The 72,089-nt window shown below is 37.9% G+C and overlaps 3 protein-coding genes, 2 non-coding genes and 1 pseudogene across 6 annotated transcripts; 3 read left to right on the top strand and 3 right to left on the bottom strand.

Moving 5' to 3' along the window:
* Positions 1–9,378: 9,378 nt before the first annotated feature.
* Positions 9,379–9,485, top strand: LOC125494530 (small nucleolar RNA R71). Its single transcript, XR_007270777.1, has one exon. It is a non-coding gene; the product is annotated as a small nucleolar RNA R71 (small nucleolar RNA).
* Positions 9,486–14,659: 5,174 nt separating this feature from the next.
* On the top strand, positions 14,660–22,324 carry LOC104905788 (ATP sulfurylase 2). The gene is made up of 5 exons (XM_010694423.4): positions 14,660–15,514; positions 19,772–20,177; positions 20,420–20,680; positions 21,315–21,401; positions 21,805–22,324. Exons 1-5 carry the CDS (start codon positions 14,958–14,960, stop codon positions 21,937–21,939), a joined length of 1,446 nt encoding a protein of 481 aa, XP_010692725.2. The 5' UTR covers positions 14,660–14,957; the 3' UTR covers positions 21,940–22,324.
* A 4,807-nt stretch (positions 22,325–27,131) lies between these two features.
* LOC125494429 (uncharacterized) lies at positions 27,132–28,949 on the top strand. The gene has a single exon (XM_048637988.2). It carries the CDS (start codon positions 27,132–27,134, stop codon positions 28,947–28,949), a length of 1,818 nt encoding a protein of 605 aa, XP_048493945.2.
* Positions 28,950–45,937: 16,988 nt separating this feature from the next.
* LOC125494430 (serine/threonine-protein kinase AFC2-like) lies at positions 45,938–56,183 on the bottom strand (annotated as a pseudogene).
* Positions 56,184–57,818: 1,635 nt separating this feature from the next.
* Positions 57,819–63,530, bottom strand: LOC104905789 (uncharacterized). The gene is made up of 6 exons (XR_008967126.1): positions 63,519–63,530; positions 63,138–63,267; positions 62,123–62,188; positions 59,173–59,326; positions 58,108–58,193; positions 57,819–58,023 (listed from the first exon to the last, which is right to left on the bottom strand). It is a non-coding gene; the product is annotated as an uncharacterized LOC104905789 (transcript).
* Positions 63,426–66,138, bottom strand: LOC104905790 (DNA-binding protein REB1). 2 transcript variants are annotated; one of them, XM_010694426.3, is made up of 2 exons: positions 66,064–66,138; positions 63,426–65,683 (listed from the first exon to the last, which is right to left on the bottom strand). In XM_010694426.3, exon 2 carries the CDS (start codon positions 65,679–65,681, stop codon positions 63,708–63,710), a length of 1,974 nt encoding a protein of 657 aa, XP_010692728.2. In that variant the 5' UTR covers positions 65,682–65,683; positions 66,064–66,138; the 3' UTR covers positions 63,426–63,707. The 2 variants fall into 2 exon arrangements, with proteins under 2 accessions (XP_010692728.2, XP_010692729.2); XM_010694427.3 differs by having other exon boundaries at positions 63,426–65,702; positions 66,064–66,098.
* Between the last annotated feature and the right edge of the window lie 5,951 nt (positions 66,139–72,089).

Genomic DNA, 72,089 nt, shown 5'->3' with positions numbered 1-72,089 from the left:
TTTTTCCACTTCATTATCGTCATCGTTATGAATACCATCATTTATCATAGGGACTCCAGCAGGATTTGAAGAAATCCCTGGCAACACCTCAAAATTATTAAAGACAGGGACATCCCCAACCAAAGTCACCTGAGCCACAGAAGAACTTGGAATAGTTTTATTAGGAACTATAAAACCATCCTCATCAACAGTCCTTTTCACAACCCATTTCTTCTTGACACCAGGGTTGTATTTACACTCCTCAACAATATGACCAAAATTTTTTTAACCAGTACAAATGATAAGCTTCCATTCATACTTAACAGATTGCAAAACCTCATTATCATGCTCATTAAAGAATGATATAGAGTCGGGTAACGAGTCCTTAATTGAGACTTCAACAAGAATACGAGCAAACTGGAGCTTATCTTTTTCAATTGTAGCTTTATCCGCCCTAATAAACCTCCCAATCAAGCTAGATATCTTAGTCAAAGCCCGAATACTCCAGAATTTAAGATCCAAAGCAGGCAATTGGATCCAAATAGGAACGTGTGTTACATTTTCTTTTGACATATCCAATCCAGGAGTCCAAGCTTTCATTACAATTGGTTTAGAATCAAACATACATATACCATCAGCAAGAACATGCTCTTTACTTTCAACAGAGTTAAAACGAATTATAAAAATTCCTTTTGAGAGAGACGCAACTTATGAAATACCCCATTTCCCCCATACCCTTTTCGCAAACCCAGAGAACACCTCAAAAGGAGGGGAAGCACCCAATACATGACACACAATAACAAAATTCCAATACTCAATTTCATCCACAATATCATCCATGTCAATCTTCACCTTAGGAGCATCATTCGAAGTGGGATACTTACCAAGAGGGGTAAACCGAGACCCAGAGTTACGGCTTGGATCCACCTCACCAGGCGAGCGAATCTCTGCCAACCACTCTGAAATTTGAGCCCTTGCTGAAGAACGTTCAATCCCCGCTTCCCGCGCCTCTTCCAGCGACAAAACATTTTCTTCTTCCTCCATATCCGTAAAAACCAGTTCCTGAACAGGTTCAAGATCATCAATGGCTTTCATCTTTCCATGAACTTCACCCAATTCCTTCAAGCTCGACGCAGCACTGGAACCACCTGGTTTCTTCTTCCCTTTCGCAGCTTTCCTAGCTTTCGCAGGAACTCTTCGCTTCCTTGCCATGGCGACGAAATAATCGTAGAAGAAAAGAGAGTTGAGAAAACCCAGAAGCTAGCAATGACGGCAGAAAAACCTAGAAATCTTTTCTAGAGAGAGGGGAGAGTTTCTCTCTCTAGACTCTCATTTTATAAATACCAAAAAATTAAGAAAATGAAATTATACATAAAACTGAAAAAAATCAACCAAAAACTTATACAAGAATATAACCAAAAAAATCTAACAAAATACGAAAATTAAGAATTAAAAATAAAGTGAAACCCAGATCTAGAAAAAAAAAAAATCAAAATAACAATGAAAATAAAAATTCAGAAATGAAATTATACACTTAAAACTAAGCTAATTACAAACGAAAATAAGAAAGTGGAACAAAAATGAAAATTTAAAACGAAAAAAATAAACCCAACCTTAAATCTAGAACAAAAATCGATTAGAGGAGAGACAAGTTACGGTTGTTGTTGTTGACAGCGACGAGCGACGGAGTGGAGAGAGAACGCCACTGACTGAGGAGCGTTGAGATCGAAGACGGTTTGTGGCGGTGAGATCGAATTTTTAATGACAAATTTTTGATGAGCGATGAGAGGAGAGACGAGCGGTGGTTGTTGATGACGAATTGAAAAGCGAAGAAACGACGATGCTGAAGATCTGGTTGTTGATGATGAAAATGACGGTGTTGATGACGAAATTTTGATGAGAGGGAGTTGATGAGAGGGGGAAAAGGAGAGGGGGGTGATGAGAGGAGTTTTAGGGTTTGTGAGAGGAGAGGGGGGAAGAGGCGTCATTCTGTGAGAGGAGGAGAGGGTTATAAGAGAGAGGGGAGAGGGTTATGAGAGATATATATATTTTTAGGGTTTGTTAGGTGGGTTGGGGTCATAAGCGAGGAACATGGGCCACGCACGAGGAAAAAGTAAGAAAATATGATGCGGTCCACCAAACCGCATCAGATTTTTAAAAAAACCGCAATAATTTTTGTAATCTGATGTGGTCCACAAGAGGACCACAATAGATTGTCTTCCCAGCTTTCCCTCCCATTTTTAATGTTGAAATTCGGATGTGGTTTCACAAAAACCGAATTTGTTACTAAGTCACATATAAGGTTTTATCCACTAGTGGTTGTTTTTCGAGGTTAGACGTCGATTTACGGGGTCGTAACTCCTTTTAAGGGGGGGGGGGGGGGTAGAATGCGATAAAGTTTCACGCTTTTACTATAGTTATTGCATTTTAATATATTTTTGAGTGATTATATGCATTTTAGACATGAGCATTTGAGTTAAAAAGTGCAATTTTGAATTTTAATCCTTTTTTGGAAAGTGATTATGACTTTTTGTCTTAAGTTTCAAGGTCGAAACGTCTTTTAAGGGGGGTAGACTGTAATACCCCATATTTTGGAGTATTTATATAGGTAATTAAAATATTTATTTTATAAAATAAATATGTTAAGAAAAGGGTATTTTTGTAATTTTGCTGATTTTAATTATTTTGTGGGAATACGAAGCTAACTTGGATTTGTCAAACTTTCATCCTAGTCAAAGTTTTATTAAATAAGTTTTCTTTTTAAAAAAACAAAAAAAAATATTTAAAATGAATATTAAAAAAAAAAAATTAAAGCCATGTTCGGCCATCACCATGTTGGGGGGGTTTGTTTTTTTTTCAGAACTCCCAAATTAGGTGTAGATTACAAATTTTGGTTTAATTTCCTAATTTGTGGTGAAGGTTACAAACTATTTAATTTTGGAAGTTAAGTATTACCTATTCTACTCCTATAAATACCCTATACCTTAAGCCATCTTTTCCACATAAAATTTTTGGAGAATCCATACTCTCTTACTTCAAGGTTCTTCTTTCTTTTCTTATCTATTCTAGTTTTATATTTCTTATTCAAGTTCCAATTATCTTTGGATTAAGAAAAAAAAAAGATTTTAATTTCCATGTTTCTTACTCAAAAATATTATGCTCGAAATAGGTTATTCATGTTTAAATTCATAATTAAGTTCATGTGATAAGTTACTTATTAGATTTTTATATTATTAGTTTGTTAGGAGATTGTTTAAGATTAAGACTAAGTGGAGATACTAGTATACTCTTTGTGCAAGATCAAGGTATGTTATGTAGCTAGATATTTTGAAATGTGATTTTATGTGATAAAGTTGTTTATTGATTTAATGGTTGGATTGATTTAGAAATTTGGTTTAAAATGGTTACAATATTTTATTATTCACTTTTGGAAGCGAAAAGAATGAATTATTTTTAAATGGTTACAATATTTTATTTTTCATTCTTGAAAGTGAAAAGGAGGAATGATTTATTAATTATTTTTATAGAAAAGTTTTGTTATCCTTTTTGGAAAATTAAATTGTTTTACAAGGAAAGGTTTGATTAGTTTTATGAACTTTGAATGTTCAAAAAGTTGTTTATGAGAAAAGGAGAGTGAACCTATGCCCTAGACTTCTTATTATTGATAATTCTTGATATAGTTATAGTCTAGTTTATTATAATTACTCACAAACACTCGTTCCTATACTCTAGATTTGACTGACAATTAGGAAAAGAACACTGTTTCCCTTTGGATTCGACTCTACTTCCCTGACTACTATTTGTTAGAGGACTTTAGGATTACTTTTGATAAGGTGATACGACTTTAGCCTGTCACCAAGCTAGTCAGCCATCACGAAGCTATATCAAGGAGTAACTATACTTGCCAACAAGTTGACTTTGAAGCATGAACCCTTCTTGATATTAATCAGGCAGTATAAATAATAATATGACTTTAAAATCATGAATAATCAATATTTCGGGATGAAACACAAAAATCAACAATTAATAATGCAGTTAAATAGGTTGATTCGCTCTCTCAAGTCTAAATCAACCATAGAACGGTATTAAAAGGCTCTCACAATTTATTAATACCAACTCTACCTATTGAACACTAGCCTAATATCAAGTTTATACCTCTCGGCGCATAACCTAATATTGCAACACTATAACAATCAAATCTGGCCAAATTGGATTGAATAGACATAAAAACATTAATAGAATAACATGCATCAATAAAAATCAATACTTTAATAAACATCCCTTCCTAATTGATCATGGATCCCCTAAGCCCTAGAAATAGACTACTCAATCATAATTGGGGAAAACATATTCATAATTAAATAAGCAAACATGAATTAATAATAAAGGATTGAATAGGAATAAGAAGAGAAAGAAATAATACTTGTAGAACCAATCTTGCAAAAATCAAAGCTTCTATTGAAAATTCAATGTAATTGGGGAGAAAAGCAAAACTAGGGTTCTTCACTGTAAAAAGAAAAGAGTTCTATTCCAATGAATTAATGATGGAAAAAACAAAATAGAAAATAAGATAGGAAATAATAATATTCCCTTGAGTCTTTATACCTTTCTATTTCCTAAAACAACTAGAAAAATAGAGTCTAATTCGTCAAAAGATAAAGCCTATTCGACTAGGAAACCGAATAACCCGCGGGCGCGGGTTTTCGACCTGCAAAACAGCGTCAACTTGTAAAGACCATATCTCGCAAACTAGAAGTCGTATCGGGGCGTGTGATACACTGTTGGAAAGCTCTTCAAGTCTAGTTTCCAATCCCACTGGAATCACTAAATTCCGATCTCTAGATAATGAGTTATGATCAAAAGAGTGCACATGACTCAATTTCCATACTTCTTTTAATATGTTTCCGCTATGTTTGAGTTGCAATCTGACTCGAAGATGCCCTTTGGACTTCTCATTTGACTTAGCTCCTTCCTAGATGCTTCTCATGCTTAAGCTTGTCCAATAATACTCCAATTGTGTTTTCAATACCTGAAAACTATCAAAAACACAAGAAAACACACACAAGAGTGTATCTTCTCAACTTAAGTAACTATATGCAATTATGGCTAAGAATGCAACTAAATGATCCTAAAATGCAACCTAAATGCATCATGAAATACCTATATTAATATGACTCATCAAACTCCCCAAGCTAAATGTTGCTTGTCCTCAAGCAATCAAACAATAGACACGGGAAGAAAATGATAACCTACAATATGGGCTAAAACAGGGTCAAGCACACAATCCAAAACACGAGAGATATCAATCACATGAACCAAGCATCGAGTATCAATGAAACAAAGCCATAGCACGTCATGTGACCAATCAACTCAACAATCTTACCACAAACCTTTCCCCCAAGCTGGACTTAACAAAACTTGACAGACCTCACTATAGGTATGTGAATAATACCTCTTGTGTTTAGGGCGAAAATCAATGACACTCAACTATCTCAACCTATATATACCTCAGAAGAAGCAGTACTCTTTAACTTTGACCTTTTGACTCACTTTCAACACGAAAAATGAACACACAAAGATCAAGAGGACTTTCAAGGGTTGTAATGAGGCTAGGGTTAAGGGTATGGATCATATTTTGGGAAATGTGGTGGAAAAGCCAAGAAGGGGAGCAAATATCAATGTAAAAACGGCCTAACAAATCTACACTTCATATAACACCATCATTACCAAAATATCGCCACATTATCTTTCATGCATAGTAACCCATATATTACCTTTTCACTTTTATTTCAAAATATGTTCACTTTCTTTGTTCTTTCATTTCTTTTTCTTCATTCTTTTTCATATTGCCAAAATCTCTTTGAACCACATTCGAATTCGATGATAAAGCTCATTAATAACACTTTCCTTCAACAAAACCACGCATTAACTACATCCATGTAATACAGTATGACCAAAACTAACACTTGCTCCCCCAAGCTAGGCTTGGGACAATAATCAAATGAGGTTAAGGGTTGTAATATGGGTGATAGTAGCAAGCAAGGGTCAAGAAAGCTCAGCGGGGCTAGAGACGGGAAATATGTAAAAAGTAACTCTGGAGCTAAAATCATGAAATGAACGCCTCAATCATATCAAATAGTGTACACAATCAAGTATCAAGGAGTACCAGGTCAAAATCAAGATCAATACATCAACTGAGGAACTAATCACTCATGAAAGAACATAACTGACACAGATTCGTCAGTTTATTAGGCACAGAAGCTCACATGGGTCAATTTTGTCTGCACAGTAAAGTTAAACCAGCCAGAGAGATCAAACAGTCTTACCAGCCAATCAATCGTATCACAATTATGCTATGAAGAATCATGAAACCACTGTACAACAAAGCTGAAGAGCTGTAGTAGAGATATCCACAAAGTTCTCGAAGGTGTGCCAACAATAGTCCCATAGATGAAAACTAGAATGAAATGAGCTAGCTAAAATGCAACTATGATGCAACTAAGAAAGCAGTACATTTTTTTTGGTTACACGTAAAATCCTATTCCTAATGAACAGGCAAAAGCGTGTAACAACTACAAAGCAATAAAAACTACACTAGAAAGCAATAAAGGATAGAATATCCCTCCCCCAAGCTAAATACAGCACAGTGTCTCACTGTGTAAAAAGTAAGGAAAGGGAAAAAGAAAGCTCACGCAACGGGAGCTTCGTCCATCGAGGATGGCTCAGGAGTAGTGTCGACGCTAGAAGCGATGGGGCCAGAAGCGTCTAGCGGCCGACGTAGATCACGGACCTCGGCACGAAGGTCCTCCATATGACGCTCAACAGTCTCGAGACGAGATAACATCGTCGTCTGAAATGTTTCAAAAGAACTCATGAAGCGACTGAAGTGGGCTTCCATGCTCTCAGGAGACACAGTAGTGCTGGACGAGGGGTCCTCGGAGACTGGAGGTGGGGGTGCTTCGAGTGTGGGAGAGACGACAGCTGCTGGGGCTGATAATGCAACACACTGAGGGACGGGAATGTCCCCTGAACCTTACCGCCTACCTCTATAGTTTCAGAGATAGCACGGGGATTCCACAACCAAATACTAGAATCCTGAGGATGAGCACTAGGTAGAATATCGTAGATGAATGACAAGGCTTAACGAACCATAGATACCTGTTCTTAGCTTGGTGGACGAGCCATCCATAACGATCCATAGCGGTGGTGTTAAGGAGGTTGGTGGAGGCAGAAGTCACTTTAGAGGCTAAATCGATGCCTCTATCCAGAGCAAACACAGAAACAAACCCACCCATGGAGATATCACCTTTTTTAACATCCCGCTCCCAAAGAAATCCACCCATAAGAAATTTGGCAAAGTTCAGTTTCCGTGCACGTCGCGGGAGACATAGAAAGAAACCACAGAAGTTTCAAATCTTGTAGAGTGACTTGCCCTGATTCCGATTTGGGACGGAAAAGTTGAAGTAGACGGTGAAACGGCGGAGAGCAGGACAACCAATAGATGAGGACTTGCTAGAACCCGATGCCCAATCAGAACGCCCAGTAATCTGCTTCCAAAAGGAGATGGGTCAAAATTATCACAACTGGAGCCATCTTGTATTGCATGAAGGTAGATGGACCGACATGCCCCCTGTAGGCCAACCAAACAGAATATTTATCTCATCTAAGACATGATATGCTCGGTACCCTCAAGGGTGAAGACTACATCACCTTTCGACGTTCCCACTGCAAGGAAATCCAAAAATTCAACTGCGAGCTCAGGACAAATCCGCTCGTTCAATCGGAATACTCGCCCCCAATGATGTGTCTGCTCAATGTACTCAAAACCCAATCAAAACCTATCTTAGTCACGACATTCAGAGAGAAATAGAGGGTGGGGGCGATGGTGCGCTTTTGGAGTGTAGCAAGGCGCGTTTGGGAAGTGGAGGGTTTAGAAGTGGTGGCTTTAGATGCTTTGGATTTTGAAGTTATGGATGTCTTTGAAGGTGGTTTGAAGGGGTTTTTTTTTTGTATTTTTCGTGAGTGCTCATTGGGATTGTAGATGGGTTTAGGCTTAGACAAGACTCTCGCGGAGGATCTCATGACACTTTTGAGCACACAACCAAGAACAATCACCACAAAACAAGCACAACAACCTCACAAGAATCACCACACAACCAATGTAATTCCCATCAATCCAATCTCAACAATTTCACAAGAATCACCACACAACCAATGTAATACCCATCAATCCAATCTCAACTAAATGTCGCCACCAAGGGACCCAAAATATTGTCAATTGCAATTAGAAATTCAACACGATCGAAACCACAATCAAGATTGATCAACAATAAACAACTTGAATAGCAACCAAGTATAAAAAATGAGTAGTAAGCATAAACAATAAGTGTTCAAAGTTGGAATGAAAGTGAACAAATCGAAAACTTACTACCACGTGAAGTACACGATTGATTGATGTAGGGGACTTGATTGAGAAATCCAAGTATGTGTCCAAGAGTTCCAATTGAAATTGCAAAGCACATTCAAGAAGAAACCCCAATTCAATGAGAAAGGTTAGGGTTTGAAGATTATGTGAGTGGAAGAAGGGGGAAGATGATTTTGTGGATGGTGAGTGGTTAAGGGAACGCTCCACCGGCGGGCGGAAACCGGTCGGACGCCCGGCAAAGCGGCGGTAGATGAGAGAGGGGTCGAGTGGTGCGTCGCGTCGAGAGGCGACCAGGTTCTGTGAGGAGTGCGAAGGGCGAGGGGGGCGTCGCGTCGCCGGCGGGTCAGGGCTGGTCGGACGCCGCCGGTCGTCGGTACAGGAGGCGCTTGTTGAGATGGATTGAAAGGTGGTCTAGAGAAACCAGGAGGGTGTTGGGAAGGTTGTTGGTAATACCTCTGGTTCAATTGTTGTGCTTGTGGTTGTGGTGTAGGAGGATTTAGGACATTAGTGCTCTTGTAAGACAAATTAGGATGATTTCTCAACCCTGGATTGTATGTGTTGGAGTATGGGTTGTTCAGCTGATATGTTTGAAAAGCATTAACTTGTTCGAGAGAACTCCGACACTCTTGTGCCCAATGTCCAACTGTACCACAATTATCACACAAAATCATGGATGTAGTACCCAAAGCAGCAACACTTGCAGGAGAGGAGAGTTGCATATTGTCAAGCTTATTGCTGATTGCATTCATCTGTGCAGCTAATAGGGATATAGAATCTATCTCATGCTTTCCACCCTTGTTAGCTAGTCCTCGAGGATTGCCATATTGAGAGTTGTGAATAGCCATCTTCTCGATCAAATCATGTGCAGTATCAATTTCTAGTTTCATGAATCTCCCATTTGCTGCAGAGTCAAGGATAAGTCTCGAGTTGTTCCCCAAACCATTGTAGAACCCTGAACTAGGAACCATTTTTGTAGACCATGATGGGGACGTTCTCTCTGAAGATCGTTAAATCTTTCCCATGCCTCATGTAAAGACTCATCATTCCCTTGGGTGAAATTTGTAATCTGACTACGCAACCTAGCAGTCTTCTCTGGAGGGTAGTACTTTCTGTAGAAAGCTAGGCCAAGGTATTCCAATCAGTGATCCCAAGAGTGGCTCGATTAATCCCATTGTACCACATCTTTGCCTTGTTTCGAAGTGAAAATGGGAAAAGAATCTCCCGAATCTGATCTTGTGTCACTCCCTGCTGCTTAATGGTAGAGCAATATTGGCAGAAATCCTGATAATGAAGATTAGGGTCTTCATTAGGTCCACCACCAAATTGTTTTCTTTCGATCAGGTTTAAAAATGCAGGTTTGATCTCAAAATTTACAGCTTCGATTTCAGGCATTTGATTGCTCTTGGGAAGTTCAGCCAAAGAGGGTTGGGAAAAGTCAGTAAGCCTCTGAGCCATCTATGATTCTGGTGGAGTAATAGAGACAATGCTGCTAGAATCAGAGTCAGAATCCAAAGGATTATCTTCCCTTGGATTATCTCGCAACTGTCTGGAAAAGTTCTTCTGTCTATGAAAGGATCTTTCGATTTCAGGATCAAATGGTAGGCAATCTGAACTCAAACTCCTGCGCATAGAAGAACTAAAGAACAAACAATTAAGAGACTTCGTCCCAAAGAACAAGTGTTCTCTAAGACGAGAGTATATAATCTAGACTCTAAAACAATTTAAGAAAATGGAACAAAACCGTTTCCCCGGCAACGGCGCCAAATTTTGACAGGCTAAAGTCGTATCACCTTATCAAAAGTAATCCTAAAGTCCTCTAACAAATAGTAGTCAGGGAAGTAAGTCGAATCCACAGAGAAACAGTGTTCTTTTCCTAATTGTCAGTCAAATCTAGAGTATAGGAACGAGTGTTTGTGAGTAATTATACTAAACTAGACTATAACTATATCAAGAATTATCAATAATAAGAAGTCTAGGGCATAGGTTCACCAATGATCAATATTTCGGGATGAAACACAAAAATCAACAATTAGTAATGCAGTTAAATAGGTTGATTCGCTCTCTCAAGTCTAAATCAACCATAGAACGGTAGTAACAAGCTCTCGCAATTTATTAATACCAACTCTACCTATTGAAACTAGCCCTAATATCAAGTTTATACCTCTCGGCGCATAACCTAATATTACAACACTATAACAATCAAATCTGGCCAAATTGGATTGAATAGACATAAAAACATTCAATAAGAATTAACATGCATCAATAAAAATCAATACTTTAATAAACATCCCTTCCTAATTGATCATGGATCCCCCTAAACCCTATAAATAGACTACTCAATCATAATTGGGGAAAACATATTCATAATTAAATAAGCAAACATGAATTAATAATAAAGGATTGAATAGGAATAAGAAGAGTAAAAAAATAATACTAGTTGTAGAACCAATCTTGCAAAAATCAAAGCTTCTATTGAAAATTCAATGTAATTGGGGAGAAAGCAAAACTAGGGTTCTTCACTGTACAACAGAGAAAAAGAGTTCTAATCTCCAATGAATTAATGATGGAGAAAAACAAAATAGAAAATAAGATAGGAAATAATAATATTCCCTTGAGTCTTTATACCTTTCTATTTCCTAAAACAACTAGAAAAATGAGTCTAATTCGTTAAAAGATAAAGCCCTATTCGACTAGGAAAACCGGAATAACCCGCGGGCGCGGGTTTTCGACCTGCAAAACAACATCAACTTGTAAAGACCATATCTCGCAAACTAGAAGTCATATCGGGGCGTGTGATACACCGTTGGAAAGCTCTTCAAGTCTAGTTTCCAACCCCACTGGAATCACTAAATTTAGATCTCTGGATAATGAGTTATGATCAAAAGAGTGCACATGACTCAATTTCCATACTTCTTTTAATATGTTTCCGCTATGTTTGAGTTGCAATCTGACTCGAAGATGCCCTTTGCACTTCTCATTTGACTTAGCTCCTTCCTAGATGCTTCTCATGCTTAACCTTGTCCAATAATACTCCAATTGTGTTCTCAATACCTGAAAACTATCAAAAACACCAAAAACACACACAAGAGTGATATCTTCTCAACTTAAGTAACTATATGCAATTATTGGCTAAGAATGCGACTAAATGATCCTAAAATGCAACCTAAAGTCATCATGAAATACCTATATTAATATGACTCATCACTTGGGGGGGGGGTGTGCACACTTAGTAAAATAGAAGGGGAGATAAGAAGAGGAATTGTTTTCAAATTATTTTCAATCCAAATTGTTTGGAAAGAGTTTGTTCTTAAAAGGTTATTCTTGAATTATTATTCAAGTGTTTGAAAAGAGTTTGTTCTTAGAAGGTTATCTTGAATTATTATTAAAGCGTTGAAAATAGTTTATTCTTAAAGAGTAATTCTTGAATTATTAGTGATGGAACTTTCGAAATGAAAAAATGTTGCGAACTAACAAATGTGTTACTTATCTAGTACATTTCGTACTCAATTTATACTGACACGTATTTCCTTTTTCCTATATGGCTTTGCCCTGTTTACCTTTTTGGTAAGCAGTTTTGCAGGTGAATTTTGGATGTGCATGGGAGTATACTAGGAAGGGTATCTTCACCTAGATTAGGGTGTTTTGTTTATATTGAGTATTGAGATAATATTTACTTTTATTAGTAAAGAGGTATTATTATTTTTGGTTAAAGTCTTTCGCTGCAAGTTATTTTGTTAGTTAGTAGTTGGTTGCCGAAAGCGTGTTAATTAGTCACGTGGTAATACTCCCAACTTACTCAAATATTATTTACTAAGTTATTTATTTAAAAGTGAAACTAACCATAATTTTAAATAATACTACCTCTGTTTTTTTTAGTTGCAACGATTAGATATTTTTCCTCTCTACTTTATGTCAAATCGTTGCAACTAAAAAAAACAGAGGTAATAATATTGAGTAGCATTGATGGCGCCACTCATGGAGCAATATCATCCTATCTCTAAAGGCCACTATCAGATCTTAATGCTAGCAACGTTTTATGAAGCTTAATTCCTATAAATAGAATATAAGCATTATTCTGAATGCCATGTGATTGGTTGATAAAATCTTGTGGGGGTGCGTGGTATTCAAAAGCCTAACATTGAATTGACAAATTAAATTTGTGAAACGAGCCCTTTCATTAGCAGTCATTACTTCGATTAGCGATTTTCCCCATATATCCACGAGTTGAGTTAATAATATTTCGAAATAAAGTTTCGTAAGTGATTCTTTTTTCTTTTTATTAAGCATTATCTAGAGGAATGATTCAAAGAATGAGAATCATTATTGGATTACATAAAATAAGTAGGATTTGTATTCCTCCTGGTAATCTTTATTGAATTCAAATAAGAGAAATCATTCTTGTCTACTGATTTTATCCAGGACATGTACTTAAAGCTTCAATGTTTTAAGAAAGATTCACTTAGTGTCTAGGAGTGTGTGAATGAATTCGAAAGATTAGTCATGCTGATTTAGATTTAAAAAATGAATCGTGATTTAAATAATAATATTGATTAGCATTGATGGTGCCACTCATGGAGCAATATCATCCCATCTCTAAAGCCCACTATCAACTCTTAATGCTAGTAAAGTTTTATGAAGCTTAATTCCTATAAATTGAAGATAAGCATTATTTTGAATACCATGTGATTAGTTGATAAAGTTTTGTGGGGGTGGTATTCAAAAGCCTGACATTGAATTGACAATTTTTTCAAACGAGCCCTTCATTAGCGGTCACTACTTTGATAAGCGATTTCCCCATATATCCACGAGTTGAGTTAACAATATTTCAAAATAAAGTTTCGTAAGTGATTCTTTTTTCTTTTTGTTAAGCATTATCTAGTGGAATGATTCAAAAGAAAGAGAATCTTTATTGGATTACATAAAATAAGTAGGACTAATATTCACCCTAGTAATCTCTATTGAATGCAAATAAGAGGAATCATTCTTGTCTACTGATTTTATCCAAGACATGTAATTAAAGCTTCAATATTTCAAGAAAGATTCACATAGTATCTAGGAGTGTGTGAATGAATTCGAAAGATTAGTCATGCTATGTGATTTAGATAAAAAAATGGACCGTGATTTAAATAATAATATTTAGTAGCATTGATGATTTAAATAAGAATGAGAATCATTATTGGATTACATAAAATAAGTAGGATTTGTATTCCTCCTGGTAATCTTTATTGAATTCAAATAAGAGAAATCAATCTTGTCTAATGATTTCATCCAGGACATGTATTAAAGCTTCAATATTTTAAGAAAGATTCACTTAATGTTTAGGAGTGTTTGAATGAATTCGAAAGATTAGTCATGCTATGTGATTTAGATAAAAAAAATGGACCGTGAGATATCACAATTTTCAAACCTAATTGAAACTTATTGGATCCGGTTGAACCTGATTGAAACTAAGTGGATCTGATTGAAACTTATTGGACTTGATTGAACGTGATTGAAACTTATTGAACATGATTAGATTGTGTTACACTTGAGTAGCATAGATGGTGCCACGATGCTGAGCGTTATCGCGAGTTAAAGTCGTAATTGGAATGTCTGAAACCATAAAAATGGACACGGAGAAGCTTAAAGTGCGACAACATCAGTTGTTTTTAGGGAAGTCATCAACCGATTTTTATGGACAAGCTCCGATATTTACAGGAAAGTCTTCACGATCTGGGTGATCCCCTTCCAGCAGATTAGCTATGGCCTCTGGGTCTCAACACCAAAAAAAGAAAAGCAAGATAGCCAATGTAGTGAAATCATCCCATATGTGAATCCCACTTGCATTCAAAGTTTGATGCTACCGAAATTTAATTAAATATCCTATAAACTGAAGATAACTATAACTGTTGATGCCATCTACTTTAGTTGGTAAAGTGTTGTGAGAATGATATCCAAGATATGAGATTGAATTTAGAGTTATGTCGAACGAACCCTTAATTAACATTTATTACTTTAATCAGCTATCTTCCCATACATCCTCTAGATCAATTAACATTTTTTATACATGTGTTCCAAAAGGATGCAAAATGAATTTCCTTTTAAAGCATTATCTAGAGGAATCAATCAAAGAAGAGAATCTTTATTGGATTAGATAAAATAAGTAGTACTAGTATACTCCCTCGAAGGAGGAATAGACTTGTGTGGGTGATGCAATAATCTCCACACTACTAGTACTATAATAAGCAAAGTGGCCCATGAATGATTATTATTGTCAACAAGCATCAGCATTCAGCAGCATTTTCAAAGTGGAGTATACGGTTCTTCTCTCTACTGAAGAGCTATAATGAAAACGAAACGAGTGGATAGCTTTTGAAGCTGCTCACATATTCGTTACTCATCCACAAAAATCAAGAAAAATGCCCACCCCAATTCCGAATCTAGACTTTATACATTACCTATTACATTCCCCAATTTCATCATATCCCTACAATTCCAACAACATTATTCTCTCTCTTCTAACACCAACAAAATACACCATCTTTTCCAAACTTAATTTTGCCCCAGAAAAACCATGTCTTTAACCATTAAATTACACATTTCAAACTACCCTAATTTCCTGCCTCAACCCAATAAATTACATCAAAACCCCACCAAAAATCTCCCCAAATACATATACCAAACAAACCCATTAAGACCCTTTGTTGTTTTTCAAAGGAAAATGTCATCAATATCAACTTCTTCAACCCAGAAATTAACTAGGGTTATCAAAAGTTCTTTGATTGACCCAGATGGAGGTTCATTGATTGATCTTGTTGTGCCTAAAAATGAGAGAGATTTGAAGGTTTTAGAGGCTGAATCATTGCCAAAAGTTAGGTTAACAAAGATTGATTTAGAGTGGGTTCATGTTTTAAGTGAAGGATGGGCTAGTCCCTTAAAAGGGTTTATGAGAGAAAATGAGTATTTGCAAAGTTTGCATTTTAATTCTTTGAGGATGGAAGATGGGTCTATTGTAAATATGTCTTTGCCTATTGTTTTGGCCATTGATGAACAAACTAAGGAGCAAATTGGGTCATCTTCAAATGTTGCTTTGGTTGGCCCTAATGGAGATTTAGTTGCCATTTTGAGAAGGTTTGCTTCTTCTTCTTCTTCTTTAAAGATTGAATTTTTATTGTTTTCGGGGAATTTTCATGTCTTTGAATTGAATTAAGTTCTTTTGTAATGGTCATGTATAACTTGTTTCTTATCATATGGTGAAAATTGACAAAGCTTGATGGCAATTGTTCGAGAGTTTTTTTTTTTTTTTTTTTTTTTTTTTTTGGGGGTAATTTGGGTGATTTAATTCGATAGGAACTATTATATGTTGATAAAATGACTTCTATATGCTAATCAACTTTTATCTGAAATCCTGAATTGACATGCTGCCTAATGGTGGTATTAGCATATGTTAGGAATATGCATATATTTTAAAATAGTTGAAATGACTGCCAATTGTGGAATGACACCCATTAAAAGTGAGGATTGGTGCTTGTGGCTATTGTAAGGGACTCAGTGTTGGTGGGGGTCGTGGCTATGAGGAAGCAGTTGAAAGCTGTGGAGCACCAAATGTAGTTTACGGGTGGTGGTCATTGTGTAAAATTTGATGGGACAGTGGGAAGAAGAGAGAAAGAAAGCATGAAAGATACTATGGTGGTGGTGCGGTGGTACTACTACCAATGTTGGGAATGGGGCTTTTTGTTCGAGATATAATAGAAAAGAGGGGCGTTTTGTTTTCTTATCCTGTTTTTTCTCTGTCAACTAACAAACTTGTTGTGAAGAGTACTCTTGTGATAAAGTATTAAACTTGGGAATCGTTGTGGAATGGGGCTGCATGTAAATCGGATCAATCAAACTTTTGTGTAATAAATCACTTAACATTTGTAGCAGGTATAAAACACAAATATTGCTATCACAATTTACATCTCAAGTGCCTCATGAGAAAGAACATAGAAAAATGATATCCAATAATTGAAGATGAATTAGTTAATTAAGTAGATAAGTAAAGGAGAGTGAGATCATGTGCAAGGATCAGGATCACAGTTTGGAGTTTTTCTCCTCTGTTACTCAGACACGGATTGAGTGTCTACTCCGATATGGGTGTCCAAGTGTCCGACTCGGCTATTTTGTAGAAAAAAAGTCAAGTTTTTAGTTTAAAATGAAGTAACCAAGTAAAGTATCGTGTCAGACACGACACAACATGACACCTCGTTTTTGAGGTAAATGAAGGTCTCGGATTAACAATGTTTTTCTCCATTGATTAAGTGTGAATTGTGATGAATTGATAGAGGTGAGAGAGAGAGAGAAGGGGGGGGGGGGGAGAGAGGGAGAGAGAAGAATGAGAAAAATTAGGGGAAGACTAGTTTGGTAAAATGTCGGGTTTTGTAAATTATTTTCCTTTTTAAAGTTAAGGAAAATGAATAAATGTGTGAGTAACTTACTAAGCTAGAGTAAAAGCTATCTTTGTATTAGGGAAGTTAGCAATAATTAATTATGAATAATGTCCATAGTTTTTTGGAAAAATTCACATGAATAATCCCAACTTTCACCCGTCTTCTCAAAATAATCTCAACTTTAGATTATTCCAAAATAATCCCAACTTTGAGGAGACCTTCTAAAATAAGCTTAACTATCTTTTTCCTCACCCGCGCTAGTCTATTTTAGGTCTATAATATGTTGAAAATTAATCGTTCGTATTATTTTGAGAAGGTACACACTAAAGTTGGGATTGTTCTAAATAATTCAAAGTTGGAGTTATTTTGAGATGATCGGTGAAAGTTGGGATTATTCATGCCAATTTTTCCTAGTTTTTTTCCAGCTTTTTACCAAGAAACTTCTAATTAATAAAATACATGCATGTTCTTATATGTCATCTTACTAGTTCAACTAATATCAACCAGTTTTACCAAACACTTTATAGAAATAGCTAAGGCTGACAACCACTGAATTCCGCTATCATAATTAGTTAGTCAAATTAGCTGATACAATCATGAATCATCTATCAGTTAGTTTGTACATGACCTTTGTTTTATGGCTGAAATCCGTTTTTTTTGTCACATGTACTTTGGGAGTGACGTCAAAGAAGGATATCGTAGGGCTTCTCCCTCTAGATTCAAGCGTTCTTTATCTTGGTTTTATGACATTAAACTATCTATATTAAAAGGTGATTCGAGTACCCTAGTATTTTCATATAATTTAGCTGAAGGTCGGATATTATGCAGTACTTGGTGGGCCTAGTTTTATTTGAGAGGATATAAGAAAATTAAGTTATGAATCTATTGAGATGTTGTTCCAATATCATAGTCATTTACACTCCTATGGATAATTCTACTCAGCTTATTGTCTGATGATCCTTCCTTGTAGGTTCTTTATCCCAAGACAGTAGGAGGTTGTTTAGCAATGGTTTTAGGCTACTTTTTGGCAACTTTAAGCTTTCAGTTAGTTGATATGATCAATCAACCAAAAGAGTATGTTTTTGGTGATTGGCTTTTCCATTAGCTAACAAAAGCAAGCTTTTAAGCCAAACATGAAATCTAGTTAGCAGATTTTCTCTTTAGCTTTTGGCATTTTTGCAAGTCTATGTTTTGATTTCCCGAAATTTTGCCATCTTATATACTAACACTAAAAGTTAAGAGCCGACAATTGATTTTACCAAAAACCTTTACTAACATTTAATGTTGTAAACGTGACTACACAACCAATAAAATCAAGCAACAGTTGATATTGCAGTTAGTCAAAGAAGTCATCTGAATTGGCTAATGAGCAATGTTTTACATTTATTCAAAAACGGAGGGAGTACTTAATATCACTCCATCGCTTCTGCTTCTAGAATATTCCTTTTTGCACTTTCTGTTTTGCCATTTTATCATATTGATGCCTTGGGTTTCTTTGGAAGTCCTAGAATTTTAGAAGACCCTTCCGCGTAGACTACGTAATTTACTCAATTTTCTTGTTATCTGGTATATAAACAGTGTTGCCAAATCATTCACAGTTCTCGAGTGTTTAAGGATCTGGCTGCGTGGTTTTGCATACGGCTATCCCTTTGAAGCTTTCTAATGATTGGACCGGCTTATCGCTGTCATTCTCATTTTCGATGGCTGTCTAATTTTTTTTTCACTTTAGGCTGATATTGTCGCCCTTAGGCCATGCAGCAATAATAGTTGTAGCAAGAAGCTAAGACGACTAGCATAGTAGTTTTGAAAATGATGATTTTTAACGAACAATTTGCTGAAATTTGTTTGAGTTACAATATGAAAATCACATTGCTAGATTTGTTTTTTCACTTGTATACTTATCATTATCCTTTTATAGTTTATTACGATATGATATATAGAGAACGAAGTGATATGACTGAAATTGGCCAGAAAAGTAAATGTGGCATAATATCTTGAACGAGGGAGTAATTGGAAATGGAGATTTTGGATTCATTTTGTTTATCAATCAAGGATATGCTAACAGTCTTTGGTGAAATTTTCTAATGTTTGTCTAATTATGATCTGTGCTTTCTACTCGGTATCATACTTCCACTAGTATTTAGGCCCGGAAGATGCCCCGGGGATTCTCTTTTAGTACTCCGTAGTTAAATAAGTCTCTCATATCCATTCAAAAAAGTCATCTCATTTATTTTATGGATTTCAAAAGTTTTTCATTCATATATCATTATTAATTTTGATTAAATAAGCAATAATAGTATGGTGGAATGATGGTTGGATCTCTTTCTTTCATACTTGAGCTTGTGGGTTCGAATCTTCATGTTAACGATGCTTCTTCTTTTTACTATATATATGAGAAAGACGTGGATAGAATGTTATTGAATGAGGGATGGTGACACGTGGCACATATACGTTCTTATGAACACTTTTTAATATATTAGTATAGATTATTTGCTGCAAAGGAGGAATAAATTTTGTTTTGACTAATTTTTTGTCTACCTACAATATTTATGAGCTTGGTTTCTATTTTGCTCCTCTTGGAAAAATAAAGTTGTTTTTGGGAAGTCAGGAAGTGTTTTGAATCTGAAGGCTCACTTTTAATACACTATTATTATGGATTCAGCAAAAGTTGTATATGTAGAGCTAGTAGATTTGCGAATACTCACTCTTTTTTTTTATTGATAGCACATATGGGTGTATGCTGGATCAGTCATCTTCTTTCACAATTATTCTCTCAGAAGACGAAATATAATCCAGCTTATCCATTGTGCATGATATTTTACATATTTTGAAAATCTTATTAAAAGATTTCACTATGTGTATATCACTTTATCTGTAGTATTTTGGCGTACGAATTTTGCACTTACTGCTTTCCTGAGATTCTAATGCTATTAAATGTTCGTATAACTTCATTTTGCAGCATTGAGTTATATAAACATCATAAAGAGGAAAGAATAGCTAGAACATGGGGGACTACTGCTCCTGGGTTACCTTATGTTGAGGAGGTTATTACGCCTGCTGGAGATTGGCTCATAGGTGGAGAACTGGAAGTACTGAAAGAAATAACATACAATGATGGTCTTGATCACTACAGGCTCTCTCCTAAAGAACTTCGAAAAGAATTTGATAGGCGTGAAGCTGATGCAGTTTTTGCTTTCCAGCTTAGAAATCCAGTTCATAATGGGCATGCTTTATTGATGAATGATACACGTAAAAGGTTGTTGGACATGGGATACAAGAATCCGATTCTCTTGCTACATCCTTTGGGAGGTTTCACTAAGGCTGATGATGTGCCCTTGGATGTTCGGATGGAGCAACATAGCAAAGTAATACATCTGTTTTATGTTGATAATTTTTGATCGGTAGATAATTTGACATCACAGCTATGTCATGCAATGAAGGATGTCTGCATAGCATGCTATTCGTAGAGGCTTGACCATTTCCTATTACTATGCTGCTCTGTTATATTTCTGCAATGGAGATATTTGGTGATGTCTGTTTAGATGCCATCTTGCTGCCTTTTCAATATTCTGAAGTTTTTCTCGCTGCCATTCCTTCTTTAAACCAGGTTCTAGAAGATGGTGTTCTTGATCCTGCGACTACTGTTGTGGCCATATTCCCATCCCCCATGCATTATGCTGGCCCAACCGAGGTACAATGGCATGCCAAAGCACGGATTAATGCTGGTGCTAATTTTTACATTGTGGGCCGTGATCCTGCCGGTATGGGTCACCCGACCGAGAAGAGAGATCTGTATGATCCTGATCATGGAAAGAAAGTGTTGAGCATGGCACCTGGACTTGAAAAGTTGAACATCCTACCATTCAGGGTGGGTCATCACTTGCTTCTTTAGTCAGATATTTTTTCCTACTGCATAATGTGGTTTTAAAATTTGTTTCTATTGGTTCTGCACTATGCTTACACGATCGATATGAGTTATGAGGCTTAATGTGGAAAATATGCTAAAACTATCTTGTCAGCTATCGTTTATTTTTTTTTTTCTTTAGAAAAAACGGAGCAGATGTGCTGAATAAAAACCTACTAACTTGTTTACTACAGTGGGTTTCAACAACCTTTTTGAATTTTTGTTTAAGATTGTTCCTTGCAGCAAGAACCATACATAATGGCATGTCTGCTGTTGCCTTGACTAAATAAGTCTGCTTTAATTTTGAAGTGTTGCCCAATTTGACTTTGCTGGTATGATTCAAATACAATTGGTGATGTCTGGGCATGCCAAACTGCCTATCAACTATTTTTTTCTTCATTTTCTTAGAGGTCCATGTCTTCTGTTTTTTGTTGGTCCATTTCTGAAGCTTGTCCAATACATCTATTACTTGTATGTCATCTAATATGTGACACTTAGACATGATGATAGTATAATCTTCCACTTTTTGGCAGGTCTATCTTTCTGTATTATGCCTGTACACTTTTTTTGACACTGCTGCACTGTACATATTTTGCAGGTGGCAGCATATGACACTGTAGCAAAGAAAATGTCGTTCTTTGATCCTTCTCGTGCTAAAGAGTTCCTCTTCATTTCTGGAACCAAGGTAACATATCAAACTTTTTTTCGGTGTGTTAATACTTGAGACTTGAAGGAGTTTCTTTCTTGAGAACTGTTGTAAATGCCTTCTTTTTATGTGGTAAGTTTTTGAGCTGAGCTAATGGAACGGATTTTAAGAAGAATATTTGGGTTTTATAATTTATTGCTTGACTAATAATTTTTATTTCAATCTAGTGCTAAATTTCTAAGTGAGAAATGAACTAATGGATGCAACCTTTTCATGTCTTTCTGGCTAAGAAATGGGAAATCTCTTGCATAAATTCAGTTTTTGGTGCCCAAATCAAAGAATTAATGTTGTTGAAAAGGATGAAGTGATCACAATTTTAACTGATTTTTTGATGTTACATTGTAGTTTTTGTGGGCTTAATTTAAGTTGGGTGATGTTTCAGATGCGGACTTTTGCAAGAACCGGAGAGAACCCTCCTGATGGCTTTATGTGTCCTGGAGGATGGAAAGTATTGGTTAATTATTACGCGTCTCTCCAAGAGGAGGAGACTAAGCAGCCAGCTACAGTGTCGGCATAGATGCATTAAGTTTGCTGTCTCCACATAGGTTGATCTAAGTGATCATGAGGTTCACAACGCGCAAGGCTACGAGTCCATTAAGCTAGCATAGGACAGTCGGAAATCCTCCAGTGAACGAGTATGGTGTGTTTACACTCGGGTTTTGCCTTTGTTATTTTTCGTTTGTTTTCCTTAATTGGTGCCTCTGCCTGTTCCCTCTTTTTTTGTTCTATTTTTATGGGGGAAGGGTAATTTTAATTTTATGTTGCCTGAACATATGCGATTGCTTCATTGGCTGTTGATTTTGTTATTTTGTTCTTAAATTTTTTGATTACTAGGGTCCAGGAATATCAAATTATCAACTCAAAAAGATGTGGTTGATATTACCACTCCAAGTTTTCTTACAGTGAAGAGTGATAAAGCTTTCTGATTAGTTAGGGTAGTCCTGTGTTGTGTTGGGCTAGCCAGACCCAAAGTCAGAGCCCAGACACGGCATCGACCACAAGGTTGTGTCGGCTCGTGTTGTGCCTTTGCTCCAATACATAAAATCGTGCTTCTGCCCAAATCTAGCATCAATTGTGAATTTCGTTAGACGAGCACATCCAGTGATTGCCCAAATACTGGATCATATACCACATTTGGAAACACGAAGTCTTGTGCCTAGACGAGCACATGCACATCCAATGTTTGCCCAAAAATGCAATTTAAGAACCAACAAGGACTCACAACGAATGATCTAGTTAACAACTTACCAATGTTTGCGATGATGCTTGTCATGTACCTACTCACCACACTTGTGACTTGAAAAGTGTTCAATTGAGTAGAGACAATTGTGTAAACAATCCTCACCACATTGCTTAATGAATGGATGACATGAACTTTAGAGGACAACTTTTAAAAAAAGTGAGGCGAATCAACAAATAAAACAATGAGAAAGTTCTATATATCTGAAGAAAGTTTACCTTTCATATGAAATTCAAAGTAGGTCAAGAATTTGGAATAAATATCTAATAAATCCAATTTGAGGACCCGATTATTTTACAAGACACTCGGTCGTAATTGTTTGAGAATTATGAACTAGATTGGAAATCTGAATCTTTTATTAGATCGATTCATTGGATTGGACTGGAGGAATGAGATACTTTTGCACAATTCTGGTTGGTGTATGATACAAGATATATACTTCCTCTGTTTCTTTTTACTTGCAACAGTTTGACTTTCACACTTGCCAATGCATAATTTCAACCATCAATAAGTTTAATTACCGATAAATAAAAATTATAAAAAGTATATATTCGATAAATATACATTCAGACGAATCTAACAAGATCCCACATGAATATGTTTTTCCTTAACTATAAATCACCAAACATAAACTAAGTAGAGTTGGTGAATAGTGTAAAAGTCAAACTGCAAGTAAAAAGAAACGAAGGAAGTATATTTTATTGAAAAGATACTATAAGGATAATTATCTTATTTGACAACACTTGTCACAGGTGAATTAATCCCACTTAGGCTATGTTCAGTTCATCTTATTTTTGCTTATTTCAGATCAGATCCGATCAGAAAAAATAATTTCAGATCAGATTAGATAAGTATAGATTAGATCATGCTTATATTTAAAACTCATTATTACTATTAATACTATTATTTACTAGTGTTCAAAAGAATTATTATTGTTGTTGTTGTTGTACTTATTAATTATTAATATTGGTAATTATTATTAATCTCGTTGTTATCATTATTTTAAGTTATTTTGTTGTTATTAAATAATAGAAAATTAAAAGTCACGTGTTAAGAACATAAGATTGACGCAAAAATAAAATATATAAAATATGATAGCTCAAATTCATGACAATGAAACTACTAAGTTCGGATTACATTTCAAAATAAGCTAAGTGCGAGATACAAATTACAAATTTAGATCCAGTATACCTCTTCTTACCGAATTTCAAATCCCTCTAGCTATTTGAAAACATCATTGTTCACAGAGCAAATGAGGGAGGCTACGTGGTGTGCAACGTAAAAGAGAAATTAGTAATAGTGCTTAGGTGTGAAATATTTTTTTTTAAGGAAAAGTGTGAAATATTTTAGAAGTGCTCTTATAAATTAATGACTTGGGTTGTAGAATTATTTTTAGTAATAATAATTAATTTTTTTTTTGAATAAAATAATAATTATTATTATGATTATAATTATTGTTGTTATTATAATAATGATAATAATAATTATTATTATCATTAATAAAAGTTGTGTAAAAGTTGTGATAGAAATAAGATGATAATAATAGTAATACTATACTCCCTCCGTTTCCTAAAGATCTTCCCACTTACTATTCCTACAAATACCAAGGAAAATCAAGTTGTTTGGGGTATGGTGTGAGTAAAGTAGGAGAGAGAAAGGGGTTAAGATAAATAAACAAATAAAAAGGGGTTAAAGTAGGAGAGAGAAAGGGAGTAAAATTGAATTAATAATGTAATGGTGGACCATATGATAGTGACATGAGAGGGTAAATAGGGAAATTTGTTTTGCCAAATAAGGAATAAAGCAAAAGTGGGAAGATCTTTTGGAAACACCCTTAAACGGAAAGAGGGAAGATCTTTAGGAAACGGAGGGAGTAGATAAGATCTTATAATGTATTGCATAATAATGAATTACAAAGTAATAATATAATAGTAATAATATATTTTGTAAAAGATCAGATCAGATAAGTTCAGATTAGAAAATTTCAGGTGAACTAAACATAGCCTTAGAAGATGAAGTCATTTGGGAGAAAGGCAAAAGAACATTTACACTAAGCCAAGTTAATAATTGTATCATAGACGAATTGCCTAGGTTAGAAAAGAAAAGATCCATCCTTGGTTTTAAGTCTATTGTTGAACTATGCCTTGAATTATTTATCTGCCTCTAGGATTAATCAAGCACGGGTTTAGTCCCATATATTTAGTTTAATTTGTAGAGTACTATATAAATCCTATAATTAATTTATATATTATGTAATTTGTATTCTCTTCCTAAACCTAATAAAATATGTTCTCCCTGCTATGTGTAAGTAGCTAACATATTGTTACTGAACCACGCTAATTCTTGTGTCAATTGTTATTTAATTTTTTATTATTTTATTGCATTCGTTACAACATCTACTTATAACCTAGTTCATTTGCTTGTGGCTTCTCCTAATTGTTTGGTCATTATCATTCTGCTATTGGCATAGGGAACCCATGACTAGGCCAATTAAGTCCTAGGGTCACTGTTATTTGATGTTTACTACTAATTACTAAAATAAATACTCTTTGTGTTCTTTTTGCTATTCTAACTAAAATAAATACTCTTTGTATTCTTTTTGCTATTCTCACTTTATTTTCACAATATTAAAGAATGAATTTGACCATAAAATTTGATATTATATGATAGTCTAATTTGTAGAAAATTAAATCTTTATGTGTACTTTAAATGCAAATTCATAAATAATAAATTATAATGTATTCGTTTTAAGTTTTGAAAAATACCAGAAAGTAAAAGTGAAAACAACAAATAACAGAGAGTAAGCATTATACGTGTTCCTAGTTTGAGTTCATGATTCATAGCTTTCAATCTCTCCTTCCACATAATTTGGCTCAAGTTGTCTTGGAAGATTTATTAGATGCCTTAGGACCATTATTCCCATCATGTTTAATCGTTCTACTCCCTCTGTTTCTTGAAGATCTTCTCTCTTTTTGTTTAAGTGCGTTTTCAAAAGATCTTCCTTATTTTACTTTATTTCTTATTTGGATTTTTTTTTCCTTTTTACCCTCTCATGTCCTTATCATATGGTCCACCATTACATTATTAATTCAATTTTACTCCCTTTATGTCTCATATTTTAACCAATTTTTATTTGTTTATTTACCTTAACCCCTTTCTTTCTCCTACTTTACCCACCCCACACCCCACACAAATGGATCATCCTTGGTATCTGTAGGAACGGTAACAAGGAAAATCTTTACAAAATGAAGGGAGTATAGTTTTATGCATTGCATAGATCACACTCTAAAAGCTTAACCTCAGGCAGTTTGAATTAATCAACACAATCACTATATAGTTCAACGGGTCCATATAAAAATGATGTGATATTGAATTACACAACATATATATTTGCTTTAGATAATGGCACAGTTGTTTGATAAGGATTTTACACATTAATTAGCTTCATATTATATAGATTATATTCATAAAATGAACCCTAAGATTCCATACTCTATTATCTTGGTGTACCTAACCTACGACTTGTTTATGTTGCTTAGTTGTATAATGTTAAGTCACTATCTCTAGTCATAAGACATTTTATAAATGGAAAAAGAAGACTTAAATTGATAACTTGATTTCTACCAAACAAATGGGAGAAATTGTATGTAGCACACAATAAGTAAATTTACCAAAATACCCCCTTCTCATATAATTTTTGGAAAACGGTTTTTCGAATAGCTTCTCTCGCACTGTTAACAGATAAACACATTGTTATGTCCTAAATTTTTCCCTAAGTTGGAATTTGCAGGTGAAGTGTTTACCACAGCTAGAAAGCATCAGGTAGCACAGCGAGCAGATATAAAGTTTGTAAGTTAATCTGGCTGGATCACATTGGATGCTGATCAAGACCAAGTCAAACAGCATTGTTGTGCCGAAGAAATAGGACGAAGCAGTTGTCAAGCAGAAGAGAAGATATCCCTTGATTTTAGGGAGTCATGACACCTTCTTAGGAGTTTGTTATGTAACGTTCAAATATAGGAAATAACGTTCAGAAAATGTACTAGTATATATAGAAGGGGAAACAATCTGGGTAGCATAAGTCTTTACATTGCTTTACATTTACACTTTCTCTTCTACATTTATAATATTCACGAGTGTATCTAGTACAAGCTGCTAGCTGCTAGCTATAAGTTGTAACTCCCTCATATAGTGGATTGGTGGACTCAATTCCACCCGCAGTTTTTACCCTTTTCCTTGGGGTTTTCTGCGTCACCATTTCTTGGTGTCTTGCGTCCTTTTTGCATTTGTTTAATTTCGTAGCTAGCTTCTTTTATTATTCCTAGTTGCATTTGCCTTAGCTGTAGATCCTCAGCTAAGTTCTACCTGATCAGAATTTGGCATAAACAGTTTGGCGCCCACCGTGGGGCTCTATAGCTAAACTCTCATTAAAATCTTAAAAAAGAAATACCTTAATCCTACTTTGAAAAATGGCTGACGATTCTGCCGATGCGATGAAAGCAGCTTTGCTGAAGGCTCAAGAAGCCCTTCACCGCACTCAATCTGAAGCCCAGCAGACCATTGACAGCCTCAGGAAGGAGCTAGAGTTTGTCAAAAGTAGCAAGACACCTAAGACCCGTGCCCGTGGCATGACTCCCAAGATTCTTAACCTCGAAGATTCAGAGGCCAGAGAAGGCGAGGATGAAGAGGCCAGATCTGACGAAGATGTAGAGGAAGCTGATCCTGCAGCTAAGAAAATGGCGCTCCTGGAATCTCAGAACAGGAAGATACTTCGCATGCTGACGAAGTTGCCTGGAGCACCAACCCCCGTAGCTGAGGAATCTCCAGATGCCTATGCTCAATCCCCCTTCGTGGAAGAAATTGCGAGGGCAAGGATCCCTAAGAAGATCAATGTCACCCAGCCGCATAAGCTGCATGATGGAGCTGCAGATCCCTACGATCATGTAGCGCAGTATAAGCAAAAAATGTGGACTCTATCCATCCTGAGCACCTGCTGGAAGCTACTATGTGCAAATACCTTATCTGGGCCTGCCCTGCAGTGGCTGATCAGCCTAAAACCAGGTAGCATCCAAAATTTCGCTGCTTTGATTAACAAGTTTTATATGCAGTTTGCTAGCAGCAGGGTTCTGGAGAAGCATACAGGCGATCTGTATCGCATCACCCAAAAGACAAATGAAGCTGTGAGGCAGTACCTGGATCGATTCAACAAGGAGATGATCTTAGTCAAGAACCTGGATGTTCCCACCGCTATCGAAGCATTCAGAAGAGGACTAACATATAAATCTAGATTGTATTATGAATTAACCAGGTACCCATGTGGCACATTCGAGGAGGTTAGAGCCAGGGCTATGGCTGAAATCCGCGTCGAAGAGGACGAGGCGTCCAGGTACGGGAGTGAGCCTAGCTATGATCGGAAATCCCAGAATCAGAAGAAAAGCGATTGGCGTCACCAGCCGTACCAAAAGCGCGAAAGCAATAACGTAGCCATCAAGGCCACAAGTAAACCTGCTAATAATGATTACCCGGCTATTGCTTCCTATTGCTTTAATGTGGATGCAGGAGGCATAGTAAACGCACTCGAAAAGCTGGGGACAACAGCTAGATGGCCACGCAAGAGCGACAGACCAGACAGCGAGAAGGATACCACCAAGTGGTGCAGCTATCATGGCGACCATGGCCATCGGACAGAAGACTGCAACGCCCTCAAAAAGGAAGTAGCTTGGCTGCTCAAAAAAGGCTACCTCGAGCATCTGATGGGAAAGAAGGGGCAGCGAGAAGACAAAGCTGGCTCCAGCCAGCAGCAGCCCCATCCACCACCTGAACCTCTACACGACAAGGTAATCAACTCTATCTCAGGTGGTTCAGAAATATGTGGACTAACATGCTCTGCAGCTAAGAGATTCGCCCGGGAAGGTTCCAAAACCGCACCAAGCCCGCTGAGAAGTGCAGAGGAGAAAAAGCTCAGGAGTATGACCATCAGCTTCGATGAAGAAGATGGAGATGAAGAAACTGACAATCACGACGGCCTCGTCGTATCTCTCACCGTCAGCAACTGCCTCATGAAGCGAGTCTTAATAGACAATGGCAGCTCAGCTAATATTATTTTCAAGAGCGCCCTCGAAAGCATGGGGCTGCAGGAAGCTGACATCCTCAGGAAAGCAAATGTTCTGTTCGGGTTCAATGGCAAGCCAGCTACGACGCTCGGAGAGATCGTGCTGCCTACCTATGCAAAGGGAGTCAAACCTCCAGACCAAATTCAATGTGGTAGATTGTCCCTCAGCATATAATATCATAATGGGGACACCATGGATCCACAAAATGCGAGTTGTACCCTCAACCTATCACGACTATTAATTCCCTACAAATGGGGAGTGCAAGAAATCAGGGGCGATCGCAAGCTGGCTAGGGAGTGCTATAGCATATCTCTAAAAGCAAAAAAGGAATCTATCTAGCAATTACAGCAAGGTCCAGCGCCAGCCAAGCCAGCAGACAAGATGTAGATGAAGTGCGTTGGACCCAGCAAAGCCAGGAGACCGTGCAGATTGGGGCATCCCTGCCAGCTGAGGAGAAGCAGCGGATTATTGAGTTCTTAAAGAAAATATAAGCTGTTTTGCGTGGAGCCAAAGATATGGTAGGCATTGAGCCTGACATCATTACCCATAAGCTAAATGTGACCCAACTCAAAGCCCTAAGCAGAAAAAGGAGAAGTTGCTCCAGAAAGAAATTGATAGTAATAGGAAGTGAGAAAGCTGCTAAAGCTGGAAGATCCGAGAAGTCAAATACCCGACTGGCTAGCTAACGTGGTGGTTGTAGGAAAAAAATGGCAAATGGCGAGTGTGCATGATTTTACTGATCTCAATAAGGCGTGCCCTAAAGATCCATTCCCTGTGCCACATATTGATGCATTGGTAGACGTACAGCTGGCATGAAAGGTAACGTTCCTGGATGCATACTCAGGTTATAATCAGATACTAATGGATCCTGCAGATCAAGAAAAGACCGCCTTCATGACTGAAAGAGGCATCTATTGCTACAAGGTAATGCCCTTTGGGCTAAAAAATACGGGAGCCACCTACCAGCGGCTAGTCAACAAGATGTTCGAGAAGCAGCTGGGGGACACGATGGAAGTCTATATAGACGACATGCTGGTCAAAACAAAGAAAGCGAAGGACATGTAACCTGCAGGAAACCTTTGAAGTCTAAAGAAGTATGGGATGAAGCTCAATCCTAGCAAGTGTTCCTTCGGGTCCCAGCAGGAAGTTTCTGGGTATATAGTCACCCAGCGAGGAATAGAAGCCAATCCCAGCCAGGTGCAAGCATAATCAATATCATACCACGGAACTGAAAGAGGTCCAGAAGCTGACAGGAAGTAGCTGCGCTGAAAGTTCATATCCAGATCTCCGACAAGTGCCACCTGTTCTACAACGTGCTGAAAAAGAATAAAGGTTCAACTGGACAGCTGAGCATGAAGCTGCATTGCAAGATTTGAAGGCTTACCTAGCCCAACCTCCCATGCTGTCAAAGCCAGCTGCAGGAGAGACCCTCCAGTTGTATCTAGCTGTCAGCAGCAAAGCGGTAAGTGCAATGCTATCTAGAGAAGCAGAAAGCACAACTCCCAGTTTATTACGTAAGAAATCCTTGCTGGAGCTGAAACCAGGTACACATCTCTTGAAAAATTAGTGTTAGCTTTGTAATGGCATCTCGAAGTTAAGGCATTACTTGAGTCTCACCTATTCATGTTATGACTAATTACCTATCAAAGCATGTTGCGAAAACCAGAGTGCTCAGGGAGAATGGCCAAGGGGCTATATCCCTAAGCGCGCATGACATTAAGTATCTGCCTAGGACAGCTATAAAATCCCAAGCCCTAGCTGACTTTGTGGCAGACTTTAGCCCTGACCTAGCAGCTACAGCTGAAGAAGAGGTGCGCCACATCAATAAAGTAGGTAAGTCTGGCTCCTGGCTCCTGTATGTCGACGGATCCTCGAACTTCAGAGGGGCTGGTCTAGTGTAATGCTAAAGTCGCCACAAGGGGACATGATAGTACGCTCTATCTGTTGTGATTTTAAAGCTATCAACAATGAGGCTGAATATGAAGCCTTAATTGCAGGTATGATATTAGCGTATGATTTAAAAGCTAACAGTTTACATGTGTTTAGTGATTCATTGCTAATAGTAAGCCAGGTAAAAGGAGAATACGCCGCTAAAGATTCAAAGATGGCCTCTTACCTGGATTTAGTCAAGGAAAAAGCTAAGCTGTTTGGAGAGTTCAGCATAAAGCAAATCCCAAGGGACCAGAACACCAAAGCCGACGCTTTGGCTAACCTAGGATCAGCGCTCAGGAAATGCGACTTCAAGTCAGTACCAATAGCTCACCTAGCTGAACCAGCTATCAATAAAGAGGTGAATATGGTGCAGCCAGACAAATCACACAGAAAGCACTAGTGGACCCAGCCAATAATCGATTTCTAGAAAGGGGCATCCTGCCAGAAGATAAGATGGAAGCTAGGAAGCTGCGAATGAAAGCCACCAGATATCATGTCATTTCAGGTACTCTATTTAAAAGAGCCTGCGCTAGCTATGACCTATTGCAAAGATGCTTGGAGAAAGATCAGTGGGAGCCCACGCTCAGAGAGTTCCACGAAGGTGAGTGCGGATCCCACGTAGCTGGAAGAAGTCTATCGAACAAAATCCTAGCATATGGATATTATTGGCCAACATGCTGCTGATGCAAAGAGGTACGTACAAAAATGCGAAAGCTGCCAAAAGCACGCAGGTATGTCTCATCAGCCAGCTGAGGTATTGCATCCCACCTTGACACCCTGGCCTTTCATGAGGTGGGGCATGGACATTGTGGGGAAAATACCCGTAGCCCCAGGGCAAAAGGTCTTCATGCTAGCACTTACGGATTACTTCTCCAAGTGGATCGAAGCTGGGGCATTCCAGCAGGTAAGGGACAAAGAAGTGATATCCTTTTTGCATACTAATATCATCTGCAGGTTCGGGGTACCTAGCGAGATAATTTGTGATAATGGATCGCAATTCATAAGTGATAAGACAAGGCAATTTTGTCGTGAATGGAACATCAATCTGGTGACCTCAACCCCAAGATACCCACAGGCTAATGGACAAGCTGAGTCCAGCAACAAAGTAATCATCAACGGCATTAAAAGGCGCCTAAAAGCTAAGAAAGGAAAATGGGCAGAAGAGTTGCCTAAGGTGCTATGGGCAAACAGAACAACACCAAGAGGCGCTACAGGAAGAACTCCCTTCTCACTTGTGTATGGATGCGAGGCAGTGCTACCTGCAGAATTAGCTATCCCTACAGCTAGATATGGTTTGCTGACTCCCGAGGCCAATGATGAAGAGCTTAGCTATGACCTGGACTCCATCGAGGAGTTAAGAGATAATGGACTAATACGGATGGCTGCGCAGCAACAGATAGTGGCTCGTAGCTTCTACAAGAATGTCAAAGCCAAAGTATTCAAGGTGGGAGATTGGGTTCTCAGGAAAGTATTTCAAAATACCCAAGAGATCAACGCAGGTAAGTTAGGAATAAGCTAGGAAGGTCCTTACCTAATTGACCAAATAATTTGAAAATGAGCTTATCGCCTAATTACCAAGGATGGGAAGGCAGTACCTAGAAGCTGGAACGCTTCTCATCTCAAGCTGTATCATTTCTAACCTGGGGCATCAGTCAGGTTACTACCGGGCCATAGGCGCCAGAATCTTCAAGTAAGGCAACCATTGTTTTGCACAAAGCATTGGTCCACCAGGTAAGCACAATATTCATTTTTGTGATAACTTAAGTATTTTACGATTATTGCTCATAGCAGCCGCCCGCCTGAGTTCTACCCATGCGCAGGCAAACGCAAGGGGTCGCAGCACCCAGGTAAGTAGCTGGAACTGCAAAGTTCAGCTACAAGGTCGTAGCACCGGTTCAAGCAGCTAAGGGTTGAAGCACCAGAACTTAGCTGGATGGTCGTAGCACCAAGAAAACGGGCCCAACCAAAGATGAACAACGCATACACCAGGTCAAGACGTTGTTTAAAAATCTAAGAGCAAAAGCATGCATGCAACATAAGTACTTACCAAAATTTCAACACGCAAGATCAAAAGACAAAAGCATAAGTTCAAACGATTAAATACCAAAAGCCAAATATGTTCCTATATAAACACATTGTCCCCGTAGACAATGGTAAAAATGCTTAAACCAACTAAAGTTAAATTATTCAAAGATAAAAGTTGATAAGTATCTGAAGAAATCAGGAAGCTACACTAGTATCATCACCAACGACCTTGTCTTTGTCACTTGGTGCAGTACCCTCTGGCTGGCCAAGTGTAGTTGGAGATTCAGCTGTGGATTGCTCTGAGTCATTTGCCTTGCCGCCTGTAGCCAGAGCCTCCAATGCAGCCATGGAGTCCAGCTTGAGAAATCTGTCAATGTAAAAATTGACACCCTTGTCGTACAGCTTCTTGAATTTTATCAGGTAGGCCAACTTGGCAGTCTCAATAATTTTGGCTTCAGCTTGAATATCCAAAGCTCTCTCCTCAGCGTCCTTGACAGCTGCAGCTAGGCGTTCATTTTCTTTCTCAACTTCAGCTATCTTCTCATCTTTTTCCAGCCTCTCCTTCTCGATTAATTTTTTCTCAGCCTCCGATTTGTTGTCAGCATCCAGCCTGGCTTGTCTCTCCCTCTCTAGCTTGGCTTGGTGGCTCAGATTGTCTTTCTGCAGACGAGCCACCTTGTCTTGAAGGGAGGCTACTGTCCGCAAGCTGTCCCTAGCAGCTAAGCAGTTTTGGGAAAGCTGGCGCAAAAAGGGAAAAACATAAGTATGAGTAAGAACGTTAATATTTATTGTATAAAACAGTTCATAAAGCATTTCTAACCTGCAGTGATAGCTGGACAGCATGGTTTAGGACCACCTCTGGGTCCTGCCCCTTAAGCCTTTTTTGTGCTGCTGGGAAGAGAAGTTTTTCGGCTGTAGGCCAGATGCCCCCTTCTAAGCCTTCCTCAGCTAGGAAGTCGGTAGGTAAGCACACAAGAAATTCATCTTTAGGAGAGTCAGTTGAAATGTCAATGGTAGTAGGAATTGTAGACGAGCACAGCTGCTTGCGAGGGAGCCTCTCAGCCTGGGAATGACCAGAAGAGGCAGCTGATCTCTTCCTGTTTTTTAGCCTGTCCATGGCGTCCTCGTCGGACAGATTGCTAGATCTAACTGGAGCTGCATGCATTGAGAAAACCAGTTAGCCCAGTGTCTAAAGTCAGGAATTAGATAGAACCTTTGTAATCTAAGGTTACCTGTAGACATCGAGTTTGTGCGAGAAGAAGCTTTTGAGTCTAGTGGTAGGACCTCAGTAGGAGCTGTGAAGGTGCGTTCCTCAACGGGGAAAGTGAGCAGCTCCGGTAATCTCTCAGCTTGCTTAGGTATCTGGGAAATTATGGGGCCAAGACCTGCAGGGAAAACAAGGTAAGAACCTAGTTAATTCATTTTGAGGAATAAAAAGCAAATTGGATGAATAGGTACCTTTGGTAGACCAACCCCCAATCAGAGGGCTCCTAGCCTCGCCAAGCGAATCTTTCACTACGAAAAAATATCTAGTCTTCCATATGGAGTTAGATGCAATTGTACCCTCTATCAGTGGGGGGAAGGGAGCTTTAACCCTAAAGGTTATAAAACCCTTGCCTGACTTCCTAACGCTATAGGCAGTTAGGAGTTCATTTAGAGAGAATGGGTGATGCCAGGTGTTGGTCAGGGTTTCTAGGGTCGAGCAAGTTTTCCAAAAAGCTGGCATCAGCTGGCCAGGGGATAGGTGAAGGACCTCCATAAAAGACCTAGTAAGGGGGGAAAATTCATAGTTGTAGCCTAAGTAAAAAGGATGTTCATAATAGCATATGTAGTCCTCCGGGCAGGTTTCAGGTCTGCATGTGGGGTTAGGGAGGATGATTTGAGCACTTTCAGGGAAATTCCCCAGCACCTTAAGCACCTCAATGTCTCACTCAGTAACAAATGAAGGCACATCATCTATTGCCCTACCCATCAGGAAAAGAGAAGGATCTAAAAAGCTCTAGAAAACGAACGAAAGAGGGAAGAGAGAATTTACCTGAAGAAAGAGAATTCGCAAAGGCTTATGATGAAGAAGAGCTTCAGGGAGGAATTAATGGCCCTTAAATACTAGTAGCTCAACGGTACTTTAAGCTTAACGGATAAAAATTTAATGAATATGCAAAAGTTATCTTTTAGCTGCCAACAAGTAATCAGGTGCGAGTAAGTTTATCTTTTCCCAAGAAAAATTATCTTTTAGGCAAAAGGAAAATTTATCTTTTAAGCAAAAAATTATCTTCAAGTGGTTTCATTTTTTGAGATAAAAAGATAGAAATTCTGAGCACGAGTTTATCCTAATCATGAGCTGATCTTTTTGCTAACGAGTATTTTATTCTGTTTGGTAACTTGTGACTTTAACTTAGTTGCGCCTAGGTTGGCATCACAAGTTAGGGGCAATTGTTATGTCCTAAATTTTTCCCTAAGCTGGAATTTGCAGGTGAAGTGTTTACCACAGCTAGAAAGCATCAGGTAGCAGCTACAACGAGCAGATATAAAGTCTGTAAGTTAATTCGGCTGGAAAACATTGGATGCTGATCAAGACCAAGTCAAACAGTATTGTTGTGCCAAAGAAATAGGACGAAGCAGTTGTCAAGCAGAAGAGAAGATGTCCCTTGATTTTAGGGAGTCATGGCACCTTCTTAGGAGTTTGTTATGTAACGTTCAAATATAGGAAATAACGTTCAGAAAATGTACTAGTATATATAGAAGGGGAAACAATCTGGGTAGCATAAGTCTTTACATTGCTTTACATTCATACTTTCTCTTCTACATTTATAATATTCACGAGTGTATCTAGTACAAGCTGCTAGCTGCTAGCTATAAGTTGTAACTCCCTCATATAGTGGACTGGTGTTCTCAATTCCACCCGCGGTTTTTACCCTTTTCCTTGGGGTTTTCCGCGTCACCATTTCTTAGTGTCTTGCCTCCTTTTTGCATTTGTTTAATTTCATAGCTAGCTTCTTTTATTGTTCCTAGCTGCATTTGCCTTAGCTGTAGATCCTCAGCTAAGTTCTGCCTGATCAGAATTTGGCATAAACACACATTAATGTATGTCCCATTTGAAGAAGCCAAAGGAGGATGTAAGCCATTTCGGCTAATGTCTTCTCATGTTAGTTCTCTCTTCCTCCTCTTTCCACTTCTTGGTTTTTCTCTTCCTCCTCTATATTATTTTAATATCATGTTTATGTTTTAAGTATTGTTTTAATGTTTTCATGATTAAAGTTTGTAACTTTGATGATTTAAATACTTCCTCCGTTTTTTTAGATGTTACACTTTCTATTTTAGGAAGTTTTAAATTAGATGTTACACTTTTATTTTGGGTAATAACTTCTCTCTATCTCTCTCCTATCACATGTTCACATGGGACCCTTTTGTTTTTCATTCTCTCTATCTCCCTCCTCTCCAAAAATTACCTAGGAGTCCGTGATTTGAAAAGTGTAACATCTAATAAAAAAACGGAGGAAGTATGAATTTCAGATTATATGATTAGTATAGTAAAGTAATGGATTTTATAACTATAATAATACAAACTTTTGCCCGTTCTCTTGCAATAATACGAACTTTTAATTATCTTTTAATAATACGAACTTCACATCAAAATTCTTCCAGTAAGTTAAGTTGACTTGTAACTTGTAAAACAGGTAAAAAGAATTACAAAATTATCTTTCTCCCTCCTCCCCCAACTCCCACCCACTTGAACCACCTCAGCCCCTCCCCCACCTTATAGCCACCACTGAAACCACCTCAAAATCCCATCGAACACAACCACCTTCCCATGCCTTACCCACGACTCACCTGAACTACCCCCAGCCCCGACATCTCCTCCACCCCACTGTCACCACCGAAACCACCCCTATTCCGTCTCCCTACCCCACAACCAACACCGAAAACCACCAAACCCAGCCACCCACCCCCCAAAACAACCAAAACTAGCCCTCCACCCCAGAAAACACTAAACCCAGCCACCCCACCTCCAAAAACCACCAAACCCATCCATCCTTTGCGTTTTCTCTCCCCTCCACTATCCTCTACCTCTCCTTCACCGCCTTCATCCGATCCTTCACTTGCTTCTCTTTCATCTCCACTCTTTCAGTCCTTTCACTTAATGATTTCTCCTCAAACTCCAACCTTTTTTGCCTCAATCCAACCTGTTTCCGAGAATTCTCAATTTGATTCTTGTTCATATTGATTTGACTCTTCTTTGACTCCAACTCCTTAACTCGATTATCCGACGAATACTGAGCCGTTTTGAAAGAATTTTGCAAATTCCGCCATCGTTCATTGAGTGCGACGATTGAGTGGAAGTGAGATTGGAAATCTTAAATGATTGCGCCATTTTTGTGAATTAAATTCCTGGCGACTTTAAGATTGTTTGAATTTTGCTCCGAAACAGACATGATTTCTGGATGGGGTTGATTTCGGGGTAGGGCGGCTCTGTCAAGGGAAAAGGGCAGTGGTTGAGGAGATCGGTTTCGGGGCTAGGGGTGGGGGTGGGGTGAGGTGGGGTCCGAGGTGGGAAAGGGAAAAAGATAGTGGAGGAGGAGCATGTGAGAAGAATGAAATAAAAAAAAATAGAGGAAGAAGAACTAGAGCAAACAAGTCACTAACCGGTTATGCCCTACTGGAGAAATTTTGGGTAAAAGTTTGTATTATTTAAAAATAATCAAAATTTTGTAGTATTGTGAGAGAACAAGTAAAAGTTTGTATTATTCTAGTTAAAAAATCCTATAGTAATCAAATTTCAGATTTATTAAATATGTTTAAGCTAGGGTTTTAAGCGTAAAAAAGTAGGAGAGAAACCCTCTCTTGTCAACTCTTTTTCCATTTTACAAAAGGTGTCAGAAGGAAACCTAGAAATACCCATACAGCAGACTGAAAATCCTTCCCGAAATAAAAGATCTCCTGCCAAAGTCCCCAATTTGAGTAGTGCATTAGTCTTATGAACCATTAATGCTAGTATTAAAACCTCAGATATTTAAGACCCAAGCACAATGACATTATTTCTTCTCTCTCCCTCTTTGAACTCAATTTTCAGAAAAAACACAATATTAAAAAGGAAACAAGAAATTTATCCGCCCACCAGAGATTCCAATGTGTGCGGACGGACCTATCACCACCGCCATTGTCCCCACCATCCTTCGAAGAGAGAAACTCATAATCTCCCGTTCGCTTTCCCCCTCACTACGAGCGACTAGACCTGATCTAAATAGTGAAACCAATGTTTCCCATACTACCCGATGTGGATATTCGGTCCACGTTCTATCTAAATAGGGAGGGGAAATTCTTGATAGAGCTAGCCTTCAAAGAAGGGAAGAACCTAATACTAAACCCAACCAATATCGACCCCTCCAATGCCCACCTGATAATGTATCGTCAATTATAAGAATTCGAGCCAGCCCATCTCCCACAAGTGCAAGACGCGGCCCATCTCCCCCTAGTGCTGTGAATTATGCTCAATTGGGTCCTAAAGAAAGAGGTTGGAGTCGAAGAAGAAGAGAAGGAAGTATTGTATCAACTAGGACCCTAGCTCGATATGAGCCTGTTTGTCTCCAATTGGAAGAAAAAGGTGATGTTACGACATATGCCTATAAGGGTGACGTCTTGCAACAATACAAATGCAATGGTGGTGATGGACTTGCTCCCCATGCCCAAACAAATGTCATTTCTCCTGCGGTGGGACGTGGCAAACGATGCAAGACGTCAAAGAACTACGAAAATGATAGCTACAACACAAAGAAATTGATGGATATGCCCGTTGACCGGAGAAGAGGTGCTTCCGTGGGGTGAGGAGCATGCGAGTGTTATCTGAGCGCTCAAGCGCAAGCCTTACTTACCATCTAACATGATAACCCTACACTGGAATGCGAGAAGGCTCGCGCGTCCGACTCTCAAACCGAACCTGAAACTCCTCGTGAGCCACAAGCCCACAACAAACCGGACATACTGATTTTAGCCGAAACAAAAATTTCCCGAACCCAAACCGCCACCATTGCTAGCTCTCTTCCTTTGAATTCTTGGTTTTTGGTTGATTCCATTGGCTATGCGGGTGGCATTTTGGTTTTATGGAACTCGGCTAGAGTAAATATCACCGTCATAAACCATAATGCTCAAGGAGTTCACGCTTTGGTGGATTCAAAAACCCCCTTTTTTCTTTCCGCGAAATATGCTAGTCCTCGTTTTAACAATCGTAAATTGCTTTGGAATAATCTCCGTGATGTTGCTTCTAATGTTAATATGTCGTGGTTGGTTATTAGTGATTTTAATGATGTTGTATGTCAATACGAAAAATAGGGCGGTCGTCCTATTAATCAAACACGTACTAATCATTTCAAACAAGTAATTAATGATTGTAATTTGCTTGACCTTGGCATCAATGGGCCGAAATTCACATATAAAAAGGAAGAAGTCGTTTTTTTCCTAATTATTCACATCTTAAAATTCTTTGCCAACCAAAAACCCCCATTCTCTGGTTTTTACTTTGATTCCAATAAACAAAAAAACAAACAATTTTTTGAAACAAATAAAAAAAATGGACCTTAATCCTCGACTTTATTTTGATTCAAAGGAAAAAAAGCATGCAACTGAAATAACTCATTTAGAACGCCTTTTAACCCAGGATGCGGATCTTGGTGTCTTGTTTGTTCAATCTTTTGAGTTGGGGAATTACATCCCAATCCCTTGGTTTGCACACCATAGGTAGATTTAGTTTGATAGGAAGAAGACCTAAATCGAAATTACATTACGTGGTACAATTGGATCGAATAAACCCTTATGGAATAAAAATTCGAATGGACAAATAAGAGGAAGAGAATTCCTATTTATGAAAGACTAGACCGGGGTTTAAATAATGGGGAGTGGTTTAAAGTTTTTCCTAATGTGTGTATTTGGCATTTAACTCGTGTGTCATCAGACCATAAGCCAATCCTTTGTTGTCTAGACACCTCTCGGACTAGTATAGGAAACAAAACCTTTCGTTTTGAACCAATGTGGTTACATGACCCTACCTTTGAGGTGGGTGGTACAGGAGGCATGGGACATTGATGACATAACTATTGAAGGAAGGTTGGAGAATGTGGGAGAAAAATTAACCAAATGGAATGTGGAAGTGTTTTTGGTAACGTGTATCTTAACAAAAAAAGAGCCTTAGCTAGGTTAACAGGGGTGTAAAATTATCTTCAAACCAACCCAGGGTCCTTCTATCATTTAGTCATCGAGGAAAATATCTAGAATGAACTCAATATTAATGCAAGAGGAATGACTTTGGTTAGCCAAGAGTCGAGTGGATTGGGCAATGTATGGGGATAGGAATACTGCGTTCTTTCATAGGAGTGTTGTCATTAAAAGGCAGAAAAGTGCGATTCGTTGTCTCAAAGATAGTGTTGGAAATGTGATTTTCGATCCAATATAACTAAGTGTCCACATTAGAAGCTTTTATGTCAATTTATATTCAACCGAAAAATATTGCTTAGAGAGAATTAACATTCCTGACCATGAACATCAAATCTCAATCTCTAACCCTCCCTCGGATATGGATATCCAAAAGTCCTCTTTGCTATGAAACCTTTAAAGGCTCCAGGCCCGGATGGCTTCCACCCCATCTTCTTCCAAAAGGAATGGAGCATCCTGGGGCCACACATTTGTGGAACAATAAGAAGTTGGTTTCGGGATGCAAATACCCCACAGGATTTAAGTCAAGCCCTAATTTGTCTTATCCCCAAACAAGAAAATCCGGAAAGTGTTAAACAACTGCGACCCATCAGTTTTTGTAACACCATGTATAAATTGGTAACAAAAATTCTTGTGCATAGATTAAAACCCTTAATTCCTAACTGCGTATCTTGGAACGAAAATGGTTTTATTGAGGGAAGAGGGACGAAGATCAACTTAGTGGTGGCATCTAAGATTCTTCACTCAAAGAAGAAGAAGAAAGGCAAATCAGGATGCTTTTCCATGAAAATTGATCTCAAAAAGGCTTATGATCACATGGAGTGGGACTTTGTTAGGATGTGTTTCCAAGCTAATAACTTAGACAATCATTCGATCTTTCTTATAATGAACTGCATTAACAAGGCTACTTCTTTAGTTCTTGTGAATGGAAAGAAAACAGAACAATTTCACCACTCTAGAGGTCTTAGGCAAGGAGACCCAATGCCACCCTTCATTTTTAATATATGTCTTGAATTTCTCAATGGACTTATAAACCAAGCATGTCTGGAAAAGACATGGATACCCTTTTGGGTAGGCAAAAAGAAAGTCCCTATATCACACCTGTTTTTCACGGATGACCTTTTGATCTTTGGAGGATGAATGAAGTTACCTCTTTTAAGCTGAGAGAGATCCTGGAGGTCTTCTCCCAAAATTTAGGGCAAAAAGTCAGAAAATAAGAGCCGATTAATCTTTTCTCCCAACACAAGCCAAGACTACAAAGACCTTTTTCAGGAGACCTTGAATGTGAAAGAGAGCGAGAATTTAGGCATTTACCTAGGTCTCCCCCTTTCGCATAAACGTCCTAGCAAACGCGAGGTTCAGTCTGTAGTAAATAAGGTGCAGGGAAAATTAGCAATGTGGAAGTCTAAATTCCTCTCATGTATAGGTAAACTCACCCTTATTAAGACATCTATGAATATATACCATTGCTTCCTATTATATGAAAGTCATGTTGTTACCAAAAGACACCCTAAAGGAACTAGATCAGATTTGCAATAATTTTTTATGGGGGGACAATGAGGGGAAACAAAAGTTGCACTTGGTGGGACAAAAACATGCGTTCTTGCCTAAGGATTAAGGAAGGTTGGGGATTCAAAGTCACCTTGATCTGAACATAGTTTTTATGGCTAAGTTTGGTGGAAGTTAATTTCAGGCCCGAATAACTTGGCCCGGGAGTGTACAGATTCAAAATATGTTAGGGAAAATTATACCATTGCCTTTAAGAAAGGATCGCAATGGGAACCAATTGCTTAAAGAGAATATAGTGTGGAAAGTGGGAGATGATGGTCACTTGATCGATTTATGGTGAGATAATTGGTTGGGTATAGGAGCATTAATGAACTTTATTCAAGGCCCTCTACATCAAAATGAAGCCCATCTTAGAGTGAAAGATATGATCAAACACAATACTTGTCCTTTACTCTCCCAGATTTTCTTGCTGAAAGAATTATGAACACCCTCATATGCTTCCATAGTAACGATACATACACATCCACCCTGTTAGACAAAGACAAATTCTCCCTAGCCTGCGCATATAAGTACTCTTTAAGAATAGAGCCTTCTTCCTTTGGCCATTGTGGTGGGATCGTATTCCACATAAGGCCCTCTTGAGCATGTGTAAGATTATCCCTTCACCTTGGTGCACCTTATGTCCAAATCTTGAGGAAAATACCGTGCATGCCATCTGCGACTGTAGCTATGCGGCATCTGTATGACTGTATGGGACACGTGCAACCCCCCTCAGACTTTTTGGACATGCACGCAAATTGGGGAATAGTTACATGAAACTTGAGGTGTACTCAGTTTGTGAGAGATATTGCTTGGAATGTGGTCTTCCCCTTTCTTTGCTTTGAAATATGGAAAAGTCGAAATAAATACATTTTTGAAAACAGCCCCTTGCACCCCCTACTGACACTATCAAACTTGCATATACATTCGGTAGAAATTTTTCGAATATCCCCCCAATCCCACCAAATCTCGGTCCCAAGCTCTTTATATAGATGGGAAAATATTGAACCTCCGTTTGTCCATGTGAATGTTGATGCCATGTTTATGAATATTGAAACCAAACCAATAGTTACAGGCTTAATTAGGAATGACAAAGGTGTTTGGATTATGGGGTTCCATAGTTATATATATGCTTCTAACACTCTGCATGCAAAACTAATAACTATACGAAATTGTTTGAGAGTAGCAAGTGAGGCCATCCTTCAATACATTGTTTTACATTCGGATTGCAAGCAAGCGGTTGACAGAATTAATTCCGATCGTATTCAGTTCGATGGTTTAAGTGACATTGTACATGATTGCAGGGAGCTCAAGCATTACTTCAAGCAGATGAAGATCACGTTCATTAAGAGACAAGATAACCAAGTTGCGGATGTAATAGCTAAGAAACATTGTACCAGGATGGAATCCCTTAATGTAGTTAGGTTAATCCCACTCATTCCTAACTATTGTAATTAACTTTTGTTCTCGGATTATACTAGCCTATTTGGCCGACTATTCAATTGTTCAGTGGGCTTCATTCATGGATAAGATGTAAATTAGGATTTATGGTACATTTATGTATATTAATATCGGTCTAAGTTAGCAAGTAGAAGAAGCATCTTTTAATCTGTTCTTCAGTCGGTCATGAAAGTCTCTTTTGTAGAGTTTGTTAATTTATGTTGTTACCTTGTACTTTAGGTAGACATTGGTCTTTCTATGGACATTTCTGGAACAACAGTTGCTAAGAAAGCTCTAACATCATTAACTTAGGTAATAATTTTGTTTCAGTTGTGAAGGTATTATACATTACGTTGCTGATTTATATATGGATCTTATTCTTTATATTGTATCTCATAAAGAACTTACCGACGGAATATACAACTAAATTCTCATATGAATGCAAATCGTGTGCTAGAGACGATTCATGTACAGTCTTCCATAAGAACATACTCAAATCGTTTTACCCAACGTGATTGAGATACTTTGATTAGTATATATAAAATCACAAGTGTTTATTTATCCTCAACAAGTTTGTCATCAATGGAGTTTTTTTTTTTTTTTTGTAATAATTGCAAATCAATATATGCTAAGTTAGTTTGTTCCTTTTGTGGTCCGCACGGACCAATGTTATGCAAGCGGCTTAATTTATGTACTTAACTACCAAGTTTAGATGCATTTTGTTTTCCTTACTTGATAACACTTAAGCTTAATTCGAATAACGAAAATACACTTTTCTATGATAACATTAATCATTTTGCTAAAATAGTTAAATTGTAATTTAATTTCTCAAAATTTTCCACCTTAGGACGCGGCGCAAATTGCGCGCTAGACAACAACTAGTAAATATACAAGAAAATTACATGTAATTATTATAGTTGTAAGGATAATTTATGGGGAACCGGCAAAAAAAGAGGATATTTTATGGGAAATCGGCAAAAAAAGAGGATATTTTATGGGGAGGACGAAGGGAGTGGCATTAGCATAACTTTTATTGGAAATGAAATGTTCCATATTATCAAAGAACTATTTTTGACTATTAGATACCTCTTTTGACCCACAATAAACAAGTAAAATTACGAAAACTACTCCTCCAACAAAATATTATCCCACATCTAAAACACTCTCAACATTAGAACAAACTTTTCAAGGCCGAAATTCAAAATAATGTTTGAACGGAGAGCAAAAGTGATCTATTTATATGGCCAACATTCAAATCTGGCATTGATGTCTGAAAGCTTTGAATGCGTTCAACATATTTTCATTGTTAGATTGGGTTAGACAACAACATTCAACCGTCCACACCAAAAGGACCAAGCCAATAACATGGTTTGAATTTTGGAGCAGTAATCTTTGTGATCCTATGGCTAGTCATAATACAGGGAGGGCTCCTAGTGCTGATAATATACCTCGTGTATCACCCACGGACCCTACATTTTGAGATAGCAAGCGCATCCCTCAATGCCGCCTACCTCGACTTGGGGTATTTCCTCAACTCCGACCTCACGGTGCTCGCCAACTTCACAAATCCCAATGAGCAGGTGAATGTTGACTTCAGCTATGTGGTCTTGCAGCTCTACTTTGACAGGCACCTCATTGCTAATCAATACATTGAGCCTTTCTCAGCTTCAATACAGAATCCAAGCTTGCCAACGTGGAGTCCGTAAGCAGCCAAGTTAGGCTTCCTATAAGAGTAATTCAGCAGCTAATTACACATGTATAGAGAAATAGGATTACATTTGAAGTTGATGGGATTTTTCATGCAAGATCAAATTTTGGAAGCCTTTTGAGGTACTCTTATTAGTTATATGGCCACTGTCAAATTGAACTGACATGACCCCCTAGTGGAGTTATGCTAACCAGCCAATTGTAGAACAAAGGACTAAAGGATCACTAGGCAGACAAGATAAATTTTTCTTTTTAATTATGTTTTGTAAATTTTTTGGATTTGAGATTCATATATTATTTAATTATTAGAACAACTCTCCATCAATAGGGAGATCCAGAAGAAGTATGTATTACAAGCAGGCATATACTCTAAATCTAGGATGCTCGGATACGGGTTTCGGACTCGGGTACGGGTCCAAGTGTCAGTCCCTTCAAATTCTAATTTTAAGGATTCGTGGACTCGTTTTTGAAGAGTCCAAATTTTGGATATGGACTCGGAGACACGACAGTTAAATATTAGGAAATATTATTTTACAGATTTAACTTCAAAAGCTCTAGTATAATTGAAAGAAAAAGTAAAAGAGAAAAAGAAGCTAAAGGTTTACTATTTTTTGAGAGAGAGAAGAGAAAGAGGTGTAAATCAGTAAATGTAATGTTTCCTCAAAAAAAAACAAAAAGGTGTAAATGTAATGTAGTACAGCTGTCTGCTGCTATACTGCTTCTTGAATTTAATAGGCCAGTTTTATTGCTTTACTTTTTCACTTTTTGGTTCACGTGGCTTTTTTAACTCCCCCTTCCGGTTTCCCACCCTCACACTAAATTATTAGATAAAAAAAAAAAGAAATCTTCACCATCTGGGTTTCCAGAACAGCAGCACGCAACAACCTCCATCTCCTCTACCGTCGCCTGAGAAGTAGCCGGTAAGATGACGAAAGTTAGACCATTGTAAATGACTCACCCTCTCGAGTAAAAGCCCCAATATCTCGAGAAATAAAATCGTGTATTTCTAGGTCAATTTTCAGATCTAGAGTTTACAGGTAATCGATGCCGCGTCCACTTTCTCCTCCCCATGTCCAGTCCGGATTCCATATCGGCACTGGTGTCGTGTTGTGTCGACACCGGTACGGCAAGGTGGCTGGCCGAGTCCGAGCTTCACAACTTAAAATGCCTACGTTTCCACTTCATTCAGAAAGATTATGCTGAAGTCTTCCATACACTAAGATTAATTGCACAAAATATCCAAAAGTCCGGGCAAATATAGATCAAAACTTGGATCAGAACTTGAATACAAAAGCAACACACTAAGAAGAAGAAATATATTAAACTTTTATAAAAAAAACAATTACAGGTACTTTTCTGGCTTTGCAAGATTCAGCTCAATACGTTTCAAGATGAATTTCTCTTAAAACATCTTTTATTTAAAAGCTCGCATAGACGAAGCAGCAACTGTTACTAGAGGTATCAATCTAATGTTTTCCCACTCTTTAAAGGGAAATAAAGAAAAAAAAAATACCTACTCTACTACAAACAGAGGAAAGCTAGTACAAAGGATAACACTGAAATTTCTCTGAATCTGTAGTGCTTTTTAGTAAAGGGGTGCCTGAGGACTTCCCTGGCTGTAATTCTCATGGTAGGGTCATAATGAAGGAGTCCTTGCAAGAGAGGTCTATAAGATCACCAGCAGATCACCAGCAGAATGATCCACATGTTGCATCACTAAGTTCTGCAAAAGATTTTCAATTGCCAGTTCAGATTATCTTATTCTTGCAAAAGCAAGGGAAGACGATGAAAAAGAAATACATACCTGAATATGAGGCAGTTTTAAAACAGCTTTGATGCTTTCCCTGGAACTTGGAAGTAGCACCTTCAGGCCAGTTTAACCTACCCCGTCTGATGTACTTCTCAGCGTGTCGCCTGCATGAGGAAAGGAAAAAGGTTAGAAGACAGTAAATGATCAAACCCGTGTTAGTCCATCCAAGGGCTCACTTGAGAAAAAAGTACACCTAACAGAACTGACCCAACCCAACCTAACCCGAATATTAATGACATAAAAAAAAGTAAAAACCAACTAGACCCATATAGGAGTATAGGATCCAAACTGAACCTGGTGTCCTGGTCCAAAAGACCCATTTGCCACCTCAAGAAAAAAAGGTCCTAAATATGAAAAATAAACATTACTAAGTGCTTATTTCTTTCACATCACCAATTTTCATTTGACAATAATATTAGCTTGATTACAGTCACTGTCAAGTGATTCCCCCTTCCTAGAGCTTTTCAGACATTCCATATGTATGTCTAGGGAATGATCCATCCTCATAAGAGCTTCCTAACAACTTCACGTGCTTTGTCAAGATTGATAGCAAAATGTATCCACCAAAGTTTACTAAAGAACAAAACTGTAAAGACATATATATTTTTCAGAAATGGTGATAATCCCTTGCCCACCAATTTTATACTAGTAGTCAACGACATAGTACTTTTATACAAGTTTCTTGGACCCCATCAATATAACGCACAAGAATGACAAAAGTTCCACAAACAGGCACATACTCTGCTCTTCTTAGCATGTGATCAGGTACGGGTCCCAAAACCCTCTCCATCATGGTCAAATGCTCTAGGTTTACATGTGTTTGGAACAGCGCTTCCCCCTGACAGAAGTTGAAACAATTAGAAAAGTGCCCAGTTCAAAAATTCAAGTGGACATGCTGAATTCGCCTCAATAACAGTAGTAGTAGAATGGCACACCGAGCATAGTTCTGCCAGGATACAACCAACACTCCATAAATCACATGGGTAACTCCATCCAAGACCTTCATTGGGGAAAATCAAAGAAAAGAAAAGGAGAGAGAAAAGGCAATAGTTTAGTTGAAAAATAAATCAGCATCTCTGAAAATGGCAATTTCCCAATATGCTTACAACACAAGCAATAACTACTAATCAGCATACCAAGAATAACCTCTGGGGCCCGATAATGTCTTGTTGATACAATATAGTTATGCACTTGAGTACCATGAGCTGTGCTACCAAAATCAATAACCTTTATTGCACAAGACTTTTGCAACCTCTTTCCGTCCCTCAATGAACCCTGCAAAGGACAACAAGAATCAAGAGGCAATTATCAGTCAACAACCATCTGCAAACAGGAAAAACGATATAAATATGAAGCTAATGAGGAAAGCACAAAATCTTAATGAAGTAGCAAAACCCGAACAAGTTTTATACCTCATTATCTGGTATTTTTACATATTCAGAGGAAATAAGAAGTAGATTTTCTGGCTTCAAATCAGTGTGGACAAGGCGCAACTCATGCATGACTGCAAGTAGAGATGGCAATGGGTAATGGACCCTACCCGGATCCGTGGATCCAAATCCATTTTTTACGGATCTGGATCCTCAAATTTTGGACCCTATGGATCCGGGTAGGATCTGGATCCTCCTTGGAAAAAACGGATCTGGACCGGGTCCTAAATTATTACCCAGATCCGTTTACCCGTTTTTATAATTTTATTATTATTATTTAATATTGTAATATATGTTATTACATGTTATAATGAACTTTTGCATGAATTTCGAATTATGTTCTAATTAATGTGCGAATTTACTTGATTATTGAGTTCGAAAAATCGGTTGATAATTGTTAATCTTTCAGAATTAGTTGTTTAATCTACAGTTTGATAATTAAATAGTTGTAATGGTTATTTTTCAGAAACTAAATGTAATTTTTTGGTTGATATTAGATGACTTTATTGTTTAAAATTTTTAATTATTGTGAAAATTAGGGTAATTTGTACAAAATAGACAAGGATCCGTTTTGGATCCGTTTAGGACCCGGATCCGTAGGATCCTTACGTATCTGGATCTGGATCCTCATTATTATTACCCAATGGATCCGGGTAGGATCTGGATCCTTGTCTGAAAAACGGATCTGGATCTGGATTCTAGAGGACCCTGTCCAGATCCTACCCATTGCCATCTCTAACTGCAAGTGGAAACCACGCGAAACACAAGGTACTGCAAGAATACCAACTGCTTAGGGACTATAACTTCCAGCTGTTCATATTAAAATAAGACTACATGATAGCTGGTAGAAACCAAAAGATTCAGCAATAATAAAAACAGAGGAGAAGAAATAAAATAGGACCAAGGGATAATAGTTGTATTGATATTAACCAGAGAAGCAAAAATCAATTACAACCCTCACTCTTCGAGAGGCAAGGACTCTCCAAATTTGTCTCACTTTCTATTACAAAATTCTGATGATTTGCATTTCTCACCTCAGCTCTTATTTGTACTCTCACTCACAGAAATTCTGTAATTCTCTGTACAATCACTAGCATGGCAGTGGTGACAGTGACTCACCCCACTACTCTGTCCAATATTCCAATATTCCAATATTCCTCGACCTTAACTAATTGTGATGTTGTATTGGTGAGGTGGCTGAATGTTGTGCTTTTCCCTTTTTGCCCCATCCGACGTAAGTAATTAAGGGTTTAGTGGTACCCCCATTCTGATTCCTTGCATTACCCCGCTCCCAAAGAGCCACCTTGTCCTCAAGGTGGAAGGAGGGAAACCTGGAATTGACAGTGGCGAACTCCTCCCAAGTAGCTTCATAGGCAGGCAAGTGCCCCCATTTAATGAGGACCTGCGGAACTGTGGAATTGGGATCTCCTGAATTCTAGAAGAGATTCAGGTTGGACGTCCATTACAAGATCAGGGGTGATCTGTGGGGGAATGGTAGGCGAAGTAGGAAGGGAGCCCACTGATTTTTTGAGCTGAGACACATGAAAAACCGGGTGTATCCTTGAGTATGGGGGTAATTGGAGTCTGTAGGTAACTGAGCCAACTCTTTGGAGGACGAGGAAGGGCCCACAATAGCGGGGTGACAACTTCTCATTGTTGTGGTGAGAGAGAGAGCGTTGCCTATATGGCTGTAGTTTGAGATATACATGATCTCCCACTGCAAATTCTACTTCACGACGCTTCCCATCAGCGTACAGCTTCATTTTGTAGCTTCATTTTGTGTTGGGCTCGAAGTAAGTGGCTTTTGAGATCATCTAACACTGCATCCCTCTCAAGCATTTGTTCCTCCAAGGAAGAAAGACCCTGACCTTGTGAAAATCTGATGATGTGGGGAGGGTCTCGACCACAGAGGGCCTTGAAGGGTGTACATTGTGTTGAAGAATGGAAGCTAGTGTTGTACCAAAACTCGGCCCAATGCAGCCATTGTGACCAAGTACTCGGTCGTCCATTCACGAAGCATCTCAAGTACGACTCCACACTCTTATTCACCACTTCGGTCTGGCCATCCGATTGTGGATGGTAGACTGTGCTACGTTGTAACGAAGTTCCCTGTAGCCTGAATAGTTCTTTCCAGAAAGAGCTAAGAATTTTTCTGTCTCTATCGGAGACAATTGAGGAGGGCATCCCATGTAACCTTACTATCTCTTTGACGAAAATGGCGGCCACTGATGATGCAGAGAAAGGGTGTTTGAGGCATAGGAAATGGCCGTATTTCGTGAGCCTATCCACCACTACTAAGATGACATCGAACCCTTTGGACTTGGGTAGCCCTTCCACAATATCAAGGCTAATATCCTCCCACACCTTGTTGGGAATGGGTAAAGGTTGGAGTAAACCTCCTGGGCTCAGAGATGAGTGTTTGTTTTGCTGACATGTATGACAGGCTAGAACATATCGGCCCACATCTCTTCTCATCCCGGGCCAATACCACTCACTAGCAAGTCTTTGGTATGTTTTTAAATCCCCCGAATGGCCCCCGATCACTGAATCATGGTACTCCTTCAACAGCCTGTGAACCAATGCAGAATCCTTCGGAATAACCAGCCGCCCTTTATAGAAGAGAGTCCCATGTAAGATAGTGTACCCTTTAGGAGCTTGCTTACCTTCTAGGATGTCCTGAGTGGTCTGAGCAATAAAAGGATCTTGATTAATTTGAGATTGGAGCTGTTCCCAAGGAACGTGACATGTAGCGATCAGAGCCCCCAAGTCTGTACCGAATGTTCTTGCCTTGACAAGGCGTCAGCCACTATATTCGTCGAACCCGACCTATAAATGATGTCGAAAGTGAAGCCCATGAGTTTGCTAACCCACCTTTGGTACTCCGGTTCGATTTCTCGCTCCTCCATCAGAAACTTTAGGCTCTGTTGATCGGTTTTAATGAGAAACCGTTGCCCGAGAAGGTAGTGCCACCTCTATTTCAACACTGCCAAAACAATTGCCATTAGCTCTTTTTCATATATAGACTTGAGCTTAGCACGTTGTCCCAAGGTTTGGCTAAAGAAAGCCACCGGGTGGAAAGCACAGCACACACCCAGGCCAAAACTAGAAGCATCCGTTCCTACGGTGAAGGTCTTGCTGAAATCCGGCAGAACCAAAGTAGGCACCGTAGGCACCGTAGTCACTGCGTGCTTAAGTGCTTCAAACGAGGCTGTAGCCTCCTCATTCCACAAAAAACAATCCTTCTTCAATTGTTGGGTAAGAGGTGCTGCTAACTTGGCATGCTAACTTGGCATACCCGGCAACGAACTTCCGGTAATACCCCGTGAGGCCCGAAAATCCCCTAAGGGACTTGAGATTCTGCGGCACAGGCCACGCTAACATGGCCCTAATTTTTTCTTGATCCACCGAGACTCGCGCTGATGTGATCACGTGCCCCAAGTAGGCGATATCTCGTTTTCCAAACTCGCATTTACTGGGGTTAGCAAAGAGGTGATGTTGGTGAAGTTCGTTGAGAACAAGGGAGAGGTGTTTTTGGTGAAGGTCTGTGTTTGGGCTATAGATTAGGATGTCGTCAAAAAATACCAACACAAATTTGCGGAGGAAAGGCTTGAATACATCATTCATCAAAGATTGGAATGTGGCGGGTGCATTAGTAAGACCAAAGGGCATCACGAGAAATTTGTAATGACCTTAATGGGTTCGAAAAGCCGTTTTGTGCTCATCACCGCCTCTCATTCGAATTTGATGGTATTCGAACTTTGAGGTCCAATTTGGTGAAAACAGAAGCACCCTTGAGTTCATCGAGAAGTTCATCGATTATGGGTATAGGGTATTTATCGGGCATTGTAGCCTTGTTCAATGCTCTATAATCGACGCAAAAGCGCCATGATCCGTCCTTTTTCTTGACTAGTAGGACCGGACTGGAGAATGGGCTAGTAGAGGGTTTGATGATACCGGCTTGACGCATATCACCAATGAGGCATTCAATCTCATCTTTTTGTATTTGAGGGTAACGGTAGGGACGAACACTTATGGGATCGGTGCCATCCTTAAGGATTATGGGGTGCTCATAGCCACGGCTAGGAGGTAAGCCGGCGGGCAGGGAGAAAAGATGGTAAAAAGAGGAGAGGGTGGGTTGTAGGTAGTTTGCGGCATGGCTGAGAGTATCCAGGTTTTTTCCGGTGGGGAAACTTTCTCCAGTCGGTTCAATTCCACTAGGTACCCGCCACCCTCTCTGTCTAACGTACGCATCATTGCTTTAAGTGAGATTAAGGACCTGTCTAGGGAGGGATCCCCCTTCAAAGTCACAGATTCACTGCCAACATTAAATTTCAGCACCTGTGTTTTCCAATTCGCAAACATAGTACCAAGTTTAGCAAGCCATTGAATACCCAATATGAGATCAGATTTACCTAGGCTTAGTGGCAAGTAATCCTCAATGACGTCGAGCCCTTGTAATCGGAGGTGGACGGATTTACATTCACCCTGACCCATGACCGCCTCCCCGGTGGGAGGGTATGATTGGAATGCCCAATTTTTGAACAGTGGTGAGAGAGATATAGTTATGGGTGGCCCCGGGTCCACCATAACCACCACGTCCAGGTTGTGGACTCATCCCCTAAGTTTAAGGGTTTGTGGAGTGTCAAACCCCATCACCGAATTCAAGGAAATCTCCGGTTAGAGATGGGCTGGTGGAGCTTCTTCCACCTCTTGTGTCGCGTAGGGCGCTTCTTCCAATTCCCCACAACCACCCCCCTCGTCGCACGTAAGGAGGACACTCAACTCCTTTTTCCGGCAACGATGGCCCGGATGCCATTTATCATCGCATCAAAAGCACAGCCCTTTCTCACGTTTGTGCTGGAGCTCACTGAGGCGACGAATTTTGCCCACTGGTTTCGCTATAGGAGCGGGCTGGTTGATTGGGTTTGGGTAGGTAGAGTTGGTGAGATATTTGCTGGGTTGGGCGTGGTATTGGGTGGAGGAGAGAGAGGGCTGGGTATTTTTTTGGTTTTGGGTAATAAGGGGTAGGTTCTTTGAGTAGTGACTGATGGGTTGGGTATTTTTGTGGGGAAAATAAGAATTTTGTTGGTTGGGCTTAAAAGGATTATAACCCGGCTCAATGATCTTGAGCTGATCCATTTTTTCCTCTTCCCTAAGGGCGATCTCCACAGTGGCCTCTAAAGTTCTGGGCATATGTAGTCGAACCTCGGCCTGTAACTCCTCCCTGAGCCCAATAAAAAATTGGCCTTTTGAATTCTCTTCTGGCACACCTGTTAAAGGGGCCATCAATTGAATCAAACTACGTCGGTATTCCACCACATTACCCTTCCCAGCCACTGTTCATGGAGGGTTCCTTGCCCTGAGGGTCGAAATTGGTGGAGGAGCAACCCCTTTCACTCCTCCCACCTATGCATGTCTCCTTCCATGTTCCCATTGAAACCACAATGGCGCGTCCCCCTGAAACGCCACCACTGCCGCCTCCATTTTCTCAGCGCCCTCCGGTCGATAAAACGAAAAGAAACGCTCCGCTCTCAAAATCCATCCGTATGGGTTGGTACCATCGAATGTCGGCAGATCTAGCCATTTGTGCCTCCACTTGTCGGTGGGTCTTCCCCCCACCGGTGGGTTCTCCTGGTACCCTCCTTCCTCTTTGGCCTCTTCATCGTTTCTCTTTCTTTCTCCGTTCCTCCTCGGAAACGGAGCTCCGGAATGGGTCGCTGAAGAAGTGGTGGAGTTTTTCAACGCCAACGATGTTTCCCTCATCTCAGCCTGAAATTTCCGTTGATCCTCCTTCATCTGAGCGATCAACGTATCCTGGGATTCACAAGCACGAATCACTCTTCCTTCAAGCCTTTGCGAGGCTTCTTCCAGGTTGGAGGCTAGTTTTTCAACCATCACATATTGGGACATCGTTAACTCATTCACCGAAGTTTGGACTCCGGCGATACCTTCTTCCAGGGCTTCTATTCGTTGCTGGTGAGTCGGTGCCATTTTCTTTTCTTGCTGTCCTCAACCTTCCTGTGATACCAAGTTGGTAGAAACCAAAGGATCCAGCGATAATAAAAACAGAGGAGAAGAAATAAAATAGGACCAAGGGATAATAGTTGTATTGATATTAACAAGAGAAGCAAAAATCAATTACAACCCTCACTCTTTGAGAGGCAAGGACTCTCCAAATTTGTCTCACTTTCTATTACAAAATTCTGATGATTTGCATTTCTCACCTCAGCTCTTATTTATACTCTCACTCACAGAAATTTTAATTCTCTGTACAATAACTAGCATGCCAGTGGTGACAGTGACTCACCCCACTACTCTGTCCAATATTCCAATATTCCTGGACCTTAACTAATTGTGACGTTGTATTGGTTAGGTGGCTGAATGTTGTGCTTTTTCCTTTTTTCCCCTTCTGACGTAAGTAATTAAGGGTTTACTGGTACCCCCATTCTGATTCCTTGCAATAGCATGCAGATAGCGAAAACGATTGACCATCAAATACAAGAGGTGGAATTAACCATAGGAAAAAGAAACTTTGCATGTATTCATCAAAATCATACATAATGGTTCTATGAGTAACAACAATTTCATAAACTTAAGCAAAAGAAAAGAGAAAGAGGATTAAAGTCATTAACCACAGACATGCTACACATTCCAAGAGTTGTCTCCCGATCTAGCGAACCAGATCAACTGGAAATGATCAATAATTGTTTTTCCGAAGAAAATCAAATAAGCTTGGTCCAAGCATCTCAAATACCTGTTGAACCAATCACATCCATCCATGTTTTAATCCCCAAAGAACATTAAGCTGGGGAAATCGTACTATCATAATATAGACAGTAGTATACTTGCAATACATATACGGTTACGATAGTCAAACCAGTTTCTATTTAAACACAACTGCATGGATGAATTCATTTAACCCATTAGCAACAAGTTCATCTCAGACAAAGCTAATCTGACAACACAGTAAATAAATTGGAGAACCAAATGAAGAAAGAAAAATACAAAGAAATGTACCCATTTCCATGTCTATTGTGTCTCCCAAGCTACTCGAGCACATCAATATTTATCATTGCAGCGTCACGATATTTTTTGATACTTCGGATGATTTTTACAGGAAGGTGCCAGGATGAAACTTACATAAATATGAGGTTTGGGAAGGAGCAAATCATCATTAAAAAACTGCCAAAACAGCTATTGTAGGACAAACCTTCTCCAATCTTCCTAAGAATCTTATCTGCATGTATAGTCAAAAGAATATCAGTCAGTATGCATAAGAGGATCAACTTAGCAAAACCATTCAGAAAGTCAACCAGTTCCGGTGTATCGTAATTATACTAACTTGTATCGCATATGTGTTTTCCATTGAATAATAATCTAATATCATTCATAAGGGAAAAATACATAGTTCAAAATCTTGAAGAAAAGTGTACGATTTCGTGAAGGCAATTAAAATATACTTCCTCCGTTTAGAAATAGTTGCACCATTTCTAACTTTCACACACGCCGATGTATGATTTCAAATATTAATATCTTTAATTATCAATAAGTAAAAATTATAAAAAAGTTTATTTTAAAAAATTTACATCGAGACAAATCTAACAAGACCGCACATGACTATGTTTTTCCTAAAATATAAATCACCAAAGACAACCTACGTGTAAGATGTGAATAGTGCACAAAATAGAAATGGTGCAACTATTTCTAAACGGAGGAAGTATGCAACAAATCAAATAGAAAAAAGAGTGATTGAATACACAAGCAACAAGTATCCCTATCAAAAGGGACAAGATAATGCATATTCCACGAGAAAAAAAAAATCAATGAAAGATATGCTTGAAAACAATGCAGTATATTACAGTGAGGCGTTAGAATTTCTCCGAGCTCAAATATGTAATGCCCATCTTTGTCATCATCACGCCATGGTGGAGACTGGAGAGCCTTTATGTACCAATTGCTTCACCAAATGACTAGGATGCTCCAAATGTATCCTTGATGGTCCAAAGCTTGTGATATTGCTAACCTCTTGGTCACTCTATAATCCTGACTGAGCCTACACACAGTCATCCATTCATTTCCAACTAACAGAAAATCAATCGAATTTGCACACTTTCTCAACGCTCTCAAACCACACTCATTTAGACAGCACAAAATAAACAAATAAATAAAACAAATGCTGCAGAACATTTAGAACCAGTGTAAAATTTCATCAAACTAAAGAAAACAAAAAGAAACAAAAAAAAAATGACACTCATTACATGAGATAATTAACAACAAAACCCAGGCGGATACTTACCATTTGCCAATTGCCATTGTAACTTCATCCTCACCATTAACATCGTACGAACAAGTACACTCACAATGCTCAAGCCTTGACGAATCAAAAACTTGAGAGAGATGGAGATAGAACATAAATAATCTGCAACAGAGGAATTAATAGATGATACAGAGATGAAGTGTTGAAGGAGACTTGAATAGACGAATTCATACAACTAGGAAGTTTTCTCTTTCAATTTCTTTTTTGGGTTAAAGAGAGCAATATACTAAAGCTAAATTTAATCCAACTTACACATTACCAAAACTCCAAAAGTACCATGGGGGTTATCTTCCCCTAAATTACAACATAAACATAAATGTTCAAATCCTCTAAAGCCGATATATGTTTTCTCTTTTATTTGTCTTCCAACATTTAAGGTTATTGGAGAAAAACTCTTCAAAATCTCAAAAACAACACCCTACAACATAACAAAACAAAATCTATGACCAAAGCCAAACTAAAGATCAACAGGAACTTTATTGTCATAAACTACTCTTGCTTCTAGTATATATGGGCAGTATCTCTGGGAAAGAATTTCAACTTGCTCACTAAATGGTTTGACACCATTTTCACCAATATGGCGTGCCATTTCATTCCAGCGCTTACAACATACATCACCAGACCTATGTTCCAGAAGATAATCCAGATCTTCTTCACAAGCAGCATCAAGATCAACCAGCACAATCAACCACCTATAATCATCAGCATTAGCCCACTCTCCTTCAGATACCATGGGAGACGTTAATTGGTCATATCATTTCGTGCATCAACTTAGTGCTCCCACTACTCTTTTTTAAACTGCTTTTTTCATTTATTATCTTTGGTATTTGGCACTGTGAAAGGTCACTTTATTGCTTGCAAGAATATGTTAATACAATGAACAAGTGAAAAGACTCAAACTAATTTCATGCAACCTGATCTAAAAAGGCCTCTAATAGTGCACACATAGTACGCAAAAAAGCTTTCGATCACCTGCGTTGTACTCTAGTGGTCACAGTCATACTCTGTTTTCGCATCTTTTAGAGCAGAGTTCTTTTCACCACCTCAGAAATTGCAAATTACTACAAATTGAGGAACAAATTCTGAATATTGATAAAAGCTTCACCATATTCAACTAACTTTATTCAGCTGAATATCTCTCTCTTTATTTTGGTTTTGGTAGAAGGGAGGTGGGAGGAGCCTCTTGGAAGTACTATATTAGGCTATTAGCAGAGAAACATGGTCCATTTCAAGCTTCATGAACAAGTTGCTAAAGATTGATGACAGTTTTGAAATGGTAGTCGTGTCATTCTATTGCATGACATGAAAATTGTACCCCCACCCAAGCCTATTGAGTAAATCCATTTGAAAAAGACTAATTACATAAAGTAGGATAACAGTCATGTCAAATAACACATACTAAATAGCCGGGAACCAAATTCAAAGACCCAGCAAATTTACAAAGCTCTCACTAACAGAAAGATCTTGCAGGATGACAGAACCTCCACTGCTAGCCTGCTCCAGATCCTCCTTCCCGAAGATGCCAGTGCAAACACCTATTGCCAATGCTCCCCCACACGGATATCACTTGGCTGCAAAAGATACGGTCATAGTGGCAGGAAAGAATCATCGATCAAAATTTCCAGAGCATCTTAACAGAAACAATAGCATAGTTGTTATTTAAGCTATGAAGCAAGTTAAAAGGAAAGTTATTAACAAACGTTTAGGTGAAATAAAATTCTACATACTGTGTCTCCGACATGCACTCGCAAATCAAATTTCCCTGGAAAAAGCTTTTCAGCCCTTTCTGCTGCAATTTTGACAAGGTGACCTCCATCAATGTGATCGCTCCCAAATTTGAGAATAGGTCATCATAAACCATAAATACTACATAAAAAGGTCAGCTGGTCAAGTACTAGAATGACTGTTCTCTTAACTAACCCTCCAATATGTGGAACACTAAAATATCTTTCAATACCCAAGCCTTTCATTTTCATCCATGCAATCTCTTCCAAGTTGCCAGTAACCTACATAGCAAGTCGCAACAGAAGTAATAAGACAAGAGAAAAAAGAGATTCTACAGCAAGCCAGATCAAAGCCAACAAATTCCAAGCATTCTTATAAACAATTTTACTGTAGTTCAAATTCCTTCAACTCAAGCACATATTGTGGCCTGATTAAATTGCATCTTTTTAACATCTACCAAGAAACTAAGACCCTATTCTTTGCAGCTTAGTTTCAGTACATTTCACTTCAGTTCAGCAACATTAATTTCATTCAAAACAATTAATTTCAGTTCAGCAAATTAATTTCAGTTCAGCATACTAATTTCAGTTGAATTCAGTTTAGCAAAATTGATTTCAATTCAGGTCAATAGGTCATCAATGATGAATTTCGGTTCAGTTCAGTTCAGCAAAAGAACAGGGCCTAAGTTGCCTAAAAACAAATAGGAGTTAGAATTTCCAACAGTTTCTAATTTCAGCCAAAGAAACCAACACTTGAAGCAAAGCGGAAGGTGGACAGGGTGATCTGCCCTCTTTTGGGGGTCTAAACCTTAAAATGACCAGGCAGCACATATTTACAGAATGCCAGCTTGAATTAAAGTCGATACATAGTATTAGAAAAGGATCAAATTAAACACGAACACAAAACTAGCTTAAACTGTAGTGCACACTGAACACAACGCACAATCAGTATCCAGGCACCCTTCACCACTCTAGGCATGGATTTCTCATTTCCCCCTTTCTATTGATCTATTTATCAAAGGATCCATGTTTATCCACATAGAAATATAGAACTTTTGATGCATATTACTGTTCAAACTCTTAACAAATCTTCCTACCTGAATATTGGAGCAGAATTAGCAAGAAAGATCCTAAACAAGCTCTCCAACTGAAACTTAGAATGTTATAGGGGCTAAAAGTTACAGACTACAATTAATACTTACTAGTATTATCTGATTTGTGTAGGATAAAAAGCAAAGAATATGTCTACATGCAAGCTTACCAATCCAATAAATACACCAACCCTTGATGACAAGGCTTCAAGGAGGGCATTCAACACCCGGAAGCACTTCAAGACCCTCTCCAACATCTTTATCATGACTCTTTCCAAATTCAATCATCTTTGACTTTAGAACCGAGAGCTTTTCGGTAGCAACCTTTATGAGAGAAGAATTTGAAAAAAAAAAAAACTCATGTACATTTTGAGAAGTGTCCACATGTAGACATGGCATCGTAATAGGACAAAATAAGTAGATGAAATGATGAGCTAGCAAATATCTTAGTCTTAACTCCACAACACTGAGCCAAAAATTAGCATTGGCAATACAAAACAATATCCTTCCTTCCCAACCCCGAGTATCGCAAAAAGGATTAGCTACATAAAATCCTTTTAAATTTTTACCAATGAAACTACCATCATAGACATGGCATAATTTCACCAAAGAAACTACCATCTTAGGTGTTGTCGAGTGTAGACATCAAAGGGCTTGTTGACCTCTTGATTTCTAGAAGACGAATGAATTGAGAGACCACACCAGCAATGTTACAACCTTCCTTTTTTGTGTACTAGAAATACAATATATCTCCCTAGGTTTGGTGGGTTCCTCCCCTCCCTCCAAAGCTTAAGGGGGTGTTTATGGGGTAAAGGGAATGGAATCAAGAAAGGGGTAGAAGGGGAAAGGAAAGCAAAACCTTTAGATTAAAAGTGATGTTTGGTTGGTAAATGTCATTCCTCTTTCTTCCTCCTCTTACCATCTTCCATCATAGCAGCACCACCACCACCACCACATCTGACCCTGAAACACCGCCGCGCCGCATTGATCTCCTCCCTCTCCCACCAAGTCGCATCTCCCTCCCCCCCTTCCCTACGCGTCGATCTCCCCCTCTCTCCTCCTTGCACGTCGCATCTCTCCCTCCCCTGCGTGTCGCATCTCCCCCTCCCCTTCACTGCACATCGATCTCCCCCACCCCTCCCTGCGCGTTGCATCTCTCCCTCCCCTTCCCTGCACGTCAATTTCTCACCCTTCTGTTGCTCTTCTTTCTTTCTTTTTTCTGGGGTTTGTGCCGTGAGTGGTGGTATAGGCGATGGTTGGTGGCTTGATTAAGGGTGTGGGTGGAGGTATCGGGTCTGCATGCAGTGGTCGGGTTGGGTTGTGGTGGCCATCTGGCCGGGTTGGGTTGCGGTGCCGAATGGGAGGTTGCGGTTGTGGTTGGGTGGTCAGGTGGTGGTTGGGTGGTCAAGGAGATGGTCAAGATTGAGTGAAAGAAAGGGTAAGTGAAATCCTAGGGGGGTGGGGGAATAAAAGTAGAGGACTTTGGGGGTAAGGGAAGGAAAACAAACAACAACTAAGGGAATCAGGTTACTTGATTCTCTTACCTTTGCCACAAGACCCCTAACCAAACGCTCCCTAAGTTGGTTCTCTCCCCCCCCCCCCCCCTAAAAAGCTTAAGTTAGTGTTTTGGTTTGGAAATGTGAGAGAAAATTTGGGCAGACTAATGGCTCAGAGTTTTTAGATTGAGTGTGAAAATTCATCAAAAGTGGGTGTATGTATCTGTAGCTTATTAGGAGTGAACGCTTTACGTTTGTTTACCCTAGCAAGAATGCCGAGGATTGACTGAGCGATGGGATTGCGACACTTAGCACGTGATCATTCACCAATCAGATTGCTCTATTCAACTGTGTAATAATGCTCATGTCCATTAATGGGTCTTTATAATGTACTCCTATTGGAGAATTGAATGAGAATCTTACACTCACAATGACTTGTCAACTAGTGCCATAACAGCAACTAACTATCAAACATGCCATGTCTAAGTAGCTGTTGATCAATAAATTAGCAATTTCTATGCCACAACACTAAGGCTCCATTTGGTAGGGCGTAAAACATTTTCAATGTAAAATGATTTTCATGGAAAATAATTTACAATGGAAAATACAATTTTAAGATTAGTTTTCCGTTGTTTGGTTCCATGTAAGAAAAATAATGAAAATGAAAGAAATATGAAAGGGAAAGTAAGGAGGTAGTGAAAGGAGTGGGTAAAAGAGATAAGGAAAACAGTTTTCCCTTCATTTTGCCAACCAAACAATGTAGCATATATGGTTTTACACTCCTTTGCCAACTAAACAATGTAAAACTAAAAATAGAGGAAAACAGTTTTCCAGGAAAACGTTTTACGCCCTACCAAATGGAACCTGTTGCAAAATCATAAACTAATTGCCTTATGTAGCATATATACCTCTACTCCCCCCCCCCCTCCTCCCTTTCCCCCCAAAAGCTCCAGCTACAACTCTTGTCATGACAAGTGGGCCTTTCTTTACACATTACAATTAGCAATTTCTATGCCACAACACTAAGTGTGGCAAAATCATAAACTAATTGCCTTATGTAGCATATATACCTTTACCCCCCCCCCCTCCCCCCCAAAAGCTCCAGCTAGAACTCTATGACAAGTGGGCCTTTCTTTGCACATTACAATTAGCAAGTGAAGAGATTGTTATTTGCAACATCTAATCTTATCTTCTTAGTAGAAACCTTTGAGGAGATTATCCTTAGTACCACAAAGACCTCTAACTATTCCCCGCACAAAATGAGAGGGAAAGCATAAATGCAGAGTATGTTGATAATTGATCCAAAGTTTGGACATAGTTCCGGAACTAGAGATAAAGAATATTAAGGTAAGTTAGACTTATTAATAAAGAGAATGGGGAGTTCGTTCCTAATTCTCTTAATTCACGCGCTTTGTATCATACCCCTTTTACGACAGTGGCTTTCTAACATTGCCCTATCACATAAAAGGAAATAGTAGAGTCTATTTCTCACTTAGTGGCTAGGATTATCGATTACACATGTTGGCTTCAAGATCAATGCAAGTCATAAGCTCCGATAAAGCATACATATGTGTGATGCAAATTAAAAACATAACAAGAGGCCAAAACACTACAGATAGCTCACCCCACAAGGTATCCCATGGTGGACAAGCGTGTTCACAAGGATTGCAGGATCAGTCGAACCATGATGCTGCAAAAGAGCATTAGTATTCCAATGAACGACAAAATAGTTTAGTTCAAGTACTCATAAGATGAAAAGAACTGGAGTGAATCAGTTAAAAGCAGTTAATTACAATTTTTGTGTTCAAACTCATAGGTTCAGTAGTTCTCTCTTGATGAAAGTGAACAGGCAACCACAATGAAATCACAATTCGAAGTCAGTTCAAAAACCCTACAACTTTAGATGGTAAAAACCATATCAATGTCATTCCCCATTACCTCAATGCCATTCCCCATTACCTCAATGCCTCTAACACAAATCAGGACAATAGATAATGAGGAATTACATAGGAGTATCATATATACAAATCTCAACCTCAAATCACAGAGAAGCTACAACGTATTTCGACAAAAGATCACTAGAGAACAGCACAAAGCAGATAAAAATCTGATTTACTCCATTGCACTCCAAAGCAAGAAATACACCACCTACACTAAGGTGTGATTTGGTTGCCATATAAATTCATGGGAAGTTGTATTTCCTCGGAAGTATATTCATGTGCATTTGTCTGGTTGACAACAATGTGGGAAATACAAATTCCCATGGGAATTAACTTCCTACAAAATGTAGGAAATAACTTACCTAGTCCCCCTAGGTAAGTGAAAATTCCCATGGGAATTAGAAGTTCACATATCCAACCAAACAAAATTTAGCATTTCCTAGGAAATCAACCAGTAAATCTTTTACTGATAAACATGATCAATGTCATATTATAAATCTTGAACCCAAATTTGACATTTGAACATTATCAAATAGATGTAGATCATAAATTACTCAAAATATTGCATTGTCACACAAAAAGATTCTACATTTATTTATTAATTATATAAACATAACCCATCAAAAATGATCAATGCCCAAAATTTTGATTAAAATTCGAAAGCGGGTAAATGAAGAAATAAGATAAAGAATGAAACACCTGAATGACGTCGATGGTGCCATCAATTACAAAGACTTGGAAAAAGCATGGGAAAAAGCTTGACGAAGTTGTTGGAATTGGGGGCATTGCTTTTATTTAAGGTTCCATCAATATCGAATGTAACTTCATCCTAACCATTAACATCGTACGGACAAGTACACTCTCAATGTTCAAGCCTTGACGAATCAAAAACTTGAGAGAGATGGAGATAGAACATAAATAATCTACAACAGAGGAATTAATAGATGATACAGAGATGAAGTGTTGAAGGAGACTTGAATAGACGAATTCATACAAATAGGAAGTTTTCTCTTTCATTTTCTTTTTTGGGTTAAAGAGAGCAATATACTAAAGCTAAATTTAATCCAACTTACACATTACCAAAAGTGCCATGGGGGTTATCTTCCCCTAAATTACAACATAAACATAAATGTTCAAATCCTCTAAGCCGATATATGTTTTCTCTTTCATTTGTCTTCCAACATTTAAGGTTGTTGGAGAAAAACTCTTCTAAATCTCAAACAAAACACCCTACAACGTAGCAAAACAAAATCTATGACCAAAGCCAAGCTAAAGATCAACAGGAACTTTATTATCATAAATTTCTCTTGCTTCTAGTATATCTGGACAGTATCTCTGGGAAAGAATTTCAACTTGCTCACTAAATGGTTTGACACCATTTTCACCAATATGGCGTATCATATCATTCCAGCGCTTACGACATACATCACCAGACCTATGTTCCAAAAGATCATCCCAATCCACATCTTCTTCACAAGTAGCATCAAGATCAACAAGCACAATCAACAACCTATAATCATCAGAGTTAGCCCACTCTCCTTCAGATACCATGGGAGATGTTAATTGGTCATACCATTTCGTGCAACACAAAGAATTTGTTCGAGTTGAGAGCTTTTCACCTACGGCCTCCCAGCATATGTTGTCTCGTAGCATTCCATGCTTTGTTTTCTTTTCTTCAAATACCTTCATGCTCAAATCCAAATTAACAAGATTAAATAGATTCTGGTATTCTTCTTGGGTCCAGCGTCCCTTCTTCAAATTGGGATACCTGATCCTACGCCATGTATCTTTGACATGAAACCGATGTTTACCCAGTTCATTGCTCAACGTTTTCCAATCTGGGCCATGCTTTTCATAGAATTTCTTAAGCAGCTCAATCTCTTCTGGGGTCCACTTACGAGCCTCACTTCGTTCAAACAATACATGAGCCCGGCAATAGACAGCCCGATAATGTCTCCAAGGCAAAGCTTCCCCAATTTCTCTCCAACAATGTCTAACTTCTGGGTGGGACTTACAGTTCAATATCATTTCTAAACCCTGTTCACCCAGTCGATGATCCTCTATGTACTTATATACAGCATCTTGGATGATCTCATCGTCCTCTTTGGAGAATCGCTTCCCATGTATCACGCCATCTTCGAGATCATTCTTCTCCTTACTGCCATCATCGAGCCTTTTCTTCTTCCCCTTACTAGAAGTGTCAGTGATGGGAAAAACTTCCACATTATCAGAAAACTTGACTTTCTTAGATTTCTTATTGCGATTGGAGTTATCAGTAGGCTCAGCAGTTTCATCCTTCTTAGAATTCTCCAGCACACCAGCATTTATATCTTCTTCAGTATTACACACAAGCGATCTCTCCTTCCTTTTTTTACTGCCTCTGTCCCTGTTTTTTCCACTGTCTCCGGCTCCTACATCACCCTTCTTCTTTCTCTTCTTGTCCTTCAATTTCTTATTGTGATTGGAGTTATCAGTAGGCTCAGCTGTTCCATTCTTCTTAGAATTCTCCAGCACACCAGCATTTATATCTTCTTCACTATTACACCCAAGCGATTTCTCCTTCCTTTTTTTACTGCCTCTGTCCCTGTTTTTTCCACTGTCTCCGGCTCCTACATCACCCTTCTTCTTTCTCTTCTTGTCCTTCAATTTCTTATTGTGATTGGAGTTATCAGTAGGCTCAGCAGTTTCACCCTTCTTAGAATTCTCCAGCACACCAGCATTTATATCTTCTTCAGTATTACACCCAAGCGATTTCTCCTTCCTTTTTTTACTGCCTCTGTCCCTGTTTTTTCCACTGTCTCCGGCTCCTACATCATCCTTCTTCTTTCTCTTCTTGTCCTTCAATTTCTTATTGTGATTGGAGTTATCAGTAGGCTCAGCTGTTCCATTCTTCTTAGAATTCTCCAGCACGCCAGCATTTATATCTTCTTCAGTATTACACCCAAACGATTTCTCCTTCCTTTTTTTACTGCCTCTGTCCCTGTTTTTTCCACTGTCTCCGGCACCTACTTCACCTTTCTTCTCTCTCTTCTTCTCCTTCACAGGTTGGACATTTTCAACTACCTCTTTGCATTTTTCTGATTTATTCTTCTTCTTCACCTTATGGGTGCTATTATCTCCTCTAAGTCGGCTGTCTTCACCATTACCAACTTCATGCACTTCCAATACTTCATTACTTACCGAAAAGACTCCTATATTCTCTTCAGGCCCGTCCCTGAGCCCCGAGGATGACAGGTCACTCATTCCTGATTTCCAGCCACAACACTTGAAAAATTGATTTGACGAAATTAAACAAGAACAAGTGAACACAAATATGCGCATCTACAAATTGTAACATAAATTTTCTTATCATTTAGTTCCATGAAACATACAAACATGAATTAAGAAGTTATACCAGAAATTCATTGGAATCATAAGTTTATAACATGTAAATTATCCATCCCTAAAAACATGAAATAACATATATGAGATAAAGAAAAAATAAGTTGAATTCATGAAACAAACAATAACAACCGCATAAAACCAATCGCATCAATAATCATATGAAGTAGACTTTAAAAATCGCAATTCCACACCAAAATCCGCAACAAAACAAGTAGATTCATCTAAGAAACAAAAAAAGAACCTGGAACGAGCTTCTGCAATTCGAGCTTTGGAATTAGCGTATGACTTATGAGAGGTTCTAATGGTTATAAAGGAATTAAATTTGCGTATGAATTGAGCACCGGCACCGTCGCCGTGAGCGTATTTTGGAGTGTTACTCGTCTAAAGGTTATACCTATGCGGTGTTTGTTTAGGGGAGCGTATGGGGTGTTTTCTGCTTATGTTAAAAGACGAATTTACCCTTCATTAAAATATACTTCACCAATGTTGCTTGCTCTTCTTTTGCTATCCTTCATTAAAATGAGTAAATTTGTAATTTAGCAATATATTCCTTAAGTAAGCCTTATTAAAATATTTACCCTTCATTAAAATATTTTACTTCACCAATGGGGTGTTTTCTAGTTATCATATATAATATTAAAGCAAGAAAAATTCAGCCTACGTGGCAGCCCCATATTCTTTCTCGCCTCTCATTGCTCCTTTGATTTTTCGACCCCTCTCATTCACTTGCCACATGTCATTTATTGAAGTAATATTTTGCAAATCCTCTTTGATTGAGGCGTGTATGGGAACAAATCAATTCCTTCTAAATTCTCATATTTGTTACAATTATATTATTATGATTGATTCTTCAACATGGTTTGGTGATTCTTTCCAAATCTCGCGTTCTTCTTCAACACGTCTGATTCTTCAACACAATCATAATATAGTAGCAAGAATATTTATTTTGTATAATAGCTGCCAAAATCTTCATCTTTGCGAAAAATTCATTTTTTTTCTTCTTAAAGTATTGCGAAATATTTGTAAAACATAGAAATTTTTTTTACTTAGATAAATATTTTAGATTTATGACTACAACTTATGACAATATCTAATTGAATTTTATGTTACTCTATATTTGCATTTTACCTTTTCAAATATAAATCTTGAAGGTATTTTGATTCGTTATAAATTAAATTAAATTCAATGTGAAAGCTTTTGTTTGGTATCGAAATAATCTATCTCTATTATATAAAGGAAGGGGGAGCTATGGTGTCCCTCCAGGAAATTATTTTACTGCCCTCATGAATAAATTAACTACTTTGCCAAAAAAGCAAGAAATCAAACTCAAATATACCATAAAAAAGTTAAAAAAATGTTGAACACAATTATATCTCTATCATATAAAGGAAGGGGGGGAGCTATGGTGTTCCCCAAGGACATTATTTTATTACCCTCATGAATAAATTAACTACTTTGCCTAAAAAAAAAAAATCAAACTCAAATATAGCATTAAAAAAATTAACAAAAATGTTGAAAACAATTATATAATAACTAAGCCACCATAAATGATTACAATTGTCTACAAGTATTAATGTATTCATACTAACAAATCAAATTTGATTCCTATACAAAAAAAAAAACGACTTTCTGTCTCGAAAAAATACCAAGCAAGCATCGCGTGCGAAAAATACAAGTGATACTATTATTAAAAGAGCAGTTAAAAGTAAATATATATAGAAATATATTGCTTATTTTATTAGATGAGTGCCATTTTTTTTTATCTTTTATCCAAAGTAAGTAGCGTATTTCCTCTTCCATTTTACTAGATTACATTTTAAAATATACGAATGATTTATGTCAATATTTTAAAGTCTTTAATATTTTATTTACCATTTATAAATCTACATAACATGATTCAAAGAAAAGTATCATAAAATATACATTTCATTATCTTATATTTTATCAATTTTTGATGCAATCATGAAATATATGTATGTATTAGGTAACGATGAAATACAAACAGTCTTATTAAACAAAAAATATTTCTTGCATTATCCACGGGGTCCAAAAACTACATTATTATGATGGTTGGTCCATAACTAAGGTGGAAAATGTATTTTCACTTTAATTTTATTAAATTATATTAGTACATAGGATAAATTATTTTGTCGCTCTTTTTATGTCTTAAATATTTTATTTAATATTTATAAGTATTTACACCATGATATTCAAGATTGTATTATCACATGTTAAATTTATGAAACAAAAATTTTCATAATATAACTTACAATTCAGATAGTTTACCATTCTAATAATTTTAAAGATGATTTGCACCCATTACAGGAAGAAAAAAGTGAGAATAGCTACGAATTTACATATTTTATTTTATCCATTAAAATATCAACTTGAAAAGTTATATTTTCGTAAAACCTCACTTTTTTCAAAAAGAAAAAATAACTGCTTTTTTATTGCTTTTTTTCTTCATAAAAAAAGGCATAAGTTCCAGATAAAGGGAAAAGCTTGCAATGAACACAACTAATTAACAACTAAACAATGATATAATTATGGATGCGTAAATCCTAAATAATTTCAAATAACAAAGCTAATTAAAATTTGAATATTACAGGTAAATCAATTTATGAATATGTATTAGCATATTTGATTAAACAATATAGAAGAAGCAATGAACAAATTCTAAAACAATATAGTAAAACAGTATAATGAAATTTATGATTGAAGAGATAAGTGATAACTTGGGCGACGACACAAGATAGAGGGCAACATGAATAAAACAGTAAATTCTTGAAAACATAAATTAATAATTGATAACGGAAGAAATCGTCTCAACTTGAACTCAATTCTTTATGTCCCTCTTCTCTAAAATCACCTTCAGTTCCATAGAATTCATCAGCTCGAATATCAAAATAAATTAAAGAAAATTAAAACGACATGCAAAATTGGGGGATTGCACTTCAAAGTTTAACAAAATCTAATAAAAGATAAAAAAACGCTTTGCCTGAACTGTCCAAAATTGATGTCTTCCTATTTAGATTTAAGGAAAAAGGATTGGGATCAAGAATTTTGTTGGGTGCTTTTTTTAATGGATAAGGAAATTCAGTAGAATAGAGGATGGTGATAGTCGTACGTAAACATAGCGTTTGAAGAGAATATGGTCAATATTACCTATTTGTGTGTTTGGATATGGTATATGATTTAGGAAATAACAAGTGGGACCAGTTTAACGAGAAAATACGTCTAGGAGTAAGACAAATTATCTATAAGAAAAAACTTTACTAAAAGTTAAAAAAGATTAGCAAAATTATTTGTTAAGTTAACTGCACCATAGAGATTAAAATTATTAATGAATATGTATTTATTATAAAATAAATGAAACATGGCCCGGGGGCGAGGATTAAGGAGAGATAGAGATAGAGAGAAATAAAAAGAGGAACTCATGTGATGAAGATAGAGATAAAGATTGAGATAGAGAGAAGTGCTCCCTCCAGGTTTTATTAGTTTACCTTCTACTTTCGGCATAGAGTTTTAAAAGAAATAGATATGTGGGTCATAGAAGGAAAGATAAATTATTAATTTATTGGCATATCGTATTGTGTTGTGGGCCAACAAAAGTTGAGTGCGAAAGTAAAGATAATAATAAACAAGTAGTGAGACCATTCCAAAAAACAGAAAAAAAATGTATAAGCTAATAAGGGACAACTCAAAAAGGAAAGTGGGCAAACTAATAAAACCAGAGGGAGTAATTTTCAATTAAAGTAACGTGTCATTTATTATGAAACATCCTAAAACAGCAAGTGTTTTGTGTATTTTAGAATGAAAAAAACATATTTATTAATTAAATTACGGTTGAAGTTCTTAAAAATTTCTAATACTAATTATAAAAATATCTTTTAATCCTCAAATAAGTTTCGGGAGTGTAAATATTTGGGTATTCGTGCACATATAGTTGAGCTAACATTCGTAATCGTAAGGAGTAATTCGTTGCAAACTTTACTTAGATGGGTAACACGTACTTTTAAATTATTTACCCAATGTGATGTTTATTATGTAACATAGTTAATATAGTTAATTGTTTAGTTTACAATTAAATTTGTTTACTATTTTATTAATTGTTTGTGAATTTGTACATCATATTAATATATCACATTTGAATGCAACCACTTTTAAAAAATAGGCAATCATTACCATTAAAATATAAGTATATTTACTTAATAAAAACTTCCCGTGCATTTTGCACGGGTCCAAAAACTAGTTACTATTACTATTAGTGAAAGTATTAGGTCAGACCGTCTGACCCAATACTTTCCGTCGGAAGACCTTACAATCCTCTTAAATTTAGCAGCTCCGATCAAATGCCGTCGTTTTGGAGACGCTTCTGCACCGTCATACCGTCGATGATGAGGATAGTGATGATGATGATAACGATGTTTATGATGAAAGAATACCTGGGTATAAGGCAAAGTTGGAATTACTGATAGATCGTCTCCGTAATTTCAAAAATATTAGTTATGAAAATGAACCCAAGATAATCTTGAGGAAGAACATTCCTGTGAGTGATTTAAGCCAAGGCAGACTTTCGATGCCAAATTTGCAGCTTATTGATACGCCGTTCGTGAGATATCCAGAGCATCTGAATCTTCAAACCAGCAGTTTCAAGATTGCAGTGAAGGTGATCATGAACAATACTAAGTATGATATGTCGCTCAGTACATGGAAATACGGCCAAAACGAAACCCAAATCCAGAGACACGAGGAATGAAGAAGAAGGAGAAAGTGAGAGAAAGCAGAGGTTAGTGTTTTGTTTTCTTTTCAGTTGGACTTTGTTTTCTTTCAGTTGGACTTTGTTTTCTATCAGTTGGACTTTGTTTTCTTTCAGTTGGACTTTGTTTCGTAATATGTATACCAACTGAAACAAATAATGGACCAACTGAAATAAAAAATGGACCAACAGAAAGAAATAATAGGCCAACTGAAAGAAATAATGGACTAACTGAAAAAAAATGAAGACTACCTGAAAAAAAATTAAGACTAACTGAAAAAAAATTAGAACCACCTGAAAGTCGTCCGACCAAAGATTATGGTCGGACGAGTCCGACACAATACGTTCTCTTACTATTATTATTACTATTACTATTACTATTACTATTACTATTACTATTACTATTACTATTACTATTACTATTACTATTACTATTACTATTACTATTACTATTACTATTACTATTACTATTACTATTACTATTACTATTACTATTACTATTACTATTACTATTTATTATTATTATTATTTATTATTATTTATTATTTATTATTATTATTATTATTATTATTATTATTATTATTATTATTATTATTATTATTATTATAATATATCTACTATCTACTCGAAGTTGTTGTGCTCTAAGCATATTAGCAAGACTTACAAATATTTATCTTCTTAGCCGAAGTTGTTCTTTACACAAGTTACGATGCTCTGTCAACAATCAAGATCCCATGTATGAAATGATGCCAAGATTCTCCCCTCGAATGCAAAGGCATTTGTTCAACTTGGGTTGTCAATCTTCTAAACTCATGCAATGCTATACGCGTCAAACTTTGTTGCACCAAATCTTCGTTCATTCTACAGAAGCACATATACATTTAATGCAATTTAATTTAGACAAACATATAAAGTATGATAATAACTAAAAGTTCCACAATAAGTTCCAAATGTAAAATACGATAATAAATTAAAAGTTCCACAATAAGTTCCACATATAAAATCATCAAAAACAAAATATAACTAAAAGTTCTAACTTAAAAACAATCCACCATAAAGTCAAACAATTTTAACTAGATTATCCTTCGCAACCATCTCAGTCATAAACACATACGGTTTTTTCACCAAATGCTCTGAGTTTTTTGTTTAATTACTTCCAAAATCTGCTGTTGTCTTGACTAAATAAGCCTGCTTTGATTTTGAAGTGTTCCCTAATTTGACTTTGCTGGTACGATTCAAATACAATTGGTGATGTCTAGGCATGCCAAACTGCCTATCAACTATTTTTCTTCTTTATTTTCTTAGAGGTCCATGTCTTCTGTTTTTTGTTGGTCCATTTCTGAAGCTTGTCCAATACATCTACTGGTTTGTTAAATCACGCCCTAGAATTTTCTGGTAACGCCCTGGATATGTATAAAATACTGTATTTTTGTATTTTTCATTTTCTCCTATTTCCTCACTTCCCCTTCTTCTTCCACACCACCATCACCTTCACACCCCCCCCCCTC

This window comes from Beta vulgaris, chromosome 1, assembly GCF_026745355.1.
Source record: "Beta vulgaris subsp. vulgaris cultivar EL10 chromosome 1, EL10.2, whole genome shotgun sequence".
Taxonomy (NCBI): Eukaryota; Viridiplantae; Streptophyta; class Magnoliopsida; order Caryophyllales; family Amaranthaceae; genus Beta; species Beta vulgaris.
This window is presented reverse-complemented; position numbering and strand designations above follow the sequence as displayed.

Bases quoted from the DNA above. Each gene is read 5' to 3' on its own strand.
- LOC104905788 (XM_010694423.4), top strand. From the start codon at position 14,958: ATGTCTTTAACCATTAAATTACACATTTCAAACTACCCTAATTTCCTG. The intron at 15,515-19,771 runs GTTTGCTTCTTC...TTCATTTTGCAG, and splicing joins TTAGTTGCCATTTTGAGAAG to CATTGAGTTATATAAACATC. The intron at 20,681-21,314 runs GTGGGTCATCAC...CATATTTTGCAG, and splicing joins TGAACATCCTACCATTCAGG to GTGGCAGCATATGACACTGT.
- LOC125494429 (XM_048637988.2), top strand. From the start codon at position 27,132: ATGGCTGACGATTCTGCCGATGCGATGAAAGCAGCTTTGCTGAAGGCT.
- LOC104905790 (XM_010694426.3), bottom strand. From the start codon at position 65,681: ATGAGTGACCTGTCATCCTCGGGGCTCAGGGACGGGCCTGAAGAGAAT.